We start from the raw sequence: 72089 nt of genomic DNA, 5'->3' as shown, positions 1-72089 counted from the left end.
TAAGAACATAGAAATCTTTTTCAATTCCCCAAAATTTTAATAATATTTAAATAATGCATTATATTATCTTTCCATGTGTTTAACAGATACTTTATGCACTAATAACTGGATTTCTTTCTATACTTTTTTATAATGTTTGATTTTACCATTGTTTGGACCCACCTTCTGCATAGCTTGCTTATAAAGGAAACTTGTGTAGGCAGGAGTTTGGGGGTTGGTCAGGGAGACATGGATGGGACTTTCTTTTTCCCTTTCACCCAGGGAGCCTAAGATCTGAGTGGTGAGCCAGGCAGGTGTAACGGCGTAAACGAATGCAGACAGATTGTAAATATATATATATATATAGCTTTAATGTCGAAATAGACTTACAGAACCACCGTTCTGCGGAGACCAGGGCCGGCTGGGAGCATGCTTGCCAAATTTATAGGCAAACATTAGCCCGAGGCAAACACGCCCCCTAAGGGGCGGGACTTATCCCTACATCTCCCCTTTTTGTCTAAATAAGACAGAACTAAACCAAATACAACTATATACAATAACAACAAATAATAAATATAACAAACAATATTGAGAACAAAACATTCTATCTCAAGGAGTCCAAATAATGTAGAGAGTAACTACAATTATATGATCTTCAACTCCGTCAAAGATCTGAGAAGGGAATAAACACTACTCAACAAACGAGATATATCCAAAATGTGCAACAATTGACAGAGACAACTGACTACCTGGGCAATCACCCAAAGTCTCATTTGCAATGTTGAGTCAACCAATTTTGGCTAAGGCCTAACATAACTGACATACCATTATTAAAGGCAAGGAACTTTTCAAAACTATCTTACCCTATCTTGGCAGGATATGACAGTCCTGTTTTATCCAGTGATGCACGCTCTGTATCTCTGTCAGTGGTTGAGGTATGGGCATTTCTTTGCCCAAAGGCCAGTTCTGCCAAATAGAAAGGCTCCAGATGGAGTGTCTTTGGTGCTCAACATTCTCTTGGGAATAGAACAGTGTTGCCAGGAGCAATTGTGTCTCACTATCACGAAACTCTGAGTTAGATTAAAGGCCATTTTCTACAGCTCTTTGAAGAGGTTGAAGATTATCTATCTATACTGAGTATAATCTCTATATATCTAGAGAACCTGATTAGTCTAATTATAAATGACAAACTTAGATGACTATTTATCTATATAATTCTCAATATCTATCTAACTTAAAGACTAAGACAATAAACAACTGTGTAACAAATGAGGATAATGACCTCCAAATATAAACACTGTACAAATATACATTGCAATATGGTAAATGTATATCAATACACAAACATTATATAAGTATCTTAATCAGAGGTAGAAATGTACACTGCAATATGGTAAATATATACAATATATATTTATCAATACAATATATGTCAATGCATAAAAATGTTTTAAACAGAGATAGAAACATGCATGCATACAATAGTCAATATAATTTAACTTTGTATCAATATACAAGAATCGATACCAATATGTTTGTCTAAAAGTAGTAACTCACAATTATAAATCTATTATCCCATCATTCCCTCTTTTTTTTTTCAAAATGATCCCTGAGCTTATAAAATTCCTCCCCCAACCTCCCAACCCCTAAATGATGTCCCTAAACCCAGGGGTAAACTTTACTGGGAGAGGGGACATCGTCCTCTAGAATTACTTGCAGCTGTCATGGGGGCGACGTTCTTTCTGGGGGATCCTGTGAAAGTAAAATGATGGTTAAATTTCAAGATCAATGTCTTTTAAAATTGCAAATAGTCTCTGAGTATTTTGTGGAGGTCTGGCCAGAATGTTGTACAAGATGTGCACCATTTCAGCTAACCAAGTTGGGATCGTCTTGTGCAGCTGGTATCCAAAACAGGTCTTGTAGTAGCGCTATCAGTATCATGACGTCATATCAACCAGGTAGAGTTGTTGTTGTGGGGCCCCATCTTCTTCCTGGAGACTTCAAATGTCACTTCAGGAAAAACTCATTGTTCATTGTGAAAAACTTAAACATTAATCATATAGACATATATAGACATACATATATATATTCAATGAAAGGCATGATAGATATATTCAATGAAAAGTATGATAGATATGAAGAAAAGCAAAGATGTTTTCTAAACTCATATTTCTTTCTGTCCCATATCATGGCTCTTGACATGAGACAGAAACTCCAGAAACTCTGGGTTTTTCTCTTACTAACAGGCTTGGAATTGGAGAGGGATTGAGCCAGAGTCCAACTTCAAAACCAGCTCTACATATTTATAAAGAAATGTTTAATAAGACATATATATATATATATATATATATATATATAAATTAGTACTTACAAAATGTGTCCATCCATCAGTAATTAAATATTCAGGGTCCCTCAATTTCTTTGAAGATGAGTATTTTCCTGTGGAGATAAGAAAAGAACCCTGCCTCCAATATATCTGTATTTCTTACCATCAGTATTCTCGCCATCCTTATGAAAGAATTGTTATTTATCTTTTCCAAGTGGCTTCTCTTCTTCAAACCGAACCTTTATTAATTTTGACGGTATCCACAATTTTTCCTCACCTGTGGAGATAAGAGCAAAACCCCTTCCCCAACGTAGCACATCTCCTGGCTTCCATTGTGAGGTCAGCACATCCTTGAAATAAACTGGTTGATTTAGTTCAGTAGACTTTTCCATTATCCAATGTCTTTCTGCAGCCGTTATTCCCTTCTCATTAGCGTTGAGAAAATTCAAGGTTAACAAAGCATTATGTAACCTATTTCTGGGGGTGTTTTCCACCCCTTTCTGTTTGTTCAACATATCCTTTATAGTTCGATTTGATCTTTCTATGACTGCTTGACCTGTAGGATTGTATGGTATACCTGTAACATGCTTGATATTGTAATAATCAAAAAACAGTTTAATTTTCCTAGAGACATAAGCAGGACCATTATCCGTCTTTATTTGTGTAGGTATACCCATGATAGCCATGACTTCTAATAAATGAGTGATTACTGAATCAGCTTTTTCTGAACTTAAAGCAGTTGCCCACTGAAAGCCTGAATAAGTGTCAATGGTGTGATGAACATATTTTAATTTGCCAAATTCTGCAAAGTGGAACACATCCATCTGCCAGATTTCATTCCTTTGGGTGCCCTTTGGATTAGCCCCTGCAGGCAGTGGCATTTGGTTATAGAAAGAGCAAGTAGGGCATTTCTTTACAATCTCCTTAGCTTGTTGCCATGTAATTGAAAATTCTTTCTTCAAACCTTTGCTATTAACATGATGTTTTTTATGAAATTCAGAGGCTTGTAGCACACTGCCATTCAATCATTGATCAATTTCTGCATTACCTTGTGCTAGAGGACCTGGCAGACCCGTATGGGATCGGATGTGTGTTATGTACATAGGGCAAAGCCTGTTCCTGATCAAATCTTGAACCTGGAGAAACAATGAGGTTAGTTCTGTATCATCAGGTATAAATTCAGCAGTTTCAATATGTAAAATAACTCTTTCTGCGTATTGTGAATCTGTAACTATATTAATAGGTTCTTTAAAATCCCTTAGCACCATAAAAATGGCATATAATTCCGCCTTCTGGACAGAATTATACGGACTTTGTTCCACCTTACCCAAGTCTTCTGATTTGTAACCTGCCTTCCCTGATTTATTGGCATCAGTATAGAATGTACTGGCTCCGGTTATTGGAGCATCACGGACGATTCGAGGAAGAATCCAAGAAGTTCTCTTTATGAAGTTAAGCCTCTTGCTTTTTGGATAGTTGTTATTAATGTCTCCCAAAAAATTAGCACAAGCTCTTTGCCATGGTTCATTATCTTCCCATAATTTCTTTAGTTCATCAGCAGTGAAAGACACTATAATTTCTGCTGGGTCTATGCCTGCTAGTTAACGAAGTCTCAGCTTGCCTTTTATAATTAACTCAGAGACTTTCTTCACATAAGTTTTCAGTTTCTTACTTGGTTTATATGGTAAAAAGATCCATTCCAAAATAATATCATCTCTCTGCTTAAAATTCCTGTAGGAAAAATTTTTGATGGTAGGATGACGAGAATACAATCGAGCTCTGGATTCACCCTGTCCACATGTGTCTGTTGTAATTTTTCTTCAATCATTGTCAGTTCCTTTTCTGCTTCAGCTGTTAATTCTCTGGGACTGTTTAAATCTTTATCACCATCCAAGGTTTTGTTCAAATGAATCATTAGATCAGGTGTTATTCCAATAGCTGGTTGTAGACTGGAAATGTCTCCTAACAGTCTTTGAAAGTCATTAAGAATCCGTAGGTGATCTCTCCTAATTTGTGCTTTTTGTGTCTTAATTTTTTGCAAACCTATTTTATAACCTAAATAATTAACAGAATCTCCCTTCTGAATCTTTTCAGGAGCGATTTGCTATCCCCATTTAGGTAAAAGTATCTTTATTTCTTCAAACAGTCTGTTCAAGGTATCCATGTTTGAATCGGATAACAAAATGTCGTCTATGTAATGGTATACTATAGATTTGGGAAATTTCTTGCATATTATTTGCAATGGTTGGTTCACAAAATATTGGCACAGGGAGGGGCTATTTAACATACCCTGGGGGAGAACGGTCCAGTGGTACCTCCTCGAAGGTTGAGAATTGTTATAAGTAGGCACTGTGAAGGCAAATTTTTCTCTATCTTCTTTTTGCAAAGGTATAGTGAAAAAACAATCCTTTAAATCAATAACTATGATAGGCCATCCTTTTGGTAATAAAAAGGGCAAAGAAATTCCAGATTGCAGAGGGCCCATAGGTTGAATAACCTTGTTGATGGCCCTGAGATCTGTCACCATTCTCCATTTACCTGATTTTTTCTTAACCACAAATACAGGAGAATTCCAAGGGCTGGTAGATTCTTCTATATGTCCAGCATCTAATTGTTCTTGTACCAGCTGTTCTAAAGCCTGTTATTTTCCCCAGCTAAAGGCCATTGCTTTGTCCATATTGGTTTCTCAGTCAACCATTTTAGAGGCAAGGCTGTTGGTATCTCTGAAGGGACATCAATTGCTTGTTCTTGTACAGCCCGAATGGCCGGTTTTCTCCATTTGTAATATCTTTTAATATTATTCTCAGAAATATAGGCTCTAGAAGTAGCAGGAATGTTAATTTCGGTATTCCATTGTTGTAATAGGTCACGACCCCATAAATTCATTGCGATATTGGCTACATATGGCCTTAATTTTCCTATTTGTCCCTCTAGCCCTATACAGTCAACCCATCTCGTGCTCTGCCTTACTCGAGATAGGGTTCCAATTCCCAGGAGCTGAACATTTACTTTCTGAAGAGGCCAATACGGATGCCAAGATTCTGGGGTAATGATACTTACATCAGCACCTGTGTCCACCAGGCCAGTAATAAAAATGCCATTTACACACACTCTCAGTTTAGGTCTTTAATCATTTATAGAAGTTTGCCAAAACACACGTAACTTATCTTTCTGATCATTATTGCTTGTAACAGTAGGCATGGGGCTTCCTAATTGTCCTGACAAGGCACATTCTCTGCAGAAACTGGAAATGACTGAACCATGTTTGCCATGGGGGCCTGTGAGGCCCCCCCCTCACGTTTCCTGACTGTATCAGGTTGCCTTGTCTATCTCTTGTAGACCTGCATTCATTCGTCCAGTGTCTGCCTTTTCCACATCTTCTACATAAACCTGAAGGCTGAGCCCTCCTATTTCTGTTATTTCTAGAAGATGCATTATTATTATTATTTCTGAAAGATGCATTATTATTATTATTTCTGAAAATCCGTTGTCTACAATTCCTTTTCATATGACCCATTTTGCCACAATTAAAACATTTGGTATTCTGGTGTCTCCTTTTACCGTTGGAAATTGCTTCTTCTACCCATGCTTCAGTGCCATAATCAAATGTATCAACATTGAGTGTATGCAAGACCCATTCTTCCAAGGGCACTGATCTGAGCTTTAAAGTCCCCAAAATCCTTTTGCATTCCACATTTGCATTTTCATAAGCCAAAGACTCAATCATTATACGTCTTGCTTCTGGGTCAGATATCCCTATTTGTACAGCCTTGGTTAATCTTTGTAAAAAGTCACTAAAGGGTTCTCTCTGACCCTGTTTAACTCTGACAAATGATTCCATTTTCTGTCCTGGGTCTTGTACCCTGTCCCAAGCCCTTAAGGCTGCTGTAGTACACATGGAGAGTGTGTTTTCATCCAAATTAGCTTGTTCCTGAGGGTTGGAAAAGAGCCCTTCACCTAGAATTTTATCTAGGGAAATGTCAATTCCCTTCGCTTTTTCCTGCTGTTCTAAGAGTCTAGCCTCTTGCCTGAATAAGCATTTCCATTTATATTGTGGTCCACTCTCAAGTACCGCAGAGCTCAGCTGGAGCCAGTCCGAGGGGGTTGTTCTGCTTGTCGTGGCCCAAGATCTTAGCATCTCTTTAACAAAAGAGGCTTGCATCCCAAAAGTCATGACAGCCTGTTTTATTTCCTTGAGATCATTCATACAGACAGGCTCCCATGTATCCTCCTTGATGACCCTAGGGTTTTTGGAACCAATCACCTTCTCTGTTGTTATTACTGGAAAGGCAGGTAGAGCTGTAGGAAGAGCTTTGTGGAAATTGTCCCGGAGAGATTTACCCACAGATGTAGTTAAAATTTGCCTTTCTACCCTTTGCTCTTCTTCATCAGAATTTAAAAATTCCTCAATCTTTTCAATTCTATTCACCATTGCCTTCTGCAATGTCTGAATCTCCTGTCCAGAATTATGTTCCAAAGTTGAGGATTCTAAAGTATGAAGTTTGTCCGTTAGAGATAACATCTCATCTTTGGACATAATTTTTATTGCATAAACCGTGCCTTCTTGTATTGACAATCTTTCCGCCAATCTGTCATAAACTTTAGACAAAATCCGATTGTCACATTCAGCAGTTTTGATTCTCTCAGTTAATGTTTCATTTCCTACAGAAAGGGACTGAATCTTATGGTCCAAATCAGCTGTTCCCTCTTCCATAGTAATGAATTTCTCCTTAATATCAGACACTAATGTTTCAGTTCCTACAGAAAGGGACTGAAGCTTACGATCCAAATCAGCTGTTCCCTCTTCCATAGTAATGAATTTCTCCTTAACTTCAGCCTGGAGAACTTCAAATTGATTCTTGAGAAGATTGTTATCAGCCTGGAGAACTTCAAACTGATTCTTGAGAAGATTGTTGTCATTCTCAATTGTTTTTAAGTGTTCAATCTCTGCCTTAAGAATCCTGGATTCGTCTCGTAAAGACTTTATCATATTTCTATTATCAAACCATTTAGTGCCAATGAAAACTACGAATCCCAGAAGGATCCATAGATGTGGGGTGATAGACACCTCTTGTAAAATCTCCCACATGGTACAATTAAAAAAAAACTATTAAATTCTTGAATACTAACGTGTTCAGAAATTTTATTTATAAAAGAAAATTTTTTTACCTGCAATGATAGGTTCCTGCCAGTGGTGGTCTCTGTGTTTTTGGAGCCTGTCCTGGAACTAGCTCTTGTAGACCAGGCTGGCCTCAAACTCACAGAGATCCTCCTGCCTCTGCCTCCCAAGTGCTGGGATTATAGGCGTGCACTACCACCGCCTGGCAGGCCTCAAACTCACAGAGATCCGCCTGCCTCTGCTTCCCAAGTGCTGGGATTAAAGGCGTGTGCTACCACCACCTTGGCCGGTCCGGCCAAGTCACCTTGTATCAGATCAAATCTGACTCTGACGCTGTGGCAGCTTTTGTTGCAAAACCGCAGGTACTTGAGCTTCTGCTAATTCAGGCACTGTGGTTCCGCTGCAAACTTAGCCAAGGCAGGCAGAATGGGCCTGTGTGGCCGAGTATGTCTCGGACTCGGCACTGGGGCCGGAGTCACGAACTAAAAAACAGCACCCGGGATGGTGCAGTGTTAGCTAGGGGGCTACCCACTTGAGTTGGGGGCAAAATAGCCCACGTTGGACGCCAAAATGTAACGGCGTAAACGAATGCAGACAGATTGTAAAAAAATATATATAGCTTTAATGTCGAAATAGACTTACAGAACCACCCTTCTGCTGAGACCAGGGCTGGCTGGGAGCATGCTTGCCAAATTTATAGGCAAACATTAGCCCGAGGCGAACACGCCCCCCTAAGGGGCGGGACTTATCCCTACATGAAGGCAGCTGTGATGCACCGTGGTCCTGGGGAATTTATGCCACACTTTCTCTCGTGGGCACCACACATGGCAAAGCACCCAGCTGATTCCTCCAGAGATGTTACTCATAGGAACCTTCACCCTTGGCCGACTTCCTTTTTCTGTGGACTCCTCACACGCACCCAAGGGCTCCTCTCTCTCAGCTCTGACACAGCATCAGGTGCACGGCTGGGGGCTCCTGTGGGTTCAGCTTTGCTCAGCTGCAGGCAGTGTGATAGCGTTCTCATAGAGTAGAGAGGGAATCAGAATAGAAACTCAGTCGGATTTGCTTGGAATTAGTATGCACTTTGAGGATAACAACACTTTTGAGTTTCATCAAAACCTAAACACACATTCTTGAATCCAAATCACAAGAGGCAGATTCTGGGTTAATGCCCAACCTGGGTCCAACCGGAAGTTTCTGTAGTTGCCCCGAGACTGGAACTTTCCTTCTGGAACTTTCTTTCTCTGGGGAGGAAAGTATAGAAACCCCAGCAGGGCTCGACCGAGTCTCTCCTGGTGGACAATGAGGCAGTGCACAGCAGATGGGGGATGTTCATGTCTGCAGCTGCGAGGAATCACAGTAATGTGAGGTCTGTGTGCGATCATGGTTCTGTTGTTTCAGTTCTGAGGAAAGTAGATAAAATATAGCAGTGAAGATGGCTGAAGAACTGGACAGTGGATTTGAGTGCTTAACCCAGGGAACCTTGCAGTCCTGCAGTGGAAAAGGCAGAGAACAGACACTGTAATAGTTGAGGTGGTTCCAGCAGGTGGTGGCAGGATTTCTGCTCCATACTCAACCTCCCTGAAGAGGATTCTCAAGGACACAAAGCTGAGCTCCTCAGGCCCAACTGAGACTCAGAATAGGGCCTGGGAATGCCTCAGTGGGTGAAGGTGCCTGCCACCATGTGTGTGTTCTGTCTCTGGGACCCATGTGGTGGAGGGAGAGACTGCCTTCTGCAAGTAGTCCCCTAACCTTCACATTCATAGACACACACAGACACAATAAATACATATAAAACTTTTATTTTGACTTTTTGGATTATCTCTCCATCCAGGTCCCTGATACCTTCCAAATTTATAATTTGTTGTTTTCTTTTTGTTAAAAATGCCATTTTCACCTCATCTTAATTATACATATTTTCTCTGAAAATTATTCTTTGTTCCCAGGTGTCAATGGCACTCTTCTGCCTCCCCTCCCTGTAGCTTTGGGTGTGTCTTCTCAGCTACCAAGTCTGCCAGAGGCAGCTGATACGGTCTCTCTGCCTTGCCTATTAACTGGGAAGAAAAGTAATGAAGACAATGCCATGTCCCCATGGAGATGTGCTTTATGCACATGTTTATGTCACCGGCTTCCTTAAGAACCACAGCCCTGGTCAAATAGCCACTCCCCACTCCTGGGCAGCCCCCTTGCTAACATCGGATTGTTTCTTTTCTGAGGTTCTCAGAGTAAAGTTCAGATAGCTGTATGTCCCTTGTTCAACCAACAATCTTCACACAAGACAGAAAAACACGAGAACAAAACTATTCATAAACAATGGTGTTAGAAAGTGTAGATTAGCAAACACTGTGATTGCTGCGAAGGCCACTACAGTAGGGTTTTTACATGATGCTCGCCGGACATCAGTCAGAATCCTGCATAACCTACTATGTCTCGATGGCCCAAGACTGTCCTTCTACAAGATTGCTTTGCTGTTTTGTATCTTGCATTTTTTTCTGTGAACTTTAGAATTAGCTTGATACCTACTGAAGATTCACTTGAAACTCTGCTGGAGGTTACATGGATAACAGATCAATTGGGTTGTTGCTATCTTACCAATGCAAACTCTTTCAGTCCATGATAGTGGTGTGTCTGTTTATTTTGATTTTATCTTCTCTCGATAGCATCCTGTAATTCTTAGAGTGCTAATTAGATTAACATTCCTTTGTTAAATTTACTTATTAGTACTGAATTTCTTTGGAAACATTGTAAGTGGAGTCATTTTCTTAATTCCATTTTTGATCGCTCATTGCAAGGACATAGTGCAATTAATTTTAATTTTTATTGAATTTGGTTTTTAGACCTTTCCTTTTTTGTAGTACTTTTCAGTTGCTGAAATGACCAATAGCAATACAATTTAAAAATTAGTGCTTGTATTTTTTGAATCCACCTGGTTGTTAACATGGAGATCACATAATTCAACTCACCTATTTTATTATAAACACAAAGAGAGGGTTGAATCTCCTGGCACTGGAGTTACAGATGGTTGTGAGCTGCATTGTGGGTTCCTGAAATCACACCCAGGTCCTCTAGAAGAACAGCCTGTGCTCCCTGTGCTCTTAACCACTGAGCCATCACTTCATCCCCCAAACGAATGAATGTATATATATATATATATATATATATATATACACACACATATGTGTATACATATATATATATATATATATATATGAATATATATAATTTAGGTTTAAGCAGAACTGTGTTTGAACTATAAAAAATATTTTCTTGGGTCACTGAAAATCATTAATTCTTAGTATCCTTCTCAGTTAATTAAAAACATTTATTCAGCACCAGGAAGAGTCATAGGTGCTAAAGATCCAACACATAACAAAAATACAATAAAGACTTCTTGTGGTGATTGCCTGGATGGGAGCGCAGGCAGGGCAGGTCCCTGGTAACACGACTTCCCCTCACCTTGTCCCATGACAGTCAGGTGTGACCATGGACTTTTCCAGTTCCCACCTCATCCACCCAGGTGCCAATGCTTCCCTAGCAGTGAGCTCAGGCACCACAGTCACTTCCTTCCCCTGATACTGACCAGGGACTTCCCACAGATCATGAAGAATGTCCAATGTCCATTCCATCCCTGCTGATATCACACACGAAATCCTCCCTCTCTGCTCAGTTTAGTCATCCAAGCTGCGGTCTCCTGCCTCTCGGTGTTGTTCTTAATTTCTGTTTGTCCTATGGGGTAAAGACGATTACGCAGGGAAAAGACACAGACACGCGGCGGTACCACGTGGTAGGTACACCTTTTAATGGGAAGGGAAAACACACTAGGAAAAGTAAAGGGAAGGGACCAAGGGAAGGGTTAAAAGAGAACGAACTTGTGGCTTGTCCTTGCTTTTAACAGAGGATGCAAAGGCTTCTGGGAAATGTGTCCCGCGCTTGCCGTCCAGAGGGATGTTGGGAGTTGTAGTGTTGCAAGGGAACAACATTTCACCCTTTTGGTTTGATTAAAAAAAAAAAATTGGGGGACCTTAAAGGGTAGGGAATGGGGGCGTAGTCCAGTCTCTCATGGCTGCTTCCTGCTGACTTTGGGCGTTGAGGGGTCCAGGGAATGTCCGATTATCTTGGCAATGTCCCACTGGCGTTTGCGGTCGCTGGTGCAGTTGGTCACTGATGTCCATGTCCAGGGTTGCTGGCTGGTGTAGTTGGTCAATGATGTCCAGAGTTGCTGGCTGGTGTAGTCGGTCGCTGATGTTTGAAGTCCTGGCTGTCGTCTGAGGCGGCTGATTGAAGAAATCTGTGTGGCTTTTCCTGAGTAGCTGGGTCATCATTAAGATGCTGGAAGGCAAAAGTTGCATTAGTAAAAGAAAAAATTAAAAGAGGGGGGGGATTTTTGGAGAGCTGGGGTGAAGGGGGGGGGAGAGGGTCTTAGGATGTCCGGGGTTAAGAAATGATAAAAAAAAAAATTAAGTGATACTTATTCCTTTGTGTTTGATCCGTTGGGCTGGCATCCCGGAGCTTAAGGAAACTGTCTTAAAAGAAATAGATTCTAACCATACATCTCTTAACATTTTAGGGAGCCGCTGCTGCAGTCAGCGGCTGACCTGTTATGTAAGAGCTTTGTAGAGGAGAATCTGCTTACCACTTGTCTTCGCATTTGTTGGGGGTACCTGTAACGACAGCTAGACGGTTATTTATGAATTTAAAGAAGGGAGGGTGTGTTAACACAGTGACGGATTGGGACCATTGTTGTCCTTAGACTGTAGTAGGGGGGCTGAATCCGGCGTCCTTTGGAACTTAAGAGTACAGGGTCCGGTTTGAGTCACCGTGTATGAAGGATTATCTTGAGCTGTGGAGATAAACGGTTTAAGATGTGACAGGTGAATCCAATGAGGAATTCCTTTAAGCTTGGCAGCTGTGGGAGTTAAAAGAATTACTTTGAAAGGGCCCTGCCATTTAGGGGAAAGGGGTGAAGGGCGCTGGCCTGGGGGTGAGAGTAATACCTCATCCCCTATTTTAACTGGCGGCAGACATGTATTAGCACATGGTCGAGGTAGTGAGTGATCTGTGAAGTCCCATAGTAGTGAGCGTAAGTGGAACAGGAGGGGAGTGAGCAGGTGGTCAGGAAGGGGGGAAGTCTCCGATGAGAAGCCGGGGGTTAAGACCGGCCGCCCATACATGAGTTCAAAGGGTGAGATGAGGAGGGGGCCCCTTGGAAGGGCTCGGAGTCGGAAAAGAGCTAAAGGCAGGAGCCTTACCCAGTCGAGGTGGAGTTCTTGTGACATCTTAATGAGGGCTTCCTTTAAAGAGCGGTTAGTTCGTTCTACCTTACCTGACGACTGAGGATGGTACGGCATATGAAAATTCCAGGGGATCCCGAGCGCTTTAGACAAATTTTGAGAAATCTGAGAAGTAAACTCTGGACCGTTATCTGACTGGAGAGAAGTTGGGAGTCCAAACCGAGGAATAACCTCTCGGAGGAGAATATCAGAGACTGTCTGGGCCCTCTTGTTAGAGGTGGGGAAGGCTTCAACCCACCCAGACATTGTATCCACCAGAACCAGGAGATATTTAATCCTCCTGACTGTGGGCATATGAGTAAAATCCAGCTGCCAATCAGTTCCCGGAAGGGAGCCCCTTGCTTGGTGGGTAGGGAAAGGGAAGCTACGATATTTAGTCCTGGGATCTGACTTTTGGCAGATCTGACAGGAGGCAGTGGTGGCTTTTAGAAACCTGATGTCCTCAGGCGTGGGTTTGATATGTGTTTTTACAAAATGAAGCAGAGCTTTCTCATTGGGATGAAAAAGCTGGTGTAGGTAGGACAGGATCTGTTGAGTGTTAGGAGGTGTCTGCGAGCTTGTGGGCTGTGCTGTAAGGACTCCCTGAGGTAACTGAGGCAGGTCTGAGCTAAGTGCTGCTGTCTTAGCTGCTCTGTCAGCCCGATTATTTCCCTTGGAAACAATAGAACTGTCAGACTGATGGGACCGACAGTGAATAATTCCTATAGCTTTAGGTAGATAGGAGGCCCTCAGCAAGTCCATAATATACTCTGAGTTGGTAATAGACCCTCCCTTCGCTGTGAGAAGCCCACGTTCCTTCCAGATGGCCGCGTGGGACAACAGGATATGAAAAGCATATTTAGAATCTGTATAAACATTTAAAGATTGGCCGGCGGCTAACTGGAAGGCACGGGTGAGGGCTATCAGCTCAGCCTGCTGGTTGGTAGTATGAGCAGGGAGTGCCTTTGCCTCGACTATCTCTGTGTCTGACACTATGGCATAACCTGCTCTGCGTGTCCCGTCACATAGAAAGGAGCTGCCATCCGTGTACCAGGTGTGGGTGGCCTGGGGCAGACTGCCCTCCTGTATATGTGAGGGGTGGGGCAGTAGGTCCTCTAGGACCTCAATGCAGGAATGGGATGGGGAATTATTAGCACCAGGTTGAGGTAGAAGATTTGAAATATTGAGAGGTGGGCAGCACTGGAATGTGAGACTAGTGTCTTCCACCAGCGCCACCTGAAGCGAGAGGACTCGAGAAGGAGGTAGGGTCTGTAGGCCTTTGTAAGTTAAGAGGTTAGACAAGTTATGATGGGAGAAAACCGTAGTAGGTGCTCCGAAGGTTAGCTTTTTTGACTCACGAATAAGAAGTTCCGCAGCTGACAAGGCCCGTATGCAGGGTGCCCAGCCCCGAGTGGTGAGGTCCATCTTCTTTGACAGGTAAGCTACAGGTGCGAAGGAAGGTCCCAGTTGATGGCCTAGAACTCCCAGGGCATAGCCCTCTTTTTCTGCTACGTAAAGAGAAAAAGGGCGGGTTAAATCCGGAAGATGGAGAGCTGGGGCCTGGGTAAGGGCCTGTTGGAGTCTCCGGAAAGGTTTGGTGATGGGGTGAAGCAGGGGCTCATGCATAGAGCCGAGGGCTGCTTCATATAGGGGGCGGGCGAGGAGAGAGAATGAGGGAATCCAGGATCGCAGGAAACCGGCCACTCCCAGGAATGACAGAACCTCTTCTTTGGTGGAGGGAACTGCAAGAGATTGAATTAGTCTCTTTCTGTCTAAGGTGATAGCCTTTTGTGTTGGGGTTATAGTTAACCCCAAATATGTTACCTGAGTGGTGGACAATTGAGCCTTCGAAGGCGAGACTCTGTAGCCCTTTTTGGATAAAAAGTTTAATAAGGTGGCGGTATCAGTCCTGCTAGTCTCCAAAGAGGGGCTACATAGTAGGATGTCATCGACATAGAGTACCAGTTTTGATTTAAGGAGGGACAGTGAAAGCAGATCAGAGGCCAGAGCCTGGCCAAAGAGGTGTGGGCTGTCCCGATATCCCTGAGGGAGGACGGTCCAGGTTAGTTGTGTGGAGAAATTAGTATCAGGATCTGTCCAGGTGAAGGCAAAGATGTTCTGAGACTGAGGGCTGAGAGGAATAGAGAAAAAGGCATCCTTTAGGTCTAAGACTGAGAAGTGGGAGGTCCCTGAAGGAATGTTAGACAGAAGTGTGAGAGGATTGGGTACCACTGGGTGTAAGGGAACGACAGCAGAATTAATGAGCCGGAGGTCCTGAACCAAACGATAAGTTCCGTTAGATTTTTTGACAGCCAGTATAGGAGTGTTAAAGGGGGATGAGGTGGGGCGGAGCAGCCCCTTCCTCAAGAGATCAGAGATTATAGGTTTTAGTCCTTTGAGGCTTTGGGAAGGAAGCGGGTACTGGGCTTGGGTGATATACCCAGTAGGGTTCTTTAACTGAATAACGACGGGGGGGTGGTGTTTAGCGACAGCTGGGTTTTGGATGTCCCACACGAGAGGGTCCACCTGGGAAGCTGGGAGGGGAAAAGACATGTTAGTATCAGAGGGTCGCGGAGCCAGGAGAAGCAGCAGCTGTGTCGCCGACGGATCTGAAACGAAACGGGTGGGGGGCGCAAAAGAAATGGAAGCTCCCAGCTTGGTCAGAAGATCCCTTCCCAAGAGTGGGACTGGACAGGTTGGTAGAACTAGAAATGAATGAGTGAGAAAGATACCTTTAAATATGCAATTGAGAGGTGGAGTTTGGAGAGGTAGATAAGGCTGTCCCCCTACCCCGACAATAGGGGAACGTGAGGGGGAGGTTGGCCCCCAAAATTCCCTTAGAACCGAATATGTTGCTCCGGTGTCCAAGAGAAAGGAGATGAGGCGTCCCGACACTGTAAGAAGTACCCGCGGCTCCTGGTTGCAGATGGGCGTAGCAGTCGGGTTGTCAGTGAAGGAGCCCGGGAACCTTCAGTCTTCCAGAGCCAGACCCAATAGATCAACCTGGGGGTCCTCTGGGGCGGCTGCCCCAGCGTCACCGAACGCACGAGGGCAGTCTGTGGACCAATGACCCTCCCTGTGACACCTTGGGCAGGGGCCCCTCGGGTTGCGATGGGGATTGGGGCACGCCTTTGACCAGTGACCTGTCTTACCACACTTGAAGCATGGACCAGGGGGCGGGGGAGCCGCGCGCGGAGGGCGGGCGGTGGAGTCCATCACCTCGGCTGGCCTGGCGGGTGCGGTGATCACGTGGCAATGATTTCTGGCCTTGTCATTCCTTGAGTGGTAGATCTTGAAGGCCATCTCCAGGATCTGTGCCTGTGGAGTTAAGGGACCCCTCTCCAAACGTCTGAGTTTCGCCTTGATGTCTGAGTAGGACTGGTTGACAAAGTGGGACATCAGGAGCTGTCTGCCCTCGTTGGATTCTGGGTCCATGTTTGTGAACTGTAGCATAGCTTTGGTGAGATGGTCAAGAAATGCGGAAGGATTCTCGTTTGTATCCTGAAATATTTCTGCAAGTTTAGAATAATTGACTGGTTTGAGAGCCGCCTTTCTTAATCCCACCAGAAGGCAGGTTAAGAATCGGTCTCTGGACAGAATGCCCCCAGGGGAGTTGTAATCCCAGTGGGGTTCCTGTTCGGGCACTGCCTCTGCACCAGGTGGGTGAGAAGGCTGAGTCTGGTGTACTTCGTCAGCATGCAGTCTCGCCTGCTCCCAGACCCGTCGGCGTTCCTCAGGAAGCAAGTTGTTAAAGAGAATCATATAAATATCATGATAAGTTAGGCTGTAAGATTGGGTTAAATATTGAAACTCCTTTGTGAAATTAGTGGGGTTAGCCGTATATGACCCTAGTAGCTTAGAAATATGTGAAAGTTCCGATAAGGCGAAGGGGACGTGCACCCGAAGTGGGCCCTCGACCCCAGCTACCTCTCGTAAGGGCAGAACGGTAGCTGGTTTGGGTTGATCAGGGTCTGCTGCTGCGGCAGCGGCTCGCGAGCGCAAGTGCGTAAGGGGAGGGGTGAAATTAGGCGCAAGGCGGCGGGTGGGGTTAGCGCCTGAGGGGGTCTTGGAAGACCGAGGCAGAGGGGTGGGGCGGGGAGGTGAGACGGAAGAATCCGAAGTTGATTCGGCCCGCCTACTGCGCCTCCTGTGCTGGGAAGAAATTGTTAATTGTCTTCGCAGTTGAGTCCTGCTGCGAGAGAAGTTAGGTGAAGCTGAATCGGAAAGGCTGGGATATATGAGACGGGAGGAATGAGATTTTTTGGGGGATTCGGAGGAACAGGAAGGCGACCCAGAAGGATGTTTACGCGGAACTCCTGGAGACCTAGGAATGGAGCGTTTAGAGGCGTGGGGAGAAGGTGTAGGCGACTCCTTTTTGTACCTAAAAGAAACTTTTGAAGGAGGGGGGGATAGAGGAGGTGGCCCCCGATTGGGCAGGGCGGGAAGGAGTGGTGTCACGAGGTCGGGGAGGCGGGGGGTCGTCATCGGGGTCCATGGTCGGAGCGGAGGGTTCCTGGAGGGAGGGTAGAGCCAAAAACATGTGAGCCGGTGAACAGTGTGACGAGGTAGATGGGTCAGTTTTTAGAGCCATATAAAAGAAGGCCATCACGTACATTAATTCCTTCCATTTAGCTGACCGGTGACAAAAATTTGCCAGCTCCCGCAGAGTGTCAGGGTCAAATGATCCCTGAGAAGGCCAGCGAATAGAGCCCTGTAAATTGTATTTAGGCCAAGTCTTGGAACAAAGCCGTGTTAACTTGGAAAGTTTTATGGAGGGAATGAGGGCGTGGGGTTCGAGAGCTTCCAGAAGCTGCCCGAGCGGGGAAGATGGGGGGATCGGTTTAGAATTTTTTGAGCCCATGGCCGAAGTGCAGCCCAGCCGTAAAAGGTACCAACAGAGTACCGCGAACACGGCAAGCCAAAAACGCAGGCGTCCGTGCGAATTTGGGGCGTGCTAACACTTAACTGCCCCGAGCCCAGCAACCGTATGGGAGAGAAAGTCCCGGCTGGGAGGAGGCAATTAAGCTCTTTAGGGCACAGGGCCCGGAGGTGCCACAAAAGTGGCCCGAAAGTGGACAGGAAAAAGTTAGAAAAAAAAGGAAGAAAGAAGGAGAAAAAAAGCCCGGAGCGCCGAACTCCGGGTGCGCAGACTGAGCGTTTCGGCCGAGGGCAAAAAAAAACCTCGGGGAAATGTGTTAGCAACCTAGCCTTAGCCCGAGGTGTGCAAAGAAAGCCGGCCGGACAGTCTTTGAACGCCCCAGGGGGAAGGAAGCCAACTCAGGGTAACTCACGGATCAGGATGAAGCTGTTGAAATGGCCGTGGAAACAGGTGGTGGTGAGCGAAGGCTGTCGGTTCTTTGGACCTTGTCGGTAAAGCCCAGAGGCAAAGCCTCGGGCACCGGACTGAGAGGTCTCCGAGTCGATGCGGCGGCACCAAAATGTTGTTCTTCATTTCTGTTTGTCCTATGGCGTAAAGACGATTACGCAGGGAAAAGACACAGACACGCGGCGGTACCACGTGGTAGGTACACCTTTTAATGGGAAGGGAAAACACACTAGGAAAAGTAAAGGGAAGGGACCAAGGGAAGGGTTAAAAGAGAACGAACTTGTGGCTTGTCCTTGCTTTTAACAGAGGATGCAAAGGCTTCTGGGAAATGTGTCCCGCGCTTGCCGTCCAGAGGGATGTTGGGAGTTGTAGTGTTGCAAGGGAACAACACTCGGCACCACTGATCTTCCTTTCCCCACTACACCAGCTGGTCAGCGATTCCCCCACTGCCTTCCCATGTCCCTCTCCTGCACACTTGGTCTTCAAGACCTGCACCAGCTGAGACCTTCATAGCAGTCACATCTGCTGGAGACAAGTGACGCTGCTTCCATCTCTATTCCTATTGGTTGAAGAAAACCTGCTGTCCCTTTGGGAATTTTCAGAAATATTTTTCTTTCTTAAATGTGTCAGTGCAGAAAATGCTGGACTACTTTCCCAAATAGGGGCTAACTAGACAGAACTGAGCCCCATGAGGTGGATTCTGTATTTGAGGGTGGGGGCTGTGCGGGCCGCCTTTGGGGAAAAAAGAAAGCACGGGAAACGGGGAGGAAGAGGAAGGGAGGAAGGGAGGAATGCCCCATCTCAGAAGGCTTATCTTTCTCTATTCTTCAAGTTATATTTTCTAGCACAATTATGAGAATATTGGTCACTCAGTAAATCTGAACCCTCCGTTCCCTCTGTGACACCCTCGCCTTACAGCTACCCTGGGACCTGGATGTTTCCTGGCTGATTCCCATGGTCTGTAGCTACACAGTTCATTACCTTTGCCAACTTGTTCTACTCTGTGTATTGTCTTCATTTCATTTTTAAAAATATTTATTTATTTATTTATTTATTAGGTATACAATATTCTGTCTGTGTGTATGCCTGCGGGCCAGAAGAGGGCACCGGACCCCATCATGAGATGGTTGTGAGCCATCATGTGGTTGCTGGGAATTGAACTCAGGACATTTGGAAGAACAGGCAGTGCTCTTAACCTCTGAGCCATCTCTCCAGCCCCTTGCCTTTCATTTCTTAAGGACAGGACTCTACCTGTGGCATGCCCCTGTGACTCCCTGTTGCTGTTTCTTCTTTGTCCCCTCTGGTCCTTTAGTTGACTTGAAACACACTCATTTCCCTAGGTTTTTGTTGTTTGTTTAGACAGGGTATCCTAGAATAACATCAAACTCCCTATGTAGTCAAGGTTAACCTTCAACTTCTGATTCTTTTCCCCTCCCCTCCACAGTGCTGGGCTGGCAGGTGTGTGCTAACACTCTTGGTTCATGCAATGCTGGGGAATCGAACCCAGGGCTTCCTGTATTCTAGATAAGCACTCTACCTACTGACTACCTTACTTCTCCAGCATATAGAGATACAGTTTAAAAAGCTTTATTTTTATTTATTTGTTTATTTAAAATCTTCATTGTTCTCATGGACTTATACATAGTAAAACAACGTTGCCAGCTTTTACAAAGCCAAATCTGTATTCTTGCTTTAAAAAACAAACGAAAAACTGTTGTAGCTCTCTACATCATCATTGCTCATTTACAGGGCTCTGGAGTCCCAGAAATGAGATTTGCTGACCCCAGCTACACTTGTGAGGTCATTGCCCTGAAATGTTTGCAATGAGTTTATATGACAAGAGGAAAAACACTATAAATGTCTTTATTGCTTTTCCTTTTCTCTTGAGACACAGTCTAACTCTGTAGCCCTGAGTGACCATGAACTCACAGTAATCTCCCTATGTGCAGGGATCACCAGCGTGAGCCACCACACCATGTTTATAGATGTCAGGATGTGCTTCTCCTCTTCCTATGAACTTCACACTGTGTAGTGGGACTTGCAGGGTTGTTACAGAGACTGAACGAGGTGATTGCCTCATGGAACCTATGGGTTTCATTTCTCTGCACCTTTCCTGCACTTCCTGCTGATAGTCAGAAGGCTAGAGATGAGCCTCACTCACTCTCTGTTTCTCTCCTTTCATCTTCCCCAGAGATTTCACCTTCCCAGCTGTAATGAGAACCAGCATTACCATCATCTTCCTCCCACTTGGTGCTGGGTGGGGGTTTCCAGCCAGAGCTGACGACCAAGCTCCCTGATCCCACACTTGACATCCACCCAACCCTTGAAGGGAAAAGTGGGACGTTCTTGGCAATCTACAGCTTCTCCCCATAATCCTCAGTATTAAACCTGCCTCCACCTTGGATCATCAGCCATCCTCCTGGGGTCTCTAGAGCCAACCAACCATAGGGCTATTGTAACAGTTTCTTTGTGCAGATGAATGTGCTGATTCAGCTGGTTGTACAGAAAAGAGACTGACAGCCACTGGGGTTTTCACACGTATGATTTTTATATGTGTCTAGAAAACCTCATCTTGATAGGGGTGTGAGTTATGAGTGTAATTATTTATCAAAACTTACTGAGTAGTGTTTTTAATACCTGTTCAGATGTAATCAAACAACAAAAATTTCATGAAGATGCCTAAGACTAGGTCTGGTTTACAAATTAAGCAATGAGAAAACAACAATATTTTAAAATTTGTTTTTCTTTGATCTCTGGCTATCGGAGACACGTGAGGTTTATTTATAGGATTTGCTGCATAGAGAATGACCAGAAGGGCAGTGGTGGTGCACAACTTTAATCCCAGCACTCAGGAGGCAGAAGCACAAGGATCTCTGTGAGTTTGAGGCCAGCCTGGTCTGCAGAGTGAGTTCCAGGGCAACCACAGCTACACAGAGAAACCCTGTCCTGAAAAACAAAACAAAAACACAACCACATCTATACAGACCTTCTATGGAGTGGTAGGGTAAGATTCCCATGTTGGATTTATTAGGGGTCTGATGACGTAACAAAAACAAAAGCAACAACCTCACCAGGCTGGCCCCAAAGGTGACACCTCCTGCTTCAGCCTCTGAGATGTGGAATTGCAGCCCCCTACAGCTACCTCGCCTGGCTCTGACGCTAAGGGTGCAGTGGATGACGCCAGCGTTAGCATTCTGCTGCTTGCTGAAGGAGGCAGGACTTGGGTGAATATACTTAGTTATTTTTTACCTAATTTAAGGTCTGTTTATCATTCCTATTGGTTTTCAGATTTAACTACGGAATGTCACTTATTTGACTGATATGAATTTCTATCCAGACCCTGGGCCAGGGCTTTAACTTTGCACATTATCACTGAACACGTTAGAAAGTTTTGTTAGAAATTTCCTATTCACCAGCTTTTGCTGGCTCTGTGACATGGTTGCCTTTGTCTGTACTGTGGCCCTGTTTTTGTGAGTTCCAGCATCCTGTTCTTCCGGAGACAAGTGACGCTGCCCACACCTGCTCCTCATTGGCTGAAGAGAAAGCGTCCAGTGTCAGCTGGTTTCACTTCAGCATAACTTCAGCTGAGGCTCTTGGCAATGACCCCGGTTAGCTTCTGAGGTTCACTTCTGCTTCCTTGGTGGGGACGACACACTGGATGGGGAGTGAGGGGTGGGGAGAGAGCAGAGGGCCCAGCTACACTGCAAAGTCACTCTGCTGTCCTGACCCTGTCCTGGAATTAACTCTTTATTACAGAGCCATAATTATTATCACTGTTATGGATAAAATAACAAATAAAAACATTGTCTCCATATAAGACAATTAAAAAAAAAACCAGAACCCTAAAAAAATTAAGCAATGTGGTAGTGGGGAAGGCTAATTATCTTACATAATCACTCTAGCCTTAGACTTGTGTAAGTCTCTCTCTCTCTCTGTGTGTGTGTGTGTGTGTTTACAATTCCTCAATATTGATTCCTAGAAAATAGCCTCAACTTTATAAAAATTCATATAGATGTTGAATGCCTTAAAATATGCATTATGTTTATCCTTAAGAACATAGAAATCTTTTTTAGTCACCTAAAATTTTAATATTTTAATTCATTATATTCCTTATTAAACACATGAATTCAGATTTTTGTGTTTACTAGATACTTTCCCCCAATATCCAGATGCTATTTCTATAACTCGTAGTGTATGATTTTTAGCATTGTTTGCACTCAGTTTCTGCAGTTTTCTTGCAATGGAAGCCTGTCTAGACAGGGGTGCAGTGGGAGAGTTTGGGGATTGGGCAGGGAGACATGGATTGGACTTAGTGATGGGTGTGTTCTTCTGAGGGCTTTGTCTGGGATAAGGTTCTGCATGAGGGGGTCAGCAGGAGGGTGTGGGCACAGGTGCTGCCTTTGAGCTCTAGGTCTGGGACCTGGTTGGCACACACCATCTGAAGTGAACAGGTGTCTGTAAACAAGAACAACTTGAAGTCACCTCTCTTCCATCATGGGAATGCAGGGAGCACTGCATTTCTGCGTTCATTCAGTCCCAGTGAGTTCCAGGATCCCCAGGTCAGCTCTGTTCTGCTTACTAAACTGTCAGTGAGGGGAGAGAGATGGAGCCACAGTTAAAAGCATGACTGCTCTTCCAGAGGACCCTGGTTCAGTTCCCAGCACCCACATGGCAGCTCACAACCACCTGTAACTCCAGTTCCAGGGGATCCAACGTCCTCTCCTGGCATCCTCAGGTACTGCACACAGATGGTGCACAGTTATACAACCAGGCAAAACACCCTTACATGTAACAATAACTAAATAAACAATCTTAAACTACCAATGAGCCCTCAAGTCAACTGCATTGGTCTGAGTCAGATCCCCACAGTTTGAGTCAACCAGGAAGTCTGTGCTGTGTTAACGGTGGAGGTGAGGGCGTGAACCCAGATGTGTCCCAGAGCTCATTCTGAAAGTGATCACATCCATTCAGAACCAAAGCACAATGGACGGCCCTCCATTCCCACTCAGTACAGAGAACTCCAGTCTCCCAGTGGCTCCTGACCCCTGAGAGTTTCTTCCCAGAGACAGCACTTCTCACTGCCAAGACAGTGAGGAAATGAAGACATTGGAAGCTTCCCTGCCAGCTACAAACATGGTGAGTAATGATTCAGTAATTAATGATAATGACTATAATGATGATGACGGCGACTCTCTTCTCGGTACTTCTACTTTATTAATGCCTTCATGTGCCGTGTGAGATGGAACCTTTGTATTACTTCCTTTTTCTATTTTACCCAGAGAGCCTAAGATCTGAGTAGTGAGCCAGGCAGGCAGTTGTGATGCACCGTGGTCCTGGGGGAGTTTATGCCACACTTCCTCTCGTGGGCACCACACGTGGCAAAGCATCCAGCCGATTCCTCCAGAGAAGTGACTCACAGGAACCGCCACCTCCACCCTTGGCTGACTTCCCTTTTCTGTGGACTCCTCGTGCACAGCAAAGGGCTCCTCTCTCTCAGCTCTGACACAGCATCAGGTGCACAGCTGGGGGCTCCTGTGGTCCAGCTTTGCTTAGCTGAAGGCAGTGTGATAGAGTTCTCATAAGTAGACAAGGAATCAGAGTAGAAATTCAGTTGGATTGGCTTGGAACTAGTATGCACTTTGAGGCTAGCAACACTTTTTTAGATTCATCAAAACCCCCCAAAATTCTTGAGCCCAGACCACAGGAGGCAGAGTCGGGGTTTTAGCCAAAGCTGGGTCCAACCGGAAGTTTCTGTAGTTGGCCTGAGACTCGCACTTTCCTTCTCTGGGGAGGAAAGTATAGCAACCCCAGCAGGGCTGGACAGAGTCTCTCCTTGTGGACAATGGGTCAGTGCGCAGCAGATGGGGGACGCTCGTGTCTGCGGCTGCGAGGAATCACAGTAACGTGAAGTCTGTGTGTGATCATGGTTCCGTTGTTTCAGTTCTGAGGACAAGTAGATAAAATATAGCAGTGAAGATGGCTAAAGAATTGGACAGTGGATTTGAGTGTTTAACCCAGGGACCCTGCAGTCCTGCAGTAGAGAAAGGCAGAAAATAGATACTGTGTAATAGCTTAGGCCTCAGTGGGTGAAGGTGCCTGCCACCATGCCTGGATTCTGTCTCTGAGACCCATGTGGTGGAGGGAGAGATGTAGTAATATGGGCGGCGGGGCTGCGTCCCCAGCACCCCGGCTGCCCACATGGCTAGCTTATGCTCCAAAATAACAACACACAAACTGTATTCATTTAAACACTGCTTGGCCCTTACAGGCTAATTCTCACATCCCGATCAACCCATCTCTAATAATCTGTGAGCACTGGTCTTACCAGGAAAGATTCAGCATGTCTAACCTGGCGGCTTGCTTCATCGCGTGCGTCTGCCCGGGAGAGCGGGAGCATGGCGTGTCTCTGAGGCGTCTGCTCCCGAGAGGAGAGCTGTCGAGTCTGAGCTCACTTCCTCTTCCTCCCAGCGTTCTGTTCTGTTTACTCCTCCCACCTATCTTCTAACCAATGAGGGCCAAGCAGTTTCTTTTTATTTAACCAATGACCTTCCTCCATCAGAGAGACTGACTTCTGCAAGTTGTCCCCTGACCTTCACATTCATAGACACACACAGACATACACAATAATATAATATATATAATTATTATTTTGACTTTATGGATTATCTCTCTATCCAGGTCTCTGACATTTTCCACTTATTTATAATTTGTTGTTTTCTTTTTGGTAAAAATGTCATTTTTCCTTCTTCTTATATGAATTTCCTCTGAGAATTATTCTTTGCTCCCAGGTGTTAATGGCACCGGTTCCCTCCCTGCAGCTTTGGCTGTGTCTTCTCTGCTACCAAGTTGACCAGAGACAGCTGATGAGGCCTCTCTGCCTTGTCTATTAACTGGGAAGAAAAGTAATTAAGACAATGTCATGGCCTCATGGAGATGTGCTTTATGCAAACATTTGTCATGATCCTTCCTCATCAACCATGGCCCTGGCTAAATAGCGACTTCCCACACCTGGTCAGCCCCCTCGGAAGAATCAAATATATTATTTATTTTCTGAGATTCTCAATGTAAAGTTCAGATAACTATTGTAAAAACCCGACCAGTCCTGTAGCTCCCATGCCACTACAAGAACATATGCGAGCTGGGAACTAAGCCTAGAGTCTTAAAATCGCATGCACACACACAGACACAGAGAGACACGGACATGACTCATCCTTTGTAGTAATAAGAGTGGCGGGGCTGCGTCCCCGGCACCCGGCCGCCCCCACGGCTAGCTTTACCCGAAATAATTACACACAAACTGTATTCATTTAAACACTGCTTGGCCCATTTCTATCTAGCCTCTTCTAGGCTAACTCTCGCACCTGGACTAGCCCATTTCTAATATTCTATGTAGCACAGCTAGGTGCGCTTACTGGGAAGATTCTAGCTTCTGTCCACCCTGGGTTGGAGCTTCATGGCGTGCATCTTCCTGGGAGCGGGGAGCATGGCATCTCTCTGAGGCGTCTGCTCCCGAGAGGAGAGCGGTGGAGTCTGAGCTCACTTCCTCTTCCTCCCAGCGTTCTGTTCTGTTTACTCCACCTACCTATGTTCTAACCAATAAAATGGGCCAAGGCAGTTCCTTTATTAGCCAATGACCTTCCTCCATCAATCCTTGGTACAAGAATGCCAATTCCCCCAGTTTATCGTGCTCAGGGGCAGCTGATATAGGGATCCTTAGCCAGGCCCAGCTCTTGGGAGGCCCACCAGCCTGCCACCAAGGTCTTCTGCTCAGAGCAGCTGCAGGCAGAGAAAATCAAGGGTCCAGGTGCCGGGACCTGTATTGGTTATAGTCAAGCCATCTTAGTTCACAAGTTAAGTAAGCTGTTCACCTCTGTAGGGAAAGTTCCGGGCCCAGGAAATAACCCAGTATCTTTTTATCTCCCCCTGTGTGGTGTAGGACAGTGGTCTGTATTCCGTTAATTATATTTTAAATAAACACTGATTGGCTAGTAGCCAGGCAGGAAGTATGGGTGGGACAACCAGACAGGAAGTAGAGGCAGGTCAATGAGAACAGGAGAATTCTGGGAAGAAGGAAACCTTCTTCCTTCTTCCTCAGCAGTCCTGACCCAGTCACAGAAGCAACAAGATGTGTCTGCCCCACTGAATAAGGTACTGAGCCACATGGCTAACATAGACAAGAATAATGGGCTAATCTAAGTTATAAGAGTTAATAAGAAGCCTGAGCTAATGGGCCAAGCAGTTTATAATTAATATAGATGTCTGTGTGATTTTCTTTTGGGACTAAACGGCTGTGGGATCAGGGCAGGACAGAAAACACAGTCAACACCTGTGAGTTAAGAATGCCTGCAGATCTGCAGGTCTCAGGCCCCAGAAGTAATGAGCATTCCCCCTATTAGTGAACATTTACAGACACCCAGTATTTCCTTATCTCTTCCTGTCAGCTAGGGAGGTTTCCAGACCTGACATTCCAGTTAGAACAATGGCATAGCAACCTACCCACCCCCTGCCCTTTTGCTATATAATGCTCCTGAGAAAAAATAAAATTTGCAGCTTGGTCAGAATACAGACTTGCTGTCTATTTTCTTGTGTTTCTGGTCCCTCCATCTCTCTCCTCCAGAGTCTCGGTACCCAGTTCGTGACCAGCTGGTTGGGACAGCCAGGGATCTATAGCTCCCAACAAACTATATGACCTTTGTTCAACAGCAATCTTCACACAAGACATAAAAACATGGGAACAAAACTATTCATAAACAATGGTATTGGAGAGCAGTTCACAGCTGTGATTGCTGGGATGGCAACGACCCCACCAGGCTCGCTCTTTTGGGGCACAAATCAGCTCCCAGAGCATGAAGTGGAGACTTCTTAAATGCAGAACAAACAAATGTAATACATCTTTACACCATTAACAAAGGCAGCATAAACAAACGTAACATACCCTTACACAGTTACAACAATATTCCACAGCATACACAAATGTAACACATCTTTACATCATTAACCAAGGCAGCAGAAACAAAGGTAGCACACCTTTACACAGTTAAAGCAATCTTCCACAGCATAAACAAGTGTAAAGCATCTTTGCCAAGTTAAATCAATATCACACAGCACAACCACAGTCATATGATTTTTTTTCAGGACACTCACTGGGTATAAGTATCTTATATGACCAACCTTATATCAATGACCCAATAGTGTTCTTCTACAGGATTGCTTGGCTGTTTGCAATTCTCTGTGAATTTTAGAATCAGCTTAATATCTACTAAGAATCCATTTGAGCCCTGCTGGAGGTTTTATTGATTAGAGATCTTTCAGGACATTCCTGTTAGCAGTGTGGTCTTCCAGTCCTTGAACTTGGTGTGTCTTTCTGTTGATTTTATTTTAACTTCTTTCAATAGCATTCTGCAGCTCTTAGAGTATTAAGAGTATTATTTAGTTTAGCACTTCCTCTGTTAAATTTGAAACCATTGTAAATGGAAACATTTTCTTTACTTAATTTTTGGGTCATTCATTGGAAGTGCAGAGTGCAATTAATTCTAAATTTTCTTGAAATTGGTTTTCAGACATTTCCTTTTTCTGTAATAATTTCAGTTGGTGAAGTGATCAATAGCAATATAATTTAAAAAATTAGTGTTTGATAATATTTATCTTGCCCCAGGAGCCAGGTGGGTGTTAATATGGAGATCACGTAATTCAATACACCATTTTATTACAGCTATGAAGAAACAAGGTCAACACACTAACTAGCCTACCAAGCGGTGCCAATGTAAACATCTTGATCATGGGTGTAGTGTTCTTTCATCCTCTACTTTAGTTTCACCCTAGCTGCAGAGGAACTGATGAGGGGGAATATTGGCTTCTATTGGAAGGTAGTGGAGGGGAAGCACTTCATCCAGATGTGGTGAACTCATAGCACGAGGGTGCAGAGAACTTCTGTCCAGACACCGACAAACTAATATTTTTAAAAATTTACCTTCACTTTACATGTTTGAGTGTTTTGTCTGCACATATGTTTGTGTACCACATGCATGTACAGCACAAGGAGACCCGAAGATGGGGCTGAATCTCCTCTCCCTGGAGTCCCAGATAGTTGTGAGCTGCTGTGTGGGTTCCTGGAATCAACCCCAGGTCCTCTGTAAGAACAGCCTGTGCTCTTAACCACTGAGCCATCTCTCCAGCTCCCAAAACAACATTTTTTTTAATTCCTAGAATTTGAGTTTATGTTGAACTGGGTTTGAACTATAAAAACCATTTCCTTGGACCACTAAAGATGATTCTTAGTGTCATACTCGGTTACTTAATTAAAAATATTATTTTCTGTGCCAGAAATTGTCATAGGTGCTAAAGATTCAACATATAACAAAAATACAATAAAGATTTCTTGTGGTGATTACCTGGGATGGGAGCACAGACAGGGCTGCCTTGCTAGGGCTCGTGGTAACACGACTTCCCCTCACCTTGTCCCAGGACAGTCAGGTGTGACCATGGAATTTTCCAGTTCCCACCTCATCCACCCAGGTGCCAATGCAGCCCTAGCAGGGAGCGCTGACATCACAGTCACTTCCTTCCCCTAACACTGACCAGGGACTTCCCACAGATCATGAAGAATGTCCAATGTCCATTCCACGACTGCTAATAACCCACGCGAATTCCTCCCTCTCTGCTGGGCTTCCCGACCAAGCTGCCGTCTCCTGCCTCTTGGCACCACTGATCTTCCTTTCCCGCTACACCAGCTGGTCAGCAATTCCCCCACCGCCTGTCCATGTCCCTTTCCTGCACACGTGGTCTTCAAGACCTGCACCAGCTCAGACCTTCATAGCAGTCACATCTGCTGGAGACAAGTGACGCTGCTTCCATCTCTATTCCTATTGGTCGAAGAAAATCTGCTATCTTGAGGGGCAGTTTCCAAAAATTCTTTTCTTTTTTAAATGTGTCAGTGCAGAAAATGCTGGACTACTTTCCCAAATAGGGACTAACTAGACAGAACTGAGCCCCATGAGGTGGATTCTGTATTTGAGGGTGGGGGCTGTGCGGGGCCGCCTTTGGGGAAAAAAGAAAGCACGGGAAACGGGGAGGAAGAGGAAGGGAGGAAGGGAGGAATGCCCCATCTCAGAAGGCTCATCTTTCTCTTATTTTCAAGTTATATTTTCTAGCACAATTATGGGAATATTGGTCACTCAGTAAATCCAAACCCTCTGTTCCACCTGTGACACCCTCGCCTTACAACTACCCTGGGACCTGGATGATTCCTGACTGATTCCCATGCTCTGCAGCTGCACAGTTCATTACCTTTGCCCGCTGGTTCCACTCTGTGTACTGTCTTCATTTCTTAAGGACAAGAGGACTCTCCCTGTGACACGCCCCTGTGACTCCCTGTGAAATCATTGCGTTGTTTTTCTTCTTTGTCCCCCTCTGGTCCTTTAGTTGACTTGAAGCACACTGGTTTCCCTAGGTTTTTGTTGTTTGTGTGTTTGAGCCAGGGTGTCTCAGGCTGGCTTCAAACTCACTATGTGGGCAAGGTCAACCTCCAACTCTGATTCTCCTTTTCTCCTCTCCTCAGTGTTGGGCTGGCAGGTGTGTTCATTCAATGCTGGGGAATTGAACTCAGGGCTTCCTGCATTCTATGATAGCACTCTATGAATTGGCTATCTCTCCAGCACATAGAGCTAAAGTTTAAAAAGCTTTATTGTTTTTATTTGTTTATTTAAAATCTTCATTGTTCTCATGGATTTATGCACAGTAAAACAGCTTTACCAGCTCTTAAAACCCCAAATCTGTATTCTTGCTTAAACAAACAAACAAACAAACAAACAAAAAACCATTGTAGCTCTCTATTCCCAGGAAATGAGATTTGCTGGCCCCAGCCACACCTGTGACGCCATTGCCCTGAAAAATGCTTGCAGCACCAACACATTAAAAATGAATTTATATGACAAGAGGAAAAACACTATAAATGTCTTCATTGCTTTTCCTTTCCCTTGAGATTCAGTCTAACTCTGTATCCCTGAGTGACCTTGAACTCACAGTAATCTTCCCACAGGCAGAAATTACCAGCGTGAGCCATCACACCATGCTTTTAGATGTCAGCAGTGGCTCTAACCCACTCCTCTAGGGGAGCTCCCTGAGCTTTCAAAGACCGTATGGCTTTCTGACATTCTCTATTGGCATTTTCAAAAGCCAAAGACTCAAGCACCATTTGTGAATATGCTTTCTTTTTAACCAACCAGAACATTTCTTCACAAATATTGTTTCTGCTATTCCCTGTGGACATACAATGAAAATGGCGTCTTTGTAGTCACTGTCGAATTAGGAATTAAAGCTGGCTTTGGAGTTGGAGTGTGGCTCTCTCCTTCTCTAAACCCAAGCATATCTTTCTATATATATTTATATATAAATCTTTTTGTCCTATATTAATAGCCATATAGAGTACTGACTAATTCTAGGAAAACATTTAATCTATCTTCCTGTACATGATTTTGGGTTTGAGTCTTTGTCAGTTTTCTGTCAGATAACCATGAGCATGCCTAACAGCAATCTTTGAAGTTTCCAAAAGAAGGATGGGGGCCCACAATGACGATTCCTCCAGAACTATGATAACACCACTAAAATGACAAACACCACCTAAAGATTGCCTTTGGATTATAGACTGCTCAGAACAATTTTGTGGTGGCTAGCTGAGATGATGCAGCCTAACAGACTTCTCTAGTGAGGACTTGAAGCCCTGTACTTTCCCATTATGGATAGACTCTACCAGGACTTGACAATCCAAATTTTTGTTTTCAGGATCCCCTAAAGACACTGTTGTCCCCAAACAGCAGGAAGTATATTTAAGTACACAATGCCCACATTCCCAAGAGGTGGAGTGCGTGGTTTTTGGTCGTTCAGTGGGCTATGGATATTTGTCATTGTTTAGGGAGTTGGTTAAAAGTTGTTATTGGTTGTGACCCAGAGGAAAATTGAACAAAGGAGATTAGATTCAGAGTTCTTGTTTTGAAAAGAAAAAAGGGGATACATATATGATAGGATAAAAGGGTTGATTATTGAATTTACTCTAAAAAGAAAAAAGAAAAGATTTAGTAGATATGATAAAATAAAAAGGTAGATATTAAATCCACTTTTAAAAAGCAACTACTAGCTCAAAATATTTTGTATTGGATTGAAATTTTGTATATATTGATGCAATTTGAGATTAATCTTATTAAAACTTAATGTACGTACATTTCTCACTGTACCTATATAGTTCATTTAACAATGTAAAGCAAATTTCTAGTCATTGACATTTATTATTAGTAACTGTTTAGGATAACAAGGAAATGCAGGTTAGTAACTAGTCATTATTACAATAGAACTTGTAGTCACATTAGACAGGTATTCAAGATTAAGCAGAGATACATTTTAAATAGACATCTCATCTTCAAACACTTCATAGGTCTATAGGATATGTCATTTAAGATGTTTTAATAACATAGGTTTTCTTTTTTAGGACAATGAGACATGTCTGCTCCTAGCAACACCAATCTACTTCAGAGAAGATAATGGCATCAAAGAAATCCCACGTAGAATTTACTTTCTTTGTGGCAAAAGTAAGCCACTGGGCAAGAAAATGCCCTTGCCTTGACTCCTGACCATATGCTGTGCTAACTGGACAAGCAGGACACAAAAGAGAGTGACCAACAAACACTGTCAACACAAGGAGGGGCAGCCCTTCAGACTGTCCTGCTTCACAGAAAGCCTGTCAGATAAGCTAGGCCTGTAGGCTGAAGATGGCTGCCCCGATGCTGTAGAGGAACTCTGTGTGTCTGTCCAGGCAGCCAGCTGTTTCTGTCATTTCTCACATTTTTTAGAAGTCGCTTGCATGTACTTCCTGCTTACTCAGTTAGTATTTCCTTCTCGGGTCTCTGAGGGAGTTGAAGGCAAGACAGTTACAGTTACAGTTTTCCTTGTTTCTAATGGAATACTCTGGGCTCAAAGGGAGTCCACAGCATGGAGAAGCTAGGACTCTTCTGTCTGAGGGTCAGGGAGGGGAAGACCGCTCATACGCTCTTTGTTGTTCTCACCCTGCTGTTCTCTCTCAAGTTTTAGTACTTTTTTGTTCTGTCCCTTGGGACTTTTTACAGTTTACATATCCAACAGACTCTCTCAGCCAATTCAGGGTTCACAAAAGGGCTACAATCCATTTTTTTTTATTTTTAAAAATTTATCTATCTATCTATCTATCTATCTATCTATCTATCTATTTATGGTTTTTCAAGACAGGGTTCCTCTGTAGCTTCGAATCCTGCCCTATAACTATCTCTTGTAGACCAGGCTGGCCTCGAACTCACAGAGATCCCCCTGCCTCTGTCTCCTAAGTGCTGGAATTAAAGGCGTGCGCCACCACTGCCAAGCTGCTATGTTTTAAAATGTTTTAAGAACTTAGACTTTTCTCAACAGTAAGACATATCTGCTTCTGGCCACACCAATCACTTCAGAGAGGATGATAGGCATTGAAGAATCTCGATATGGAATTTGTCTTTGGTATGACAAGGCTAGCCATTTGGGCATAAAACTGTGCTTACCTGGACTGCTTGATGTTATGCTGTATGAACTGAACATGTAGGACCCACAGAAAAATGACTGCTGAACTTGCCAAAAGATGGGGTAGTCATTCAGGGTTCCTGCTTCACAGAAGGAACTGACAGACATTCTGCAGGACACAACTGATGAACTTTGCCATTGCAAGGCAGAACAGATCTTCAAATTCCCTGCTTCACTGAAAAGTCTGTCACATACTATGTGCCTGTAGGCTGAAGATGGATGCCCCAAGGTTACAAAAGACCTTTGGGTGACTGTCCAGGCAGCAAGATGTCTCTCTCAATTCTAGAACTTTGGATTTTGCTTATAATAGGCTTTCTGTTTATTTAGGTAAAATTATATCCTTTGATGGAGTTGAAGACAGACAGTTATAGTTACAGTTTTCCCTAGTTAGGATAAAAGATAAATTCGATATGAAACTTTAGACTCACAAACAAATATTTTAACAGTAATTCTTGTTTGGTACCTCTTTTGTTATATGTAATTTTCCTATGTTAAAGTAAAAACCTTTCTTTTTATCTAGACAGAAAAGGAGGGGATGATGTGGGATTGCCCTCAGTATGCTATGAATATGTTTTATTACCATTGGTTAATAATAAAAGCCGCTTTGGTCTATAGCAGAGCAGAATATAGGTAGGTGGGGGAAACTGAACTAAATGCAGGGAGAAAGAAAGCAGAGTCAGGCAGATGCCATGTTGCTGATGAAGGAGAAAGATGCCGGAGCCTTAGTGGAAAGCCACAGCCTTATGGCAATACACAGATTAATAGCAATGGGTTAGTTTAAGGTGTCAGAGTTAGCTAATAAAAAGTCTGAGTTAATTGTCCAGAGATTATGTAATTAATATTAAGTTCCAGAATGGTTATTTCATAAGCCACTGCAGGACCTAGTGAGCAGGACCCGGTAGGTGGAGAGACACAGATCCAGGGGGACCAGCGGAATGGAGAACACTTGTAGATACACTCAACCTCCCAAGTGCTGGGATAAAGGTGTGCGCCACAACTGCCAGCCTATTCTTGTAACTTTATTTACCAAGTGACTTCAGAATCAAGCAGATCTCCTGAGCTACAAGAGCTGCCCTCCATATTCTTACTTCTCTGTTCCCCAGTTGCAGTAACCCACTCCCCAATGGCTCTCTGCCCCCACCTTCCTTTTCGTGGGGTCTGCACTTCTCCATGAGTCACCAAACTCTTTCTCCTTGTCTGGGTTTGAGACCTTCACTTCACAGTTTCCAGAACTTTCAGACTTTCAGGTCTGAAACTGGTCTAATTTCTGCCTAATCCTATATCACTGGTGAGTGTGTGTGTTTTTGTGTGTGTATGTGTGTTTTGTGTATGTATGTGTTTTGTGTGCACGTGTATGTGTGGTGTGATGTTTGTGGTGTGTGTGTTTTGCATGTTTGTGGTATGTGTGTATGTGTTTTGTGTGTGTGTGTGGTGTCTATATGTGTAGTAAGTGTGGTGTGTATGTATGGTGTGTGTGGTGTGTTCAATTTGTGTATGTATGTGTGGTGTCTGTGTAATATGTGCAGTGTGTGTATGTATAGTATGTGTAATATGAGGATGTGTGTCTGTGGTGTGTATGTTTTTTGTGTGTATGTGTGTTGGGTGTGAGGTGCGTATGGTGTGTTGTGTATGTGTGGTATGTATGGTATGTGTTGTGTTGTGTGTGTGATTTTTCCACCATTGCGTCTCCTCTAAGAAGATCTTTCTACCCTGTCAGAGAAGATCTGTGCTATTTCCCACATGGTCTCACCTGGCTTTGGACACCGTTTTTTCCCTATCTGACCACAGGTGTCAAGGTCTTCATTTCTGTCTCCATCTTCTTGTTGAACTGTTAGTAAAAAGTTATTAATAGCTTCTGTCTTAGTCACCTAGTGTCTGTGTGACTGCAGCGGTAGGCCTGTCTTACACTTCCTCATTGATGGTATGTATTAATTTCTTATTTCATAGGAGGCTAATTTTATTAGTCTCTTCAAAGAACCATATCTAGCTTAAATTTTTATTCTTCTCTACTTTTCAGTTTTCTTTTATAATTTTTGCTCTATTTTTTAATATTTCTTCTTTTTATCTTCTTTTGCTTTCCCTAGGTTTAACTTGCTTCTTTTTTTAAGCTTCTCATGGAAAAAAGACACATTGTTAATTCTAAACACCTCTTCTGCACCAATATACACATTTATATAAATTATTTCTCCATAAAGAGTACTTTTGGAGTACTAGATTCTGATCACTTTGACGTGTTGTTCATTTAACTCCATTCTCAATTCCACTGCACTCAGGGTTTGTGTTCTGAGGTTGACAAGGAATGCAGGCTGTCAGGGTCAGCATAGGTGGGAGAAATACTATGATGTTTGACTTAACATATTCACAGGGTGACATCCTTCACCCCAGCAAAGCACACGGATGCACGATAGAACCTGGAGGAGAAACTGCAGGGACCTGAGGGTAATGGATAGAGAGAAAATCATCTTTGCAACAGTGACCTTCCAGTCCGCTGTGGTGGCACACAGCTTTAATCCCAGCACCCGGTAGGCAATGACAGGTGGATGGATCTCTGTGAGTCTGAGGCCAGTGAGGTCTACACAGTGAGTTCCAGAACAGCCAGAGCTACATGGTGAGAACCTGTATCAAAAATATAACCTTTCGGTGCTGGAGAGATGTCTCAGTGGTTAAGAGCACAGGCTGGTCTTCCATAAGTCCTGAGTTCAATTCCCAGCAACCACATGGTGGCTCACAACCATCTGTAATGAGATCTGGCGCCCCCTTCTGGCATGAGGGCACACTTGGAGGCAGAATGTGGAATACATAATAAATAAGTCTTTAAAAATATATATAACCTTTCCTTTCTGAATAGGGTCGTTGTGGAAACAAGTCTGTGATCTCCCCAGCTGTGCTGTCTTCTGTTGCTGTGGGATCTGAGAGCAAATTGGGCGGGGAATATCTTGGGGAAGCACTGATCTAGGGAGTGAAGTAATGGCTTCAAGAAGTAAGACTTCGAGAATCATGGTTTTAAAGAGAAAAAGGAAGTCAGTGGGGAAAATTAATTATTTCCAGAAACAAGAATCGAAATTGGAGGACGTCGACTTCCCCACATAGTTAATGAAACGATACTGCTCTGCAGAAACACTAGAGGGCGACCTTGAGCTAAGAAACCCAGAAAGCCTTGGCTGTTCTTGTCCTAATAAGGGAAAATAGAATTAGAATATAGAGCTATAGGTATGATCACTCAAAGCTGTTATTAACTGGTGCATATCGTCTTCAAGACTACGGACAAGAAGAGGAGCCATGGCCACAGCAGCGAGGCCAGAGTGAATCATGCATGCATTCATTGTTCAAAGGAAAATTCAAATTAAAAATTAGAAACCCAGCAATTAAGTGCATAGAAAACAGGAAGACACAAAAATGAAAGTTAACTGGACGGGGAAAAGAAAATGACAAAATCGTAAAAGAAAACTTAGTCACAAATGGGTGATATACCAAAATAAATAAAAAACACACTAAAGGGCTTTACAAAAATGGCATCAAACAGTCAAGAAAACGACTATGGAACAAAATATTCCTTGATTAGATTTCGAAGACAGGGGACACTCCAGTCTCTCATGGTCCTTAACCTGACAGGGAAGGCCAGTCCTCCCACACAGGCCAGCACCCCTCCCCCATCCTCACCCTTCTAGTCCTGGGAGGGCGTGGCTCTGCTCTAGGGAGTCTCGGATCCTCTCCCCTGAGTGGTCCTTCTGCAGATGGGAGTTTCACCAGTTTCCTGCTGGTCCCTGGAAGTTTAGAAGCTTTCTGCTCTTTCTTATTCCCAGTTACAGTTGTAACCAGAGTTTCTGAAGAAGTACTGTGGTCCTTTGCTTTTGCTTTTGTTTCTTTCCCCCACTGCTGGGAATCGTCCTAGTCAGGGTTACTATTGCTGTGAGGAAACGCCATGACCAAACAGTCTGGGGAGGAAAGGGTTGATCTGCCTTATGCTTCCACATCACTGTTCATCATCACAGGAGGTCAGCACAGGAACTGAAGCAGGGCAGGAATCTGGGGGCAGGGGCTGAGGCAGAGGCCTTGGAGGGGAGCAGCTCACTGGGTTGCTCATCATGAATCATTCAGCCTGCTTTCTTACAGAACCCAGGACCATCAGCCAGGGATGGCCCCACCCACACTAGACTGGGCCCATCAATCACTAGTTAGGAAAATGCTCTACAGTCAGATCTCATGGAGGCCTTTTCTCAGTTAAGGTTCCCTCATCTCAGATGACTCCAGCTGTGTCAAGTTAACACAGAATTAGTCAGCACAGGAATCAAACTCCAGGGCTTGAGCATGCTAGGGAAGCACTCGACCACTGAGCCACATCAACAGCTTGAAAACAGAAAGAGAGGGAAGAGAGAGACAGAGAGAGACTATGGGTGTTTAGTAGAATTAGTAATTTCACGGGGAGACAGAGGGACAAGGCAGAGAGAGGAGCCAGGGCAGAAGCTGTGAGAGGCAGATGGCAGATGGTGAGGACAGAGACCGCTAACGAGGTGTTTTCCTAAACCTCAGAATCCACATGTCCACATGGTCAGACTCCAGTCCTCTTTGGTCTTTGTTTTCACATCAAACTGTGACAAAACACATTACCCCATGGCATTCCCGAGACAGCTACAGCTGTGAGTGTGAAGTGGACCACACACCAGCAGGTGGTCACACTGTGCTGCTGACACTCAGGGCAAGCAGTCCCGTCCCAGGCTCACAGGTCTGGACTGGGAAAGGCGAGCCTCACTGACTGCTCCACCAGGGATCCACTGGACAAAGCTGCTGTGGAGGTGGTTTTGATGCTGCAGAAGCAAAGAAGCGTGAGACAGAGGAGCTTGAGTCTGCTTTAGTGTGACGACCCTGATCTGAGACAGGAGAGTTACACGTTTAAAACCAACGCTTGAGAAAGACCTGAAGCGATGGTTAAAGACACTTTTTGTTCTTGCAGAGAACCTGGGCTGACTTCCCAGCTCCACACAGTGACCCACAGACATCTGTAACTCCAGTCCCAGGATATCTGATACCCCCTGGGTTGCTCAGACACCAGAGGCACACATAGTACACATATATGCAGTCAAACATTCATGCACATGAGATAATACATAAATATAACAGACCAAATTTGAGAAAGTGGTGGTGCACGTCTTTAATCCCAGCACTTGGGAGGCCGAGGCAGCAGGATCTCTGAGTTTGAGGCCAGCCTGGTCTACAGGAAGCAACTGGAGAAGGAGGAGATTCCTCCTCTGGCTTCCATGAGCATCCACACACATGTGACAGTCACTCACACAGACACACGTACATATACACAAATAAAGCATCAATCTTAAAGATTTTTAAAAATATTCTGGAGATTTTGATTGTTTCTTCAAATCTTAGAATGTGACACATCTTCCCTTAGTACCCTATCCCACATATCTGTAATTTCCCAATAACCTCACGTATCTCTTATTTTATACTGCTTTCCCTAGCTGCTCTTCTGGGCTTCTTGCTGGCAGGCTTGGTGACATAGTCTGCTGGAGACAGGTGATGCTGCCTCACCCTCCTCTCTCATTGGCTGGATCAGAAACCACCGCCTGTAAAGCCTCTTTGTCATCAGTGTCTCTATTTCAGCTTCAGTGCTAAGTGTGAGGCCTGAATGGTAGCGTTTTGGAGAAGGGAAACCGCTGTGGAAAGTCCCCTCGTACAATCACATGCCTTCCGGAGTGTCTGCTCTTGTGTCTACAAAATTACATGGTTTCGGGGGAGGCAGTGGGATCAGTAGTAGGACTGGGAGGACACAACCCACTCTACGTCATAATCAGATCATGGACCCTAATCCCAGGGTGGCCTCCATCAGCTGTGGTAGAGGTGAGGATTCAGGGTCACAGCCGCAGTGTGGTTCCCTGTGAGGAAATCTAGGAGACCGTGTAACGGGATGAGACCGGCTCAGAGTCACCGTGTGCTGTTCCAGGTCTCGGTCTAACCAATGAGAAGGCATGGCTCTAGACCCTGTGAGCAGCTGATTCTCACACAGAGTTTCACGGTTTGCTTGGTACTAGAAAAGAGCTGGGGACAGGAGAAACAACTAAAGTCCCCATGTCCCCAAGGAGTCCCGAGGGCTGTGGAGGGCAGGCAAAAATGACTTCTGGTCCAGTCCTTCATCCCACTCAACTTAAAAACAAAACCCAAATCAAATTTGACTTCTTTCTGTCCCGTGTTCTTGGAACTGGGGCCCTGTTCCCAAACCCACAAGTGTCCTTTTGGGACAGACACGTGGACAGGTGAGTTACCAGGCCCTGCAGCCATAGCAGCATCCAGTGTCTCACAGTTGCTGTTTCTCATCTACTGTTTTCCTACTTCTATTGTGGGGAGCGCACCTCTTGCCAGTACCTGCTGTGCACTTACAAATGCTGGCTCCCCGAGTGAGGTAGTTTGACAACCACCATTCCCATGAGGGGAGAGGAAGCCGGGGCAGAAGGGCCAAGAACCTGTGTGGAGTCACACGAGTGAGTGAGGAAACCGCAGTTGGCACCAGGCTGTCTGGTTTCAGAGGACACACATTTACGATCCGCACCATCTGCTGCTGGGCGAATCTTCCATACGACCACGTTCACTACCCACACGAGACAACTGAATGAGTCTGCCTCGGCTTCCCTCTACTTCCCCCACATCCTGCACGGATTCTGTCTTAGAGAATGGAAATCTGCACTGTTGCTGCTGAGTGGGCTCTTTCCTCTCAGGTCCCTAAGGTGACGTCTGTGCAGACAGCTGTGAGGACGGCTCTGTGTCCTCAGTTGTTACAATAGCTGGTATCTGATTAAGTAGTTGTCTAAGGAATACAATCAAATGCTTTATTAGTAAGCATAAACATACAGACATGACTATAAATGTACACACTAATGATTGTACAGGGTGGGGAATCTGAAGTTTTTCTTTTCTTTTTTCTTTTAGATAGGTTCTAATTATGTAGCCCTGGCTGTTCCGGAACTTGCGTAGACCTTGATCTCACAGAGATCCACCTGTCTCTGTCTCCGGAGTGCTGGGATTATAAGAATACCCTGGCAGGCCCAACCATATTACCTTTTATGGACATTCATTGGAAGTGACACCATCTAAAGTTAGTAAAAACTTGTTTTCACATAAAGAATTAACCACAATCAATTTTTGCCAGGGCTGTGTGCAATGCACACACTACCTTGATAGCTTCCCCTTTCTGAAGGGGCTGCTCTCTCTTTCTTTTCCCGTCTCAGTGCTTATGTTTTCCAAATTGATGAGGTTTGGCTCATGTGGAACATGAGCGCTCCTTGAGTGACAGGTGAGGTGAAGGCGTTCTGACAGATGATTCTATGTGAGACGAAGGAGAAAGGCAGATGGCACAAGTCATGGGAAAGGACTGGGATGTGGGTTTAGCAGGTCACATGACACTGAGTGTTGCCGTGGCTACAGTAGACCTTACAGTTTGGAGGAGATGAACAAGTGGAAGATGAATTGATTCCTTGGCTCTGAGAATTCAATGTTTTTGTGGCTGTCAGCTCTCGTGTGCACTCTGGTTTGGGACAATGAGGAGCAACTGGGTTAGAGGAAGGTGTCGCTCAACTCTGCCATTTCTTTCACATTCCTTCTCTAGACAGGTCTTGGAACACTCTGGTCTGCTCAGCATGGCCACAGGCGTCCCAGGGAGGCTCCCTCTTGCCCGTCCTCTGACTGCAGGGCTCTGCCATCACCTCCTTCAGCTCTCAAAAGCTTGAGATATGCACTCGTTTCTTCTCTGCTGCTGTGACAGAAACATTCTGTGCTGGGAGAAAAGAGTTTGTTTTGGCTATGGTCTTAGCAGGACAAAGTCCTTCATGGCAGGACGGCACTGCAGAAGGCAGGAATGGGATAGCATTAGGCAGGGATGCTGGTCAGCAGGAGCAGGAAGCTGTCTGTCTGTTAGGGGCTGTGTGTCCTAGTTTCTGACCCGTATATGAGTGCTTGTCCAATGGGTCTCCAGATGACGTCAAATCCCACAGGTAAAAATCTCACTCGGCAAGGACCAGTGAACTTTGGGACAACACAGAATACTGCTGGGACCACACAGCCTGCGTGCTCTCTCCTCTCTTGTAATATTGATGATTCTCTGGGTGGTTTTAGTGTCATTTTGTCAATCATGCCTGGGACAGATGTGATCATTTCCTGGAAATCCCATTACTTTACAAATATTTTCCCCTAAAATTCTTTAGGAGCTGATGCTTCTCAGGTTTCTCCTCTGGGGACCCCAGCTGTCATTTCAGACCCTGGGAGCTGGTCTAATTCAGTGCTGACAGGATTGGAGGCAGATCACCCCTATTTCTGTAAATGTGTTTTGAATGAGATTTTTGTTCTTGAAAATGTGTGCCTATGTAAATCACTTTTTAGTTTTGTAAAGACAGGATGTACCTGGCTCAATATTTGTCAAAGCTAGCAAAATGATAAGTGTTCTTTTCGGTTTAAAGATATTTTGATGTAAAAGAAAAAAACCATATTTGGCATATTTGTTTTTGCTGGAGGTTAATGTTGGATTGTGGAAAACCATGCTTGCTTTTGATGTATAAATAAAGATGGCTGAAGCTGTTTGGGGCTGACACTTGTGTGGAGCTCATCTGTGGTCGGACACTTCATTTCTTCCCGCCAGCACCCCCTCTCTGACTCAGGGCCTGAACCCAGGCTGCAGCTGGACCATTGCATCCATGTACAGGAAGCGGAGAGAGAAAGAACAGGAAGTGAGGCAAGGTTGTACACCCTCAAAGCCCACCCCCAGTGGCATACTTCCTCCCATAAGGCTCCACCCACTAAACGTTCTGTGACTTTTCCAAACACCACCACTGCTGTAGATAATTGCTCTAACCCATGAGTCGTGGAGCACATATTCAACCACAAGATTAAGGTAGCCGTTAATTTTTCCCCCTAGCCCAGTGCACCCCTGTGATAGACTGTTCTCAGATTTTTTTGTTTGTTTTTCAAGATAGGGTTTCTCTGTAGCTTTGAAGCCTGTCCTGAAACTAGCTCTTGTAGACCAAGTTGTTCTCAGACTCACAGAGATCCGCCTGTCTCTGCCTCCCCAGTGCTGGGATTAGAGGCGTGAGCCGCCACCACCTGGCTCCTCAGATGTTACAACTAGTAAATAGGTTCTAGCCAGACTTCTCTCAGGGTAACAAAGCTGAGTTTTTCATCTGTTTCCTACTAGGGACATGATTGGTGCATGTGTGAACCCAACTTGAAACTGCTTCTCGAGCGCCAGCTGCTCTCAGGCCCCTAACCCAAGCAGTCTGCTCCCCTTCCTTGTTAGAAGCATGAAATCCTAGTACCTGACACCAGCCCCAAGCCTGATGAGATCACACCAATTCCTGTCTGTGGTGTCTGTAAACAAAGGTCTAGGCTGAAAGATTCATTTTCAACGTGAGAAATGCATGGATAATAAAGGTGTAAGAAGCAAAGCCACCCTCCAAGGCTGTGGTGATATGTGCTGGGAAGCACGCTCCCTACACTAGACACTGCGTGTGGCACAGAATCACCACGACAGAAACACACACAGCTCAGCATTCAAGAGAGAAGAGTTAAAGCTACCAGCCACAGCGAGGGAAACCCCAGCTACGGCTGTGAGTGGAAGCTGACACCCATCTTCATGGAGATATCAGGTGAGGATGGGCCACACCAGAAAAGCTAGAATTATTCCCTGAAGCCTGTTCACAAAAGCAAAAGACAATGGTTACATTAATTTAAAATCAATTGTCAGACAAGGCCACCATCAAATTAAATAACTAAAAGTTTTAGTTAATATTGAAAATGAGCTGATAGCTCATCACCTATTACTTTACAAGCTGCTGTGATGATAGACATTCGAGCTTACTTATATCTAACATAGAGTATGATAACATTGCGTATCAGTAAGGAGGGTGGGATGCGGCTCTTGGGCAGAGCATGTGCAAGGGCCTGGGGTGGATTTCCAGCAATGCGGCATGGGCAAACATACACACAAGCTCACATGCACACGTAGACATGCACACTCACACACAATCTCACACAAATGGAGGGCAAGCATGCATGAACACACACACATGCACTCACACACAAGTACAGTCACACACACATGAACACACATGCGCACATGCACACATGTGTATGCACACACACATTCTCACACACAGAGAAAGAAACACACACACTCTCTCTCAAACACACACACACTCACACACACGAGTCACTGTGCACCTTTTCCCATCTATGCATGTGGTGACATAAGACTAAGTTAATATCGGTGGCTGTGGATGTCCTTACACTACAGAAGTCACCAAATGCTGCCAATCATGAGTTGATATACTGTTCTGTTGGTTGTTTAGGTCATAGTCAGGACAGTTTTCTTCTATGTTGTATGGAAATTGTTTCAGAAAAGCACACGACATGTCCTGGAAGGGGGAATTGTTTTTGGAGCCTCTCTACTGTGTCTAATAGTGAGACACCAGGACCACAGCAACTCTAATAAAGGAAAACATTTAATTAGGATGGTTTATTGTTTTAGAGGTTTGGTCTGCTATCATCACGATAAGATATGGTGTCACGCAGGCAGATGTGGTGCTGGAGAAGGAGCTAAGAATTCTATATCTTGATGCACAGGCAGCAGGAAGTGAACTGAGACATAGTTTCTACAACAAAACCACACCTCCTAACAGTGCCACTCTCTATGAGCTTATGAGGGCCAATTACATTCACCTACCACAGACCCAATACCAGAAAAGTCAGCCAGGACCTATGTATAGAGCCAAGCAAGACACCTGCCTGACAGTAACATTACTAGCCAGCACCCAGAATCTTCTAACACTGTTGTTCAACTGTCCAGGATACAGCAAAACGCATGCCCACCAAATAATTAGGAAACTCACAGATTGAATGAGAGAATTAAACTGTACCAACATCAACATGAATCAGATGTTGGAAAATTACAGCAAGACCTTAAAACAGCATCGTGTAATACTTTAGTAAGCAATGACGAGTTCACCCAAAGAGATCAAAACAAAACAACAGCAAGAACCCTCCCCCAGTCTTGCTGAATGATATTACAGACTGAGAGGAATTAAATGGAAATTGCAGAATTCAAATTGAAAACTAATTACTGTGCTCCACAGTTGAGTGAACACGGCAGACAATAGAATGCATGAACTCAGAGAGAGATAATGGGGTTCACTGAGTCATAATGACAAGGAGAAAACAGAGTAAAAGACATGGATAGAACCTTGGAACTCCAGGACACAGGAGACCTATCTCTTTCCCTCTGGAGACCCAGAAGAAGAGGAAAAGGGTGAAGGGCTGAAAAAATACTCAAGGGAATAAATGCTGAGAACTTCATAAATTTGGTGAGACATAATTTTATGGATTTTGGAGCTGAGTAAAACCAGCATCAGGTAAATACATTCCTCAGCGAGGACCTTTAGACACCTAAGAGAGAGGACAAACTTCAAATCGATGACCATGAATTTGTCACCTGAAGCTGCCGAGGCCGGCAGAAGCTGCACACCAGCTTTCGAGTGCTGAAGGTAAGAGCTGTCGTGATGGATTCTACATCTGCCCAGACTGCCCTTCAGGGATGAAGAGGAGACAAACACGTTCTTAGACAAAGGAAACGAGCAAACCTCCCTGGAGTCCGTGCACTGCAGCTCATGCCGTCTCCCACACACCTCCTCCTCCTTCTCACTGTAGGTGCCTCAGTGGCCCTGCGAGCCTCTGACTTGTCTCCTGGCTCACCCCCTATAACCCCCACTACCCATCAGCCTTTGCCTTTCAAACCTTGACTCCCATTGCCAATAATAGGTTTTGAATTATTATCCAGAAGGGTGGATCTCGTTATGGCGTGTTCACACCTGTATGCTTTTGCTGACCCTCCCCCTCATCCCTTTCCCCATCCTCCAGCTCTGCTCCTGCTGGTTGCTGCTCTAGTGGCTCCCATTGCTGACGTGTCACACAATGTCTTAGTTGGGGTTTCTGTGTCTTGCTGTGGTGAAAGACTCTAACCAAAAGTCCATCATCAAAGGAAGTCAGAGCAGGAACCTGGAGGCAGGAGCTGAAGTAGGTGGAACACTGCTTACTGGCCTGTTTCTCATGGCTTACTCCATCTGAATTTTTATATACCTGTGGCTGCCAACACCCAAAATGAACTGGGCCCTCCCACATCAATCATTAATAAAGAAATGCCCCACCATCTTGCCTACAGCCCAATCTTACTTTCTCAGTCAAGTTTTCTCCTCTCAGATGGCTCTAGCTTGTACCAGGTCGACAAGAACCTGGCCAGCACACATGTATTCTACTGCCCTCTTGTACCTTTGCCCCCTTCATCCAAGAACTCCTTTTCCTTTCTAGTGATCTCCCTAGCTTCATAACCTACCTACTACCTCCACATGCAAAAATCAAAATCTAGGATCCTCCTATCAGAGAAAATCTGTGCCACTTGTTTTCCTGTACCCGGGTTATTTCATTTACTATAGTAATTCCCAGGACTACCTATTTCCCTAACTTCATGATCTAAGTTTTCTTTATGGAATATAATGCCATTGTGTCTATGCACCATGTTTTCTTTGTCCATCTGTCATGATGACCATCTGGGCTGCTCCATTTCTTAGCTACTGAGAACAGTGCAGCAATAACCACGGTCTGCAGACGTCTCTGTGGTAGGACTGGATCCTTCCACCAAGAAGTGAGGTAGCTGAGCCATATTGTAGATTTATTTATTTATTTATTTAGATTTTTCAAGACAGGGTTTCTCTGTAGCTTTGGAACCTGTCCTGGAATGTAGGGTTAAGACAGCCCCTTTAGGGGGCGGGGTTTGCCTCGGGCGAATGCCTGCGAATAAATGGGCGTGCAGCTCAGCGGCTCAGCTCTTTTTCCCTCCCTACCTCCTGTACTACGCTGAAACTCAGGTTCTGTAAGTTTATCATTAAAGTGGTAAATATTCTTTGATATCTGCATTGCATTTATTTTGCACGGATACAATTGGCGCCCAATGTGGGGCCCGAACCCACGACCCTGAGATTAAGAGTCTCATGCTCTAGGCAGGGTTCTTTTCTTATCTCCACAGGAAAATATTCATCTCCAAAGAATTTAAGGGACCCTGAATATTTAATTACTGATGGATGGAAAATAGTTACGACCCACTAAACATCAACAATAAAATTCTATACATATTGTAAGTATTGATTTTATATATATATATATATATATATATATATATATATATGTTTTATTGAACACTTCTTTATAAATGTGTAGAGCTGGTTTTGGAGTTGGACTATGGCTCAGTCCCTCTTCAATTCCAAGCCTGTTAATAAGGGATATTTCAGAGTTTCTGTCTCAGGTCAGGAGCCATGACACGGGACAGAATAAGAATAATTTGATACTTGATAAGCTTTCTTTGCCTTTCCTCATATCTTTGTCTATCTTTATATGTCGGTATATGTCCTTGTTGTTAATGTTTAAATTTCCCATAACAAGCAACATATTTTCCTACAGTAATCTTTGAAGTTTCCAGGATGAAGATGGGGCCCCACAACATCAACTCAATCTGGTTTTTATGACGTCATGAATTTTTTTTTTTTAAGCACTAATTTTAGACCTGTTTTTTGGTACCAACTGCAAGAGACAATTTCGTATGATGCACATTTTTGACAACGCTCTGGCCGGACCTTCTCAAAACACTCAGAGACTAGTTATAATTTTCTTAAGTCAAAGGTTAATTTGGGAATTTTACCATCATTTGCTTTCACAGGGGGCCCTAAGAAGAACGTCGCCCCCATGTCAGCTAGAAGCAATCTAAGAGGACGACGTCCCCTCTCCCAACAGAGTTTGCCCACAGGGTTAGGGACATCTTTTAGTGGTTGGTTTAGGGTTGAGGGGATGGGGAGATATTGTATGGAATTAGGGGTATATTAAAAAAAAAAGAGGGGGATTAACTGGTTTGATGGGATGATTGGTATTTGTGACTTACTGTTTTTAGAAAATTATATTGGTACTGTTTCTTGTATATTGATATATTGAATATTGAATGTGAGTGTTCCTACCTCTACTTTTATATAAGAGTATGCTTATATTGTATGGATACATCTATCATATCAAAATGTACATTTCTACCTCTGGTACTATTTATGTAATAACATTGTTTACATTCGATAAGTAATGACATTGTTTACAGGTGAAGATCATTGTCTTCATATATTGCACAGTTGTTTATTCTCTTAGTTTCAAATTAGATAGGTATTGAGAATTATATGTTTGTCATATTTATTTTTAGGATAATCAGATCTTTTAAATACATAGAGATTCTTTTTAGTATAAATAGTATAATCTTCAGCCTCTTTGAAGAGCTGTAGAAAATGGCCTTTAATCTAACCTAGAATTCTGTGCCAATGAGACACAATTACTCCTGGCAACACCACTCTACTCCCGAGAGAACGTTGAGCACCAAAGACACTCCACTGGGAGCTTGTCTTCTTGGCAGAACTGGCCTTTGGGTTAAGAAAAGCCCATACCTCAACTACTGACTAAAATATGAAACAGGATTGTCTTATCTTGCCAAGACAGGGTAGGATAATTCTAAGAAAGTTCCTTGCATTTGATAATGGTATGTCAGTTATGTTAGGCCTTAGCCAAAGTTGGTTGACTCAACATTGCAAACGAGATTTTGGGTGATTGCCCAGGTAGTCAGTTATCTCTGTCATTTGTTGCACATTTTGGATATCTCTCATTTGTTAAGTAATATTTACTCCCTTCTCAGATCTTTGATGGAGTTGAAGATTATTTAATTGTAGTTACTCTCTAGCAAAACTTTTGTTCTCAATATTGTTTGTTATATTTATCATTTGTTATTATTGTTTATAGTTATATTTGGTTTAGTTCTGCCTTATTTAGACAAAAGGGGGAGATGTAGGGTTAAGACAGCCCCTTTAGGGGGCGGGGTTTGCCTCGGGCGAATGCCTGCGAATAAATGGGCGCGGCTCAGCGGCTCGGCTCTTTTTCCCTCCCTACGTCCTGTACTACGCTGGAACTCTGGTTCTGTAAGTTTATCATTAAAGTGGTAAATATTCTTTGATATCTGCATTGCATTTATTTTGCGCGGATACACTGGAACTAGCTCTTGTAGTACAGGCTGGCCTCAGACTCACAAAGATCCGCCTGCCACTGCCTCCTGGGTTCTAGGATTAAAGATGTGTGGTACCAAGCCAGGCTTCATAGTTCTATTTTTAGCTGTTTGAAACCCTCCACACTGGTTTCAATGGCAGCTTCACTGATTTGCACATCTGCCCACCATAAACAGGTCCCTTCCTCTCCAGCATTTGCTGTCATTGCTTCCTGGTTGGTGGTCATGACTGGGGAGAGACGGGGTCTCAGGGCAGCTTTACTTTTCATTTCCTGATGTCTCAGAACATTCCACACTTTTTCAGATATTTTTCGGCCTTTGTGTGTCTTCTTTTTAGAGATCTTCCTCCCACTTAGTAACTGGAAGACCTGAGGTTTTCTGGTGTTGAGTTTTTGCAGATTTTCATATTCTGGAGGCATTAACCATTCTGTCTGTAGGAAGCTTCTAAAGGTTTTGTTATTGTTAACAGCTATTTCTAGGCATTTGTTGCTCTTGAGAAAACAGACACATGAAGAAAACCACATTAATGTTCAAGCTAAGGCATGCCAAGCCACGTCTGATGGGAAATTTCCTGTTGAAGAACCTGGTGTCCTGGTGTCCTCATCTCCCCCCCCTCTCTCTCTCTCTCTCTCTCTCTCTCTTCTATCTTTCTTTTTTCCTCAGGGTTTCTCTGTGTAGCCCAGGCTGTCCTGGAACTTGCTCTGTGGACTAGGGTAGCCTCGAACTCACAGAGATCAATGTCTCCTTAGTTCTTTTCTCTGCCTGAGAGAGAGGATGCTGCCCCACACCCCACATGGCTGAACTAGGGATGCTGTGTGATAGTCTGATTGGAATCCTGCAGAAGACTCTAGAAAAGGCTGGGCTAGGATGAGCTGGCAGAAGGCCAAGGCACTGCCTTCCTGATGTGATCTTAGCCAATCAGAAAAAGATTCCTGGTGACACTTTTGTTGCCAGATGAAAAGCCTGTGTGAAGAGGCCCAGGAGAGCTGGAAATCCCCTGTGTGACAGACTTCCCTCACAGCCCAAGCCCAGGCACTTCCCCCTTAGGAAGGGAGCAGGAGAGGCAGAGACCTCAGCTTATTGTGTGGAGGTCTGAGGTGGGGGTGAGGACACCGAGAGCATCCATCTCAAAGGTCCCTGTATGAACATGTTTGTCTGCCAACTGTTCCACACTGAGTTTGATGATCCTCTTTATGCTCCCTGTCTAGGCTGAGGAGATCTGTGTCCACCCTGAGCACCACAGCTGCTGGGAGCCCAGAGCCGTCCCTCCTGGTCTCTATATCAGTGTGTGCAGTGTGGGCCCCAGCAATGCTGCAGTTCACCTGTGCTGGCAGACCCCACTCGGAACGTTCCTACTGCCCCGTCTCTACCCCTTCCCCCTTTTCCTGGTCAAGTCTGTCTTCTGGTCCTGTCCCCTGTTTAACTAGGATCTAAAACGATAGAGATAGCATAATGGGAGGAGGGAGAGAGACCTATTGTTTAGTCGCTGGTGTTGCCAGGCACTGCTCCAGCTGACTGATCAGTAGACTCGGTAGTGTGCGCAGACCTGAGCAGACAGGGTGGGAAGCAGGCAGTGATCACTGACACTCGGCTGGCACCGTGTGACAAGCCTGTGAGCAGCCGTCCTGAAGCAGCTGCTCCACATCTTCAGCTTCTTGTCCTTGACACCAGGTGACTGCAAGTGGAGCCCTAAGAACTTATGGTTGCCTTTGATGACATCGTGGATGTGTGGAAGATTTAGACAGCAGAAGAATTTCTAAGAGAAAAGGTGAATTAGTTAACTTCTCAAGTATTTTCACTGGAATATCATGAATGCAAAAGATTCCTCCATGAGGAAGATTCCTGAGCCAGCAGGGCTGGGCCTCACACTGACCTGCTGTTTCCAACACTCACACATGGAAGTTCTCATGATTAACCATGTCACATCACTCTTTCCTGTGTGCACAGGAAGCGTTATGTATACAGTGGTCAGAGCATGGTTTACATTTTACAAGAATTCCAAGGTTAGAAAGAGGTTCAGTGACTTGTTGACTCCCAAGAACTCTGTTTTCTCACCTGAGGTTCCTCAGTGTCAGACAAGACAAAGGACAATCTCTGTCCGCTAATACATGGTTGCTATTAATTCTCTACTAAACCCCTCAAGAATCACAGTAGTTTTAAAGTAACTATCTCAAAGTTATCTATACTTGACTCACTTTTTTCTTTTGTATCTTTAAACCCCAAACACAGGCAGTCTGCAGTTTGGACAGCTTTACCCTGTAACTGAGAGAAATTGTCACCTCAAATGTTCACCCAGTGGGCTCCATGAAGATACAACCATGCACAGCACAGAGAGCCTTTGTAAACAATGTCTGCCCAGAGACTGGTGACACGCTTCAGCTCGGGTGCTGATTGGCTCCTCTCCTGGGACCAACCCAGTACTCACAGAGGCTTCTACAGATTTTTGCTCTCTGAAGGGCACAGCAGGTGTGCGTCCTGGTGGTTGCCATTACCTTTTCCTTAGAGATGGCTGTGCAGGTCCCCAGCCTCCTCCTCGCAGCAGCTGCGGTGCTGATGGTGCTGAGCAGCCCGGGCACCGAGGGCAGAGACTCCCCAAGTAAGTGCAGGGTGGGGGTCTCCAGAGCCAGTACTCTGGGGAACTGGATCTCGGGACCCTGGGGATGCTGGGATGTGGGGGGAGCATGGTAAGATTGTGATTTTAAAACAGTCTCTTATCATAGATTTCCTTTACCTGGAAGAGAGGACAAGGCTACATTCTCATTTCTGTGTTCTAGTACTGAAGTTAGGATTTTGCCCACTGCACAGGCTGAGGCTGGCATATTAAAGTAGGAGGAGACAGAGTTTAAATCAGAACCCAGGGCAGGACAAAGGGAGCCTGGGGTTATGTCTGAGGAAACAGCAGGGTTGACATAGCAACCCCCTACCCCACCCCGGACACCCCCATCCTCAGCTCCCTGTCTGGAGGAAATGCTGGGTCCTGAGATGGGGAAACAGGGGTCAGTGATGGTCTTGGAGTTTTGGTATTTGAGGAAAATTCCTGGTGTGGAGTGGAGGTTTAAGAGGGCAAACTCTAGGCATCCAACCCTGAGAGAACCAGCAGGCAGGAGTCTAAATTTCTTCAGCAAATGGAAGTTGAGGACTCTAGGTTGGTAAATTGATTTCCCAGAAAAAGACAGGCATAGAAGGGAAATGTGTGATACACACGGAGACCCCTCAGTTTGGAGACGGGGGTGCTTTATATGCTTCATACAGAGCCCCTGCCCCGCGAATGCCTGTGCGCAGTTTAACCTCCCTTTGCAGTTATTCTTGAGGTGCTCCGTTCTGTGAGTTCCAGGACAGCCAGGGCTGTCACACAGAGAAATCCTGTCTAGAAGAACAAACCAACCAACCAACCAAACAAACAAAAAGATGCTCTGCTGACTCATTGTCCAAGTAGGCAGGACCCAGAAGTCTTTCAGCTGGGACTCTCTGAGAATAAAAGCCCCCTAGGGTTGGGCAGGTCAGGGCCCTTTGCGTGCAGGAGAAATCTCACGTGGTTGTGTTGGGTTATTTTTCTTTTGATCATTTTTTATTAGTTTGTTGAGAATTTTGTACAGTGTATTTTGATCATATTTTAGGCATAGTTACCCCCACTTCAAAACTCCAACCAGACCCTCTCTATCCCACCCAACTTTGAATGTTCTCTTTAAAAAAAAAGTTTGTTGTTGTTTTGTTTGTTTTTCTAAACAGGGTCTCTCTGTGTAGCTTTGGAGACTATCCTGGAACTAGCTCTCTAGACCAGGCTGGCCTCGAACTCACAGAGATCCGCCTGCCTCTGCCTCCCGAGTGCTGGGATTAAAGGTGTGTGCCACCACTGCCTAGCAAAAAGGAAAAACAAAACAAAACAAACAAACAGCAACAACAACAACAACAAAAAACCCCACACTAAGTACAATTTGTCCTTTCGGGGATATTCTTGTCGTGCTTCGCTCCGTCTCTTGAACTCTTTACTCAGAAGGAAGCTTCCGTCAGGTGTCCAGGAGCCCCGTGGAGGCGGGGTTCACTCAGTCCCGGCCCCTCTAAGCAGGGCGGGGTTCCCTCCCGACCGCCCGTCCCGAGGCTCCGAGATCCCTAGAGACCGCGTCGTCCCAGCCTGAAGCGCCACGCGGGGTCAGATCGCGGGCTCCGGGGTCTCCGCTGCCCGCGCCGCCCCAGGGCTGACCGCGTCCGTCCGCAGGGGATTTCGTGTACCAGGTCAGGGGCCTGTGCTACTACACCAACGGGACGCAGCGCATGCGGGGTGTGGACAGATACTACTACAACCGGGAGGAGTTCGTGCGCTACGACAGCGACGTGGGCGAGTTCCGCGCGGTGACCGAGCTGGGGCGGCCCACAGCCGAGTACTGGAACAGCCAGAAGGACTTCATGGAGCAGAAGCGGGCCGAGATGGAGACGGTGTGCAGACACAACTACGAGGTGCCGTTGGCCGTCACCTCCTTGCGGCGGCGTGGTGAGCGCAGGGCGGGTCCGCGGGAGGCGGCGGCCATTAGGGGCGTGGGCCTGAGGGGGACACCGCAGCCAGGGTTCCCAGCGGTAGGAGCTGCCACAGCCTCCTCCCTGTTTACCCTGCCCCAGCGCCTCCTAGAGTCTCCCTCCTTCCTCACCTTTGTCCTTTGCCCTGTGTCCTGTGAGGCCCAAGCTCCCCTCTGACCGCGGTTGTGCTGTGAGCTGTGCAATCAGGCCATGGTCAAGCCTACACAGGGAAGCTAAACGGGGGAGAGACCACGATTCTGTAACGATGTGTTTTAACTTTTGGCGTCCTGTAATTATTCAACTCCATTTTATTTCCCTGATTGTCCCTTCGAGGCCGAGGTTATCCTGTGCGACTGGTGGTTGGCTGCCTGGCACTGACCTGAAGTCATAACTGTTGTGTTCTCCGTGCTTTGAGGTAGACTGTGCTGACTTGGACCATACTAAAAGTTTGTGATACAAAATCTGAGGGGAAAAATACTTAAAAAAAAAAAAAGACAAAATGTTAGGGGAAAATACAAGAGAAAAAAAAAGCCCTGGGCTGGAGTTACGGACTGTTCTAGAAACTGAACTCAGGTCCTCTGCAAGAGCTGCAAGTGGCCCTAAGGCCAGCTCTCTCCAGCCCCAGGCTTTCTTTCCCGAGGGGAGGACGCCTGTGCTTTACCTACCCCAATCCTAGAACTGTCCTGGAACTAGCTCTTGTAGACCAGGCTGGCCTCCAACTCACAGAGATCCGCCTGCCTCTGCCTCCCGAGGGCTGGGATTAAAGGCGTGCGCCACTACCGCCCGGCTCTAGAAACTAGCAGTTCTTTAGGGGTTCCTGGCTCCATTTCATCCTGGATGAAACCGTTGCTATGTGGGCATCATTACTTCAGCCCCTTTCAGGAGACAGTGCTGGGATTGCCCTCTGAAGCTTTCACGCAAGCCGAATCTGGTGGGCATCACCTTCCTTGGCTCATTTCTACGTCTGACACAGTCCCTGATACTCCAAGAGCCTCTTAGATGCCAATTAAAGGGTCGTGTGAGACATCGGGTTCATACTGTACATCACGACTAATGCTTAACACAAGGTTGCTTATGTTTTCCCCTCTTGCTTTCCCTTGTTATTCAGCTGAAACAGTCCGCTGTTCTGTCCTGTAGGCAGTTAAGTCCTCACAGCAAGGGAGTGCAGTGATGGCAACAGTAATCAACACACTTCACTATGGAAAGAATACAGGGGGGAGGAGAGAACATAGGGTGTCCTCAATTCATGAAGCACTGTAGTGCACGCTGTTTTCACCCAGAATGGATGAAAGGGAATGCAGGGAGAAGGCTTCTGAGGTAGTGGGCACGGTGTGTACAGTCAGTCGGGAAAGACACTTTCCAGCTGTGCATGACGATCTGAGGAGATGAAGGCAGTGATGTTGTGCTGGAGTTATTTATGCATTTCTTTTTCAAAAATTATAAACTTAAAATCACAATCATTTTTTCTTTTGTCTTAATACATTTCATGTTACATAAGAGCAGGGCCACTGTTATTTTCCTGTTGACTGCTAATGTTGTATTTGTGGAGTGGATCTTCATTCAGTGTTAGAGCCCAGGCAATCCCATCCCACCTCTTCTCCATGGGGACCCTCCATGTGCCCCCATCTCACTCACCGTCTTTTCTCCTCTGTTCCCCAGAGCAGCCCAAGGTGACCGTCTCCCTGTCCAGGAAGGAGATCCTCAACCACCACAACAGGCTGGTCTGCTCGGTGACAGATTTCTACCCGGCCCAGATCAAAGTGCGCTGGTTCCGGAATGGCCAGGAGCAGACGGAGGGAGTTGAGTCCACACAGCTTATTCAGAACGGGGACTGGACCTACCAGGTCCTGGTCATGCTGGAGATGACCCCTCAGCGGGGAGACGTCTACACCTGCCACGTGGAGCACCCCAGCCTGCAGAGCCCCGTCACTGTGGAGTGGAGTAAGGGAAACTTTTATTTCACTGTGGGCCCCACATGACATGGGCTGTTTGCTGTTATTACCCCATGTCTCTCTGATGACATTGCCCTACCCCTCCAAAGTCACCCACCCCATCCCTCCAGTGTCACCTGTCCTGTCAATTTTTCTGCAAAGTCTGATTCCACTACTGAGTTGAGAATTACAGGAAACCAGATCTCTTGTTTCACAGTAAGGGCATCAGGAGAACCCTGACCTCATTGTCTTTCCCGACAGGAGTTCTGGGAGATCACTGCATACACTGGGAACTCGTCCCTAACATCCAGAGGAATCGGCAGTGATAGCTAGTGCCTGGGTGTTTGGGCCTGAGATTATAGCTATGTCACTCACTTCTGTGCTGGCCACCCCTGCCCTCCCTCCCCCTCACTCCTGAGCTCTAGGTCTCTCATCTGCCCTTCCTTGCCTTGGATAGGGTCAGAACAGAGAACTGGTCCTTCCAGCTTCTTCACCTCATATGACTCAGGCTGGACTTTAGGCTCTCAGTCAGGGCTGTTGGGATGTGCGGGGACAAGGCTGACATCCAGGTTCTGCTCCCCAGGCGCACAGTCTGAGTCTGCCCAGAGCAAGATGCTGAGTGGCATCGGGGGCTTTGTGCTGGGGCTCATCTTCCTTGGGCTAGGCTTTTTCGTCCGTCACAGGAGCCAGAAAGGTGAGGACCCTGGGACACTGGCGTGGTAGGCAGTGCTGAGGAGAGGAGCTGGGCTGGGGGTGATGGGCTGTGCTGGGGGGAGGAGCTGTGCTGGGGGGGAGAAGCTGGGATGGGGGTGGGAGGACACGGGAGACCCCAGGGAGGACACAGAATCCAACTTTGCTGGCTGAGTGACTGTGCCACAGCCGTGCTGGAGTTCATTCTGGGACTTCTGTTACTGTCCACTCTCACTGCCTCCCTTCCAGAATTCCCACCACTGAGAGGGCATGGACCTTGTTTTCCTTCCTTCTGGTGGCAGCTTCATCCATTATGTGTGTGTGTGTGTGTGTGCCGGGGGGATGCTCAGGGTCTTAGTGAACTCATGATGAGAGAACAGCTTCAGCTAAGCGCCACGTCCTGTTGTCCCTTGGGCTTTGTGAGCAAGTCCCTGTTTCTATAACAAGACCTTTCATTATGTGACTTTTTTTGTAGGACCTCGAGGGCCTCCTCCAGCAGGTAATATTTTATCCTTTATCTGGAGGGGGTACAAGTGTGTGGGGGGGTACAGGTGTAGGGTTGTGGGTGTTAAGGAAGGGCATGAGGCGGTGTACCTGCCACAGTCCTGGTTCATAGCCTGTCTCTGCTGTGGGGTTGAGATTGTCACAGCTGGTGTCTTTAGCTCCAGAAGTTGTTCCTAAGCAGGACTTGGCCACCACCACTTGAGTGGCATCTTGAGGGGAGCCTGAGCCATGCCTTGAGTTTAGACACCAAGATATTGCCTGCTCTGTGCCCCACACTGGAGTCATAACCTTGGGAGTTAATGGTGGCTGGAAAAGACTGATAGTTCCTGCAGAGGAGACGGATCCCTCCAACTTACCCACAAGATCCTTCATATTCCCTGGGGGTGGTGGCTTCTTTTCCACCTCCCACACGTTTGTGTCCTGTGAGCTCTGTGCCCCCTTTAGCCGCCTTCACCTCTGCACAAGTGATGGGGAAGGTGGTGGCAGGGCCTGGACACAGCTTTCTTTGTCTAACTCAGCAGAATCCAGGAGGAGAGTCAGGCATCTCCAGGACCTTTTGTGACCACTCCCTCTCTCTGTCTCACAGGGCTCCTACAGTGATTCCTGGTGTTCTGGCTGAGTTGACTGTCACACTGTAGGGCCTGTCCCTGCCCTCAGTTCCCATCTGCCCCAGCCTGCCTGTCCCTCTCTGATTCAGAGTCTAGCACTGTGCCAGTGTGCTCAACAACTCTGCTCTTATGATCCCTGACTCCCCAAGCTCTGTCTTTGGCTCTGCTCCTGGGCTGATTCCAGAGACCATGTGTACTGCAGCACGATCTGCTCAGACCCCCAAACCTTCTGTTTCCATTGTCCCATAGGACTGCTGAAGAGATGCCCTGAATACATTTCCTTCTTTTCATAATTAAACATATTCTGAATTATATGTATCCTGAATCTTTCTGAGCAGGAATGGGTGGAAGTAGTGTGGACAAGGTGACCTGTTGGAGTACCCTGCACCTAAGGTTGCAGTCTACTGTGTCTGGACAGCTCTCTGGGCTTGGGGCAAAATGAGGGAGAACCCTCTTTCCAGTAGGACTCCCTCCCTACCTGGATAGTGCCTGACCTTATCTGGAAGCTGTCCTTAAGCGTGGATGCCCGACCCACCTCAAGCGTGACCTTTGACACACATCCCTGGAGATGCTTTCCCCCTGCTGTCATATAATAACTAGGTTTTGTGCTCCAGCTGTATGGTAGGACCATGCTGCCAAACACAAATTAGATGATGCCCAAATGATGGTCCCATGTTGTGTATCTCCCTTGCTATGGAATAAAGCTGAGCTGTAATACTGAAGCAGTCTCCTGGAAAGCTGTCTCTGCCATACTCACAGGCTGTACAGAGCCTTGCTTGCCATTTCTGCCTCCTTTGCCCTCATGGCCTAGTGGCCAGCTGATGAAGGGGAAGAAGGGAACTCACAGTGACCCAGCTAAACTGTGGCCGGAGGTAGTGGTTTATGCTATGAAGGCATTTGGAAGCATCCTGGGCTCCATGTAGGGGTGGGCTGAGGAGACAGGCCCCTGCTGTCACGTCTTGATGGCCTGGCTTGTACTTTTGCTGTTTAGTGCACTGTTCTCTTTCACCGCAGCCCCTCTCAGGTTGGTGAGGACAAAGCAACAAAACATCATAGAATTGTTGGGGACAGATGTCGTAACGTCTGATCACCGGGTTCCAAATGCGTCCTACGAAGTCACATTGGAACAATTTTCATTTTTTAAAGATCACAGTCAATAATAAAAGTATCTTTTGTGGTTGCAAATGACAAACACACAACTCAATCCTGTTTTGTTGATGGAAGGAAGCTGGGACTGGTTTCAGAAGTGACTGGATAGAGCTGATGAGAGTCGTCTGTCCTCAGTGTCACCGCCATCTGCCCGATCTCCTTCACTGCATCTCCTTGTCCCGTGTGTGTCTATATGGTGTGCGCTCTCCCTCTTTGTCTCTTGTTTCTCTTCTGTATTTCACTGAACAGAGCCTTTTCTCCATTTTTCTGTCCACACCTTTGTCATTTGTTCTTTTCTCTTGCTTTCTTTCGCATCTCTATTTTCCGAATCTCTCCTATTACCTCAGATCTTATCTCTCGGTGTGTGTTTCTGACTCTGTTGTACGTACCAATTGTTGTGGCACAGGTATTGGGCTCAAGTAGGTCTGTGGAAAGAAGACTCAGAGGCACCTTTAGAATGACTTTAGCCTTGACTGCAAGGTGGATCCATCTCTAAGAACTGAACTCTTTCCTTTCACCTGGAGCTTCTTTTATTCTTCTCCAATTTACATTTTAGCAAGTTGATTTCCATATCTTCAAAATAACCGGAGGAAGCTTCCAAAAGGACAATGCCAGGAGGTACCATGGTTTTCCAGGTTTCCCCAACCAAGTTTTGTATAGGCTTTGTATCCTTGGGAAACTCTCAGGCAAGATTCACCTTGGGAGACAAGAGAAACAAAAGGTATCTGCTAAACACAAGATGGATTGGACTAGGTGCTAGCACCTTTTAGTCCTACAACCAATGCTTTGACAATTTTAGGGAAATCATTACTGACTGATGTGAGCCACAAGTGCTATATAGCAAAAGTATAGCTGACAGACCATCAGATAGACTCACAGGAGTCTATACTCTGAGAACAACCTGATTTATAGAGCTTCGGGAACACTCATCTGTAGCAAGCTGCGTGGTATCACACCTGATGGTGATGTATAATCAACTCCTGAGATGGCTAAGGCCTGACCTATGCTATGATCACGCAATGATTATCAGCTGCCTGCATATGCGTGAACCTATGGGCAGTGCCCACCTGGCAGTTCAGGGTTGGCAGCCCATGCCTACTTAAGGGCTGGGAGAGGTTTGCCCAAGGAGAGAGGTCAAAGAGAGAGGAAAAAAGGAGAGAGGAGAGAGGTCAACGGAGAGAGAGGGGAGGAAAGGAAGAGAGAAAGAGAGTGAATAAAGTCCTGGAATAAACTGCAGTGAGAAGAGCTCCGGTGGTCGCTTCATTCCTTGCGGGACGAGAGTGGCCGTGACACTCATCTTTTGAATAGTCACTGTCAATTCTGTTTTGTTTTGTTTTTGTTTTTTGAGAGAGGGTTTCTCTCTAGCCATGGCTGTCCTGGAACTAGCTCTTGTAGACCAGGCTGGCCTTGAATTCACAGAGATCCGCCTGCCCCTGCCTCCCAAGTGCTGAGATTAAAGGTGTGTGCCACCACTGCCGGTGTCACTGTCAATTCTGTAGAAATCTTGTGAAATTAAGATGTTTCTCCCTCCCATAATGGGGCTCATCCAAAATATCCCACCATTGTGTAAGTTATCCATTAAACCTGACTTTTCCTGTGTTGGCAACTGGATGTCTTCTCCAATACTGTGGGGCCCTGCTGTGAAAGCATGAACTCAGTCAAACCTTTGTTCTAATTGTCAAATCTACATAAAGCCAGTCCCCCACAATTATCCTTATTGACAGGGCTCATTGAAAAGAAAGGAGCCCTGAAAGGAGGCACAGATCAGAGAGAAAGTATGACTGCTTTTATTAATAAGCAGGTCTGGGTGGCCCTAAATTCTCTACAGGCAGACTTAGGCAGGTATAATCTACTAACTGTAATGGATCATTAAAAATTGCTGGGGGAATCCCAGAGGGCAGTGGGAAGCAGGTCCCAGGCAGGGCCAGGGCATGAGACCACACAGCAGGTCTCTGAAGGTGGCTGGTCTCTGGCGGTGTTCCATGTGGGTGGTGGGTGAGAGACAGACAGGCACACCATGTAGAGTAAGGTTGGATATTTATTTAGTGGTTGTGGAAGGGAAAAGGGGAGAAGGGCAGAGAAAGAGAGAGAAAGAAGCAGGAGAAGGGGAGAAGTGGGGAGAGGCAGAAGCTGCCTCTTCGAGAGGAAGATGAAGAAGAGAGACTAACACTAACCATTGCTCTAACCCAACCAGCTATTAATATTCTATATTTACCCTTTACCTTGGTTTCAATTAACATAAGATCATAGCCCAGGAGATTAACTAGTTATGCTTTTATCCCTAGAGATAAAGAAAAAAGGCCTGGGTCACTAAACAAGCCCCAGAGAAAGAAATTCTTTCTTACCTGGGTGCCAGTAGAGACAGCACCAGGATACTTGGCCTTGGGGGCAGGGCAAGCTCCATCCTAATCCTCCCAGTATCTCCTGGGGAACTTCACAGGCATGCCCATACGGAGACATAAGGTGCCTACCTTACCAGTCTTTTGTTCATCCTGTTAACCCTAAAAAATACATGCATGTTAACTATGTTAACTATATACACTAAAGCATTGAGATGGGAAGAACAGTGAAGGACAGCAAGAAGGAACTGTGAGGAGCATCGAAAGGGAAACAGCAAGAGAGCATTGGAGAGAGCATAGGAAGAATAAATGAGACATGATCAAAAGGTTTATGTGGGATAATTATGTGAGTAATTTCATTTACTCTCAGATATCTAAGCCAGTGTTTGCCTGCTACAGCGATCCTGCTAAATCCTGAGAGGTTTAGTGGGGCTGAATCCCAACATAAACTTTGATAACTAACCAATGCTAGGCAACATAAACAGCATTGAAGAACAGTCATGTCCACAAGGATGTAAACAACAGGCATTGTACTTGTAGGAGCCAGCCATGGTACGCTAAATATCAACAGATATATAGGATTTAAAGTATTAAAGCTGCTGTAAATCCTGGTCTCTGGCCTCCAGCTTTGGAGGCCCTGCCCCTGTGCCCCTTGTACCTTGACCCCTCCCTGAGGAGGGTCAAGGTAGCCCACCAAACCCCCGTGGTCATGTTGCAGCTTTCCGGTTCCCCTCGGGACCACCTGAGAGTGCAGGAGTCCAATAAAACCTGAATATCTTTTAATTTGGTTTGTTTTGATTTGGCTTGGTTGGGATTTTTGCATTGGCAGAGAGCTCCTGTTAAAAAATATTCTTACCATCTTGGAGGTCCACCAGGCAGGGCAACCTACAGTCATGCATTGAGAGCACCCTTGTACACAACCCAAGCTCTCCACGCCAGGCTAAAACTGTGTCCTGGACTACAGTGGCTGCGTCTTGGTGAGTCCCTTTTTCTTGTCCACGCTACAGGGTTTTGGGGAACCCATTCATGTTTACTTTTTATTGATTATCGGGCTCTTGTGGAAGATGCGGGCCTCGCCAATAGTCTGATCTCAGTAGCTAAGCCGGGCTTAGCTGAGGTGAATTTTGTTTGTTTTAGAGACACCTAGCATTCAATTTTCTTGGCCCCATTTTGGCCTAAGAGCTATTTTGACAGACGCGCTGTAATAGACTTAGGCCACGCAGTTGGGCATAGACTTTAAAATGGGCACTTGAGGTTCAAAGCCAGATCTGCCGTCGCCCCTGGGATGCCTCTTACAAAATCTTTATAAATTGGGCCAGTCCGACACACTTTGCCTCAAATGGCTAATTTCCCTATGCACTAAGATTTGGCCTCAATAAGATCTTGACAATGGGACATGTTGTCCACCAGAGGAAATCCTTGAGCTTACTGTCCTCCGAGGCCTAGAAAATTTTTGTTGCCATGGGGACAAGTGGACAGAGCTTACATCTGTCCATGGCTTTCCGGGTCTCACCCTTCCCTCAGTAGTCAGTGTCTCACAGCACCAGTCTTGGTGGCTAGGGTCGTGACGCCTCCAAATTCCCAATCATCTGGGAATTGGGACCCCAATAATTCAGCTGGAGGCACTGGCCCCTCCTCCACTCCCTTAAACCCTCACTACCCACCCTCTCCTGTGGAGCAACATTCTCTGTATTCCTCTCCTTCCCCATCCTCACCTACCCCCTCCCTAGCCAAACCTGAAGTTCAAGGTTAACATCTACCTTATTCCCCCTTCCTCTCCCCTCTCCTCCTCCTACCTCATCTCCCCATCCTTGGACCCCCTCTGCACACTGCGCTAGCCCCTCCCAATCCTCCCCAGTCTCCTCCTATACCAGATCCCACCATAGCTCCACCCTTCTCTGCCCTCTCTGGGAAGTGGTGGGGATCAATGACATTATAAAAGTTCATGTTCCCTTTTCTCTTCCAGATCTCTCTCAGATAGAAAAGTGGCTGAATTCCTTTTCTACTAATCCTTCTGCTTATATTAAAGAGTTTTGTTACAGAGATGAGTCATTATAGTTCGTTGCCTCCTTCAGGGTATGGAAATGGTCTTGAAAAAGTAGTTAATTTTGACAAACTTCGAGAGATTACACAGCTAGCAGATGAAAATCCAGCCCCCCCCCCTTTTTTTAAATCGGTTACAACAGACCATGGTCCAATATAGCAGGCTAGATCCAGCCTCCCCAGCGGGAACCATGGTCCTGGCTACCCATTTTATTTCTTAGTCAGCACCAGATATTAGAAAAAAGTTAAGAAAGGCTGAGGAAGGTCCCAAACTCCTATACAGGAATTGGTGAAAATGGCCTCTAAAGTTTTAATGCCCAAGAAGAAACAGCTGAGTCTTCCCGACAGACAAGGCTACAGCAAGCAGTTAATCTGCAGGCCCAGGCCTTAGCAGCTGCCCTAAGGTTATGGGAGTGGGGACAAAGGAAGACAACCACAAGGCTCTACCCTGGTGGAGCCCAGCCTAAGTCAACCTCACAGGCAAGCTCTTTCAAGTGTGGCCTAAATGGCCATATGGCATGCATGATATTGCATTGAACCTCCTACGAGGCCATGCCCTATCTGCCAGCAACCTGGACACTGGAAATCACAATGCTCCTGTGCGGGTTCATCCTCTATGCCACGCCATGGAGGTCCGGCCTCAACAACATCAGCAAGTAAGACTGTGTCAGTCTTCGAACTTCTCAGCCTTGCAGAGGATTGAAACTGCCCAGACTTGGTGTATCCCTTAACCCTATCCAAGCCTAGGGTAAAGCTGCAGGTAGCAGGTAAGTCCATTGCTTTTATTTTTTGGACACGGAAGCTACCTACTGTTTTAACATCTCACTGAGGCCTTACGTTCCCCTCACTAATTTCAGTTATGGGGGTAGACAGGGACCTGTTCCATCCCAATTAAAACTTTGCTACTGCCCTGCATTCTTGCAGGACAATTTTTCTCTCATTCTTAGTGACACCTGCTTGCCCAGCACCTTTACTGGGTCGAGATATCCTTAGCTGCTTCCCCAAAGTTTTTTTTTTTAATATTTATTTATTTATTATGTATACAATATTCTGTCTGTGTGTATGCCTGCAGGCCAGAAGAGGGCACCAGACCTCATTACAGATGGTTGTGAGCCACCATGTGGTTGCTGGGAATTGAACTCAGGACCTTTGGAAGAGCAGGCAATGCTCTTAACCTCTGAGCCATCTCTCCAGCCCTTCCCCAAAGTTTTGTTCTGCTTCTTGGAGCCCCTCTTTGACTCCACCCATCTCCGAGATCATATTTTACAGATTGACTCCTCCTGTCAGACGTGTGCCCAGCCCAACCCACAAGGGGCTCTCCACATACATCAGTCTCTACACCAGCTTCGTGGACACCAACCAGGCAAAGACTGGCAGGTTGATTTCACACATATGCCTACTCATAAGAAACTCTGATATCTCTTAACACTTGTGGACACTTACAGGATGGATAGAAGCATTTCCAGCCTCCAGAGAAATGGCAGATGTGGTGGCTCAGGTACTCCTGGACCACATCATTCCTTGGTTTGGCATCTCATGGATCATCCAGACGGACAATGGGCCAGCCTTCACTTCCAGGGTCATGGAGCTTGTGTTAGAAGCTCCCAAATCTGCTGGAAATTCCACACTCCCTACCATCCACAATCCTCAGGAAAGGTGGAGAGGGTCAATGGACTCATCAAACAACAGCTAACAAAGCTCTAAATTGAACTCAGGTTATCTAGGCCCTCCCTTCTCCCCATTGCCCTTACTCGTCTCAGAGCCATCCCATGTTCCCCTACCATCACCTCCCAGCCCAAACTCGTCAACTGGTGGGGTACCTACTGTACTTCTCCCTTCTGAGGTCCCTTCTCCATTCACACGCTGAGAGTTGTCTACCTTCCCCCACACCAGTGAACCCTAATGCCCCTGAACCTGCTCTGCTCTCTCAAACAGCTAACTTTTAAGTCTCTCAAACCCTGATGGACAGGACCTCACACAATAATCTTCACCACCCCCTCAGCTGCCAAGCTCCTGGGATACCCATGCTGGTACCATCTCTCCAGGCTCAAGTGGGCACCTACGCAGGACACTTGATCTGTCCAGCAGTCAGGAACTTCCACCCTCTGGTTTTCCAAGTAGCCACAATGAAGGGCCTACCTGCTCCTCATCCTGGAACACTCCTCTTTGTTGATACAAACAAGATGGGTAATAACAATACTTTTTCTCTTAGAACTTGCCTTCTTACCTCCTCCAAGAAACAGATGCCTGACGTCTCTGGGGTGACAGTAAACAGGATGCCTTTCATGCCACACCTCTTGCTGAGCATGGACCCACCAAAACCCAGCTCTCCTCTCCCCCATGTCACCCCATGCCCGCAGGAAGTAGCCAGACTTGAGTCAATGCCCCTTTTTCCAAAGAGAGACTAAATGTTGGTCATAATATCACCTCAGCTTCCTGTCATCCCTTATATAAACAGTCTGGAAGGTAAATCCCTGTCTCTGGCCTCCCTCTTTGGAGGCCCTGCCCTGTGCCCTTTTACCTTGACCCCTCCCCGAGGAGGATCAAGGTAGCCCACCAAATCTTGACCCCTCCCCAAAAAGGTCAAGACCATTCCTCCAGTGCTCCCCAAAAATAAACACATGGTTTTCCCTCTTTCCCCCCAGGAGTCACATTGTGGCTTTCTGATTCTCCTCAGGGACACCTGAGAGCACAGGAGTCCAATTAAACCTGGGTATCTTTTAATTTGGTTTGCTTTGATTTGGCTTGTTGGGATTTTTGCATTGGCAGAGAGCTCCAGTTAGTAAATATTCTTAACAGCTGCACCTCAATGTTTTTATATGCAAATGTACCTTGCTCTGCTAGCTAGACTTTGTTAATTTAAGAGTCACCCAGGTGATGATGCTTATAGAAATATAAAAGAATTATAGGAAATAGCTGAGGATTACAAATGTATGGTAGGACTAGAGTCTCAAAGAATGTGCAGTTTCAACAATGACCCTTAACAGTTTTAGAAATGCCAGTGCCCAGTGATAGTCACCAGAAGCACCAGCTACAGTGAAATGGAGCAGGCTGAGATCTGAAAGACAGGTTATGTGTATGATGCGAGTGTGGGACCGAAGAAGTACTTTATTTTTGATATTCTTGATATTGCAGGAAGACATTTAAGAGATTTTAATATTTTAGAAAAAAATTAAATAAATTTATAAGGCTGTGGGACATCTGTGCTATAAAATGTTTTATATTGTTAATATTTGAACTTAAAAGGCTAAAAATTGGGGTCAGAGCCATAAGCACCAAAAGCTAACCAGAAAAGGAAATGTTCATTTCTTTTTTTTTTTAAATTTATTTATTTATTAAGGATTTCTGCCTCGTCCCCACAACCGCTTCCCATTTCCCTCCCCCTCCCCCGATCAAGTCCCCCTCCCTCATCTGCTCGAAGAGCAATCAGGGTTCCCTGACCTGTGGGAAGCCCAAGGACTGCCCACCTCTATCCAGGTCTCGTAAGGTGAGCATTCAAACTGCCTAGGCTCCCACAAAGCCAGTACGTGCAGTAGGATCAAAAACCCACTGCAATTGTTCTTGAATTCTCAGTATTCCTCATTGTCCGCTATGTTCAGCTAGTCCGGATTTATCCCATGCTTTTTCAGACCTAGGCCAGCTGGCCTTGGTGAGTTCCCGATAGAACATCCCCATTGTCTCAGTGTGTGGGTGCACCCCTTGTGGTCCTGAGTTCCTTGCTCGTGCTCCGTCTCCTTCTGCTCCTGATTTGGACCTTGAGATTTCTGTCCGGTGCTCCCGTGTGGGTCTCTGTCTCTGTCTCCTTTCATCGCCTGATGAAGGTTAATATTCCTGAGGATGCCTATGTGTTTGTCTTTGGATTCACCTTATTTAGCTTCTCTAGGCACATGAATTATAAGCTCAATGTCCTTTATTTATGGCTAGAAACCAAATATGAGTGAGTACATCCCATGTTCCTCTTTTTGGGTCTGGCTTACCTCACTCAGGATAGTGTTTTCTATTTCCATCCATTTGTATGCAAAATTCAAGAAGTCCTTGTTTTTTACTGCTGAGTAATACTCTAATATGTATATATTCCATACTTTCTTCATCCATTCTTCCGTTGAAGGGCATCTAGGTTGTTTCCAGGTTCTGGCTATTACAAACAATGCTGCCATGAACATAGTTGAGCATATACTTTTGTTGTATGATAGGGCCTCTCTTGGGTATATTCCCAAGAGTGGTATTGCTGGATCCAGGGGTAGGTTGATCCCGAATTTCCTGAGAAACCGAAACACTGCTTTCCAGAGTGGTTGCACAAGTTTGCAATCCCACCAGCAATGGGTGAGTGTACCCCTTTCTCCACAACCTCTCCAGCAAAGGCTATCATTGGTGTTTTTTATTTTAGCCATTCTGACAGGTGTAAGGTGGTATCTTAAAGTTGTCTTGATTTGCATTTCCCTGATCGCTAAGGAAGTTGAGCATGACCTTAAGTATCTTTTGGCCATTTGAACTTCTTCTGTTGAGAATTCTCTGTTCAGCTCAGTGCCCCATTTTATAATTGGGTTGATTAGCCTTTTACGGTCTAGTTTCTTGAGTTCTTTATATATTTTGGAGATCAAACCTTTGTCAGTTGCAGAGTTGGTGAAGATCTTCTCCCAGTCAGTGGGTTGTCTTTTTGTCTTAGTGACAGTGTCCTTTGCTTTACAGAAGCTTCTCAGCCTCAGGAAGTCCCATTTATTCAATGATGCCCTTAGTGTCTGTGCTGCTGGGGTTATACATAGGAAGTGGTCTCCTGTGCCCATGTGCTGTAGAGTACTTCCCACTTTCTCTTCTATCAGGTTCAGTGTGTTCGGACTGATATTGAGGTCTTTAATCCATTTGGATTTGAGTTTTGTGCATGGTGATAGATATGGATCTATTTTCATTCTTCTACAGATTGACATCCAGTTTTGCCAGCACCATTTGTTGAAGATGCTCTCTTTTTTCCATTGTATACTTTTAGCTCCTTTATCGAAGATCAGGTGTTCATAGGTTTGTGGGTTAATGTCAGGGTCTTCTATTCGATTCCATTGGTCGACTTCTCTGTTTTTATGCCAATACCAAGCTGTTTTCAATACTGTAGCTCTGTAATAGAGTTTGAAGTCAGGGATGGTAATGCCTCCAGACAATCCTTTATTGTATAAGATTGTTTTGGCTATCCTGGGTTTTTTGTTTTTCCATATAAAGTTGATTATTGTCTTCTCCAGATCTGTGAAGAATTTTGATGGGATTTTGATGGGGATTGCATTGAATCTATAGATTGCTTTTGGTAGAATTGCCATTTTTACTATGTTGATCCTCCCAATCCAAGAGCAAGGGAGGTCTTTCCATTTTCTGGTGTCTTCTTCAATTTCTTTCTTCAAAGACTTATAGTTCTTGTCAAGTAGATCTTTCACTTCCTTGGTCAGGGTTACCCCAAGGTATTTTATGCTATTTGTGGCTATCGTGAAAGGTGATGCTTCTCTGATTTCCCTCTCTGCTTCCTTATCCTTAGTGTATAGGAAGGCAACTGATTTTTTGGAGTTGATCTTGTATCCTGCCACATTACTAAAGCTGTTTATCAGCTGTAGGAGTTCTTTGGTAGAATTTTTGGGGTCGCTTATGTACACTATCATATCATCTGCAAATAACGAAAGCTTAACTTCTTCCTTTCCAATACGAATCCCCTTGATCTCCTTATGTTGTCTTGTTGCTATTGCTAGAATTTCAAGCACTATATTGAAGAGGTATGGAGAGAGTGGACATCCTTGTCGTGTTCCTGATTTTAGTGGGATGGCTTTGAGTTTTTCTCCGTTTAATTTAATGTTAGCTGTTGGCTTGCTGTAAATAGCTTTTATTATATTTAGGTAGGACCCTTGTATCCCTATTCTCTCCAAGACCTTTATCATAAAGGGGTGTTGAATTTTGTCGAATGCTTTTTCAGCATCTAGTGAAATGATCATATGGTTTTTTTCTTTCAGTTTATTTATATGGTGGATTACATTGATAGATTTGCGTATGTTGAACCAGCCCTGCATCTCTGGGATGAAGCCTACTTGATCATAATGGATAATTTTTCTTATGTGTTCTTGGATTCGGTTTGCCAGTATTTTATTGAAAATTTTTGCGTCGATGTTCATGAGTGAGTTCGGTCTGTAATTCTCTTTCTTGGTTGGGTCTTTTTGTGGTTTTGGTATCAGGGTAACTGTAGCTTCATAAAAGGAATTTGGCAATGACTCTTCTGATTCTATATTGTGAAATACATTAAGGAGTATAGGTATTAGTTCTTCTTGGAAGTTCTGGTAGAATTCTGCATTGAAACCATCTGGTCCTGGGCTTTTTTTCGAAGGGAGATTTTTGATAACCATTTCTAACTCTTCGCGAGAAACCGGTCTATTTAGATCATTCACCTGGTCTTGGTTTAGCTTTGGTATATGATACTTATTTAAAAAAAATGTCCATTTCTTTTGTATTTTCCAGTTTTGTGGCATACAGGCTTTTGTAGTAAGATCTAATGATTCTCTGAATTTCCTCTGTGTCTGTGGTTATGTCCCCCTTTTCATTTCTGATCTTATTTATTTGCGTGTTCTCTCTCTGTCGTTTAATTAGTTTGGATAGGGGTTTGTCGATCTTGTTGATTTTCTCCAAGAACCAGCTTTTTGTTTCATTGATTCTTTGGACTGTTTTCTGTGTTTCTATTTTGTTGATTTCAGCCCTCAGTTTTATTATTTCCAGTCTTCTACTTCTCCTGGGCGCGTCTGCTTCTTTTTTTTCTAGAGCTTTCAGGTGTGTTTTTAAGTCCCCAATGTATGCATTCTCCGTTTTCTTTAAGTGGGCACTTAGTGCTATGAACTTTCCTCTTAGCACTGCTTTCATTGTGTCCCATAGGTTTGAGTATGTTGTCCCTTTATTTTCATTAAATTCAAGGAAGACTTTAATTTCTTTCTTGATTTCTTCCTTGACCCAGGTGTGGTTCAGTAGTTGACTGTTCAGTTTCCATGAGTTTGTCGGTTTTTTGGGGGCAGCGTGGTTGTTGCCTTCTAACTTTAATCCGTGATGATCTGATAAGACACAGGTGGACACTGATATTTTTTTGTATCTGTGGAGGTTTCCTTTGTTACCAAGTATGTGGTCAATTTTTGAGAAGGTTCCATGAGCTGCAGAGAAGAAGGTATATTCTTTCCTATTTGGGTGGAATGTTCTATAGATGTCTGTTAAGTCCATTTGCTTCATTACCTCCAATAATTCTCTTAATTCTCTATTAGGTTTCTGTCTGATTGACCTGTCCCTTGGAGAGAGAGGCGTGTTGAAGTCTCCTACTACTAGTGTGTGTGGTTTGATGTCTGCCTTGAGTTCTAGTAATATTTCTTTTACATAAGTAGGTGCTTTTATATTGGGGGCGTATATATTCAGGATTGAGACGTCCTCCTGATGAATTGTTCCTGTTATGAGTATAAAGTGACCGTCTCGGTCTCTTCTGATTGATTTTAGTTTGAAGTCAGTTTTGTTAGAAATTAGTATGGCCACACCTGCTTTTTTCTTAGGACCATTTGCTTGAAACACCTTTTCCCAACCCTTTACTCTGAGTAGGTGCCTGTCTTTGTGGTTGAGATGTGTTTCTTGCAAACAGCATAATGTTGGATCCTGTTTTCGTATCCAATCTTTTAGCCTGTGCCTTTTTATAGGTGAATTGAGCCCATTAATATTAAGTGATATTAATGACCAGTGGTTGTTTACTCCGGTTATTCTTATTGCTTTTGGTAGTAGAGATTGTGTGTCTCCCTTCTTTGAGATGTGCTCGTGAAGGGTCATTAGATTCCTGGGTTATTGTAGGCAGTGTTGGCAGTGTTGGATTCCTTGGGTTGCGATTTTCCTTCTATTACTTTCTGTAGGGCTGGATTTGTGGCTACGTATTGTTTAAATTTGTCCTTATCCTGGAATGTCTTGTTTTCTCCATTGATAATGAACGATAGCTTGGCTGGGTATAGTAGTTTGGGTTTGCATCCATGGTCTCTTAGCTTCTGCAGAACCTTTATCCAGGACCTTCTGGCTTTCATAGTTTCCATCGAGAAGTCAGGTGTAAGTCTGATCGGTTTACCTTTATAAGTTACTTGCCCTTTTTCTTTTGCAGCTCTTAATATTCTTTCTTTAACCTGTATATTTTGTGTTTTGATTATTATATGGCGAGGAGATGTTTTTCTTTGATCCAGTCTGTTTGGTGTTCTGTATGTTTCTTGAATATTTAAATGAATATCTTTCTTTAAGTTGGGAAAGTTTTCTTCCATAATTTTGTTGAAAATATTTTCTGGGCCTTTGAGCTGTGACTCTTCTCCTTCTTCTATTCCTATTATTCTTAGGTTTGGTTTTTTTATTGTGTCCCATAGTTCCTGAATGTTTTGTGTTGAGAATTTGTTGGCTTTGCTGTTTTCTTTGATCTGTTCGTTTATTTTCTCTATGGTGTCCTCAGCATCTGAGAGTCTTTCTTCTAGCTCTTGTATTCTATTGATTATGCTTGTTTCTGTAGACTCTGCTCGTTGGCCTAGATTTTCCATATCCAGCTGGTCCTCAGTTTGTATTTTCTTCTTTGCCTTCATTTCAGTTTTCAATTCTTGAACTGTTTCCATTACCTGTTTGATGGTTTTTTCTTGGTTTCCCAGGGTATCATGTACGTATTTACTCATTTCTTCAAACTTTTTGTTATACTTCTCATCCATTTCTATAAGGGCATTTTTTACATGTTGTTTAAGGGACTCTATTATCTTCATAAAGTCGATTTTTTCCACTTCTTCTGTGTTAGGTTGTTCGAATACTTCTGTTGTAAGATCATTGGGTTCTGATGTTTTCATGTTGTTTTTCGGATTATTGGGTGAATTCTTGCCTTGGCGCCTGCCCATCTCCTCCTATTGATCCTATCCAATGGGTCCTTTAAAAACCGGATCAGGTTTCCCTGCTGGCCAAGGGCTCCCCTTACAAAATGCCCTCACTCTCTTTCGTGGTTCCTGCTGCAGGCCAAGAACCCTCTCACCCCTCCGAAGGATCTTCAGGACAGGACCAGGCTCCCCTTGTGCCAGTGACCTGGCCAACCAAAAGCCTACCTCTTTGATTCAATTGTAGTAGGGCGATCTGCTCTCCTTATTGCACGCCTGTCCCTGCCACAGGGGTCCCCGAAAGCCTCTTCCTGTATGCGGTGTTGCTCCGCCGCGTCTGGCCGCCGCGCTGCTCCGCCTCTGCGCGTCTGGCCGCTGCGCCGAAATGTTCATTTCTTGCGATGCAGAAGACAATGACCTAAGCAGTTTGATAGAGGACTTGGAACAGCATCCAAGACTATGAATCTCAATCTTTTGGAGGTCACCTGCATGTCAGATGTTTGGATTGAGATTTACAACATAGGTTAAACTGCAGTTGTAAAATAATAACGGGAAAATTCTGTAATGGGAGGATTATTATAACATGGAAAATTATATTAAAAGATAAAAGCGTTAAAAGTATTAACTAATGGCTTTAAAATATATTTCCTTGTTCAAGGTCTATTGAGGCTTACAAATGTATGTTTAGCCTCCTTATCCTTTCTAACTTTGTTGGGTTTAAATTGTTTGGATAAACCGAGTCTCAAGTTTTGTATTGATATTAAGAGGTTTGGACCTCCTCTTCTGGGGAAAGAATGCTGTTTCTATGGCAATCACTCTGGGGTAATTAGAGATTCAATGGCCAGGCTAATGATAGAGAACAGAACACTCACACAGGAAGCTGGATGGAAACTTGCTCAGCTGGTCTCCTTGGTTAACAACTTTGCTTCCAGCTCTAACAGGTGGTGTGGGAGGTCCTTCTGTCTATGTGTTGCTTATATTGGTTAGTGAATAAAGAAATTGCCTTAGCCTGATAGGAAAGAGCTTAGGTAGGTGGGGAAGATGGAACTGAATTCTGGAGGAAGAAAGCAGAGTCAGAGAGATGCCATGGATCCGCCGCCAGAGTAAAACATGCTGTTGAAACTTAACTGGTAACCCACTGCCATGTGGCGATACACAGATTAATAGAAATGGGTTAAACTAAGATGTAAGAGTTAGCCAATAAGAAGTTATAGCTAACGGGCCAAGCAGTGATTTAATTAACACAGTCTCTGAATGATTATTTCAGTTCTGGGCAGCTGGGACAAATAAGCGGCTCTTTGCAACAAACAGGCCCCTAACAATCTTGCTTCTTCTTATCAACAGACTGATAGCTTTTGTTCCAGAATGGGTCAATACTGTTTGACTGATGGCATTGATTCCAGTATCACCTCCTTGAGCGCCTGGATAGACAAGACCCATGATTGAGGCACTTGTGAAGGGGGAAAAAATGTAAGGCCCAGGGCAGCTTTCCCAGGTCAACTTGGTACACACTTGCCAAGATGAATTCTATAGATCAGCAGGAAGGTAGGGTCTCAGTTTGTCCCAGGCCAATGTTAGCTCTTAGACTCCCTCCTGTTTCCATTTCACCCTGGGACCTGTTCCTTGTCTTTGCAGGAGACAGCATGAACAGCTAGATATCAACTTGTTCTGTGTTTACCCTGGGAATGACTAATTCAGTTTCTTTATTAGCTTTAGTTCAAAATCATTACA

The 72089-nt window shown here is 45.0% G+C and overlaps 1 protein-coding gene across 1 annotated transcript; it reads left to right on the top strand.

The window, feature by feature from the left end:
• The first annotated feature begins 50176 nt into the window (after window positions 1-50176).
• Window positions 50177-56646, top strand: LOC121435294 (rano class II histocompatibility antigen, A beta chain-like). Its single transcript, XM_041634529.1, has 6 exons — window positions 50177-50311; window positions 51932-52204; window positions 53887-54168; window positions 54742-54852; window positions 55324-55347; window positions 55939-56646. The coding sequence occupies exons 1-6, from the start codon at window positions 50221-50223 to the stop codon at window positions 55950-55952; spliced, it is 795 nt and encodes a 264-aa protein (XP_041490463.1). The 5' UTR covers window positions 50177-50220; the 3' UTR covers window positions 55953-56646.
• The last annotated feature ends 15443 nt before the right edge of the window (window positions 56647-72089 follow it).

The sequence above is a fragment of the Microtus oregoni genome, unplaced genomic scaffold, assembly GCF_018167655.1.
Source record: "Microtus oregoni isolate MIOR12 unplaced genomic scaffold, Mior012 000046F_ref0000063, whole genome shotgun sequence".
Lineage (NCBI taxonomy): Eukaryota > Metazoa > Chordata > Mammalia > Rodentia > Cricetidae > Microtus > Microtus oregoni.
The sequence above is the reverse complement of the archived record's forward strand: the minus strand, read 5'-3'. Positions and strand labels throughout refer to the sequence as shown.

Excerpts from the sequence above, each read along its gene's own strand:
- LOC121435294 (XM_041634529.1), top strand. The coding sequence starts at position 50,221 with ATGGCTGTGCAGGTCCCCAGCCTCCTCCTCGCAGCAGCTGCGGTGCTG. Across the intron at positions 52,205-53,886 it reads CACCTCCTTGCGGCGGCGTG|AGCAGCCCAAGGTGACCGTC; the intron begins GTGAGCGCAGGG and ends TCTGTTCCCCAG. Across the intron at positions 54,169-54,741 it reads CCCCGTCACTGTGGAGTGGA|GCGCACAGTCTGAGTCTGCC; the intron begins GTAAGGGAAACT and ends TCTGCTCCCCAG.